The sequence below is a fragment of the Halichoerus grypus genome, chromosome 5, assembly GCF_964656455.1.
Source record: "Halichoerus grypus chromosome 5, mHalGry1.hap1.1, whole genome shotgun sequence".
Lineage (NCBI taxonomy): Eukaryota > Metazoa > Chordata > Mammalia > Carnivora > Phocidae > Halichoerus > Halichoerus grypus.
The window spans coordinates 53,380,898-53,452,986 of NC_135716.1; the positions used below are offsets into that span (position 1 = coordinate 53,380,898).

The 72,089-nt window shown below is 38.7% G+C and overlaps 1 protein-coding gene across 1 annotated transcript; it reads right to left on the bottom strand.

Annotated features, from left to right (window-relative positions):
- Positions 1-7,555: 7,555 nt before the first annotated feature.
- STMN2 (stathmin 2) lies at positions 7,556-56,439 on the bottom strand. Its single transcript, XM_036110938.2, has 5 exons — positions 56,213-56,439; positions 30,920-31,015; positions 28,360-28,532; positions 16,693-16,884; positions 7,556-8,930 (listed from the first exon to the last, which is right to left on the bottom strand). Exons 1-5 carry the CDS (start codon positions 56,229-56,231, stop codon positions 8,871-8,873), a joined length of 540 nt encoding a protein of 179 aa, XP_035966831.1. The 5' UTR covers positions 56,232-56,439; the 3' UTR covers positions 7,556-8,870.
- Positions 56,440-72,089: the final 15,650 nt, after the last annotated feature.

Consider the following 72,089-nt stretch of genomic DNA (forward strand, 5'->3'; position numbering starts at 1 on the left):
AGACAGGAGGTGATGGTCAAAGAGATGCAAGGAATGGAGATAATGGTGGGATTTGGATTACTGATAATGAGAAGGTCTAGGAATAACCACAAGGCTGAGCAACTGAAGAAAAGTGGGGGAGCAAGATCCCTTGAGGAGGAGAGGCCAAGCAACCCAAAGCAGAATGTGGAAACTTCAATTGTGTGAATATTAAAATTGCCAATCATTAGAACAGAAGTAGAGTTGAAGAGAGTTACAGTGATCCAGGAACTAAAAATCATAAAAAAATGAGGGAACATCACCTGGAGGTTGCTAGTGAATGCCAACAGTGAAGAGAAAGAGGTTGACTAGTAGGGTGACATGAACTTCAAGACTGGGTGTTTTAGGGAGGAAGTAGAATGATCTAGAAGTGGCAAACAGGAGCAAGGTTGGTACTTAGCATGTCTCCTTGAGACCTGCAGAGGAAGAAGTATACTCAGGGGAGAGAGGGGTTTCCATTGGGAAAGACCTTGTTTATAGAGGGAATTTGTGGTTTGAAGGAGACAAAGCACATCCAGTGTTCAGGACATAAATACCAAGGATTTATTTGTCACCAAACCCTAGGAAGTGTGGTCGATACTATACTTTCCCATTTCTGAAGATAGTTCAGTTCAGCTAGACTCCATTTCCTCAGGAATAAATGGGAGCTTGAGGCTTCAGAGAGCTGGACTCGCAGCTGCCTGAAATGGCAGGACTTGCAAGCAGAGTCGGCAGCCCCGGTGGTGTGATCTGTTGGGACCAGTATAGGTTTGATGGTGTGCGGCTGAAAGTTCTGATCAAAGAGTTGTCCCCAAGTGATTTTATTCTGTTTTTCTTTGTGATTAGATGTAAGAAAGTTTTCCATTTTTCACAGAAGTTTGCTTTTCTGATCATCTAAGATGGTCCTTTGAATGACATAAAGCTTAATTGCAAGCTCAAATAACTTAAAACCAAGCAGACACTAACAGACTATAGAAGGAGGAAAGAGATGGGAACTAATATTTATTAAATGCCTCTATATACCAGACACTGCATAAGTATTTTTGTCATTTGGATTCATAAATTCATTTGTTCATTCCCTTACTAACTCACCAGAAATATGTGTGTGTGTGTGTGTGTGTGTGTGTGTGTGTGTGTGTAATACTTCCTAAATACTAGGGATTCAACAGTAAATTAGAAACTCTGTCTTAGAGGAGCTTATGGGGTTAGCTGAGAGAAACATCAAAGCAAACAGAAATTGTAATACAGTGTGATATAGGTTAATAATTAATAATTATTGAATATTTACTATGCACGAGGTGTTATGTGGAGATCTTTTATATGGGCTCATTTAATCTTCTCAGCAATGTTCTCACACATTATATTAATCATCTCATAATAATATTGTGTTATAAACCATTTCAAACCTCGGTGGCTCATGACAACAAACGTTTACTTTTCTTGCATATTTTTTTTTTTTTCTGTTTCAGGCTGTCAGTCAGCTGGCCTTGGCTCCAGGCTTTTGATTGGACTTAAGTCTGCTCATGTGTCTCCACATTCCTGTTGTTCCAGCAGTTCCTCTGTGATGTATTTGCATGACAGACCATGGGAGTGTAAGGTAGACAGCCTCTGTACGTGTACAGAATTTACTCATGTCAGATTTATTATTATTCAGTTGGCCAAAGCATGACACGTGGTCAAACTCAACATAAGCGGGATAGGAAAATATACTGCGCCTCCTTTAGTGGGAGGTCCTACAAGTCACATGACAAATGGCAAGGACATATGGAGAGAGTAACAAATTGAGAACAGTGATTCGATCAGCCATAGGCATTTAGTATAATATCATCCCCAACTTACAGGTGAGAAATTTAAAGAAAATAAGCAACTTGCCCAGGAACCTTAAGCCCCAGTGACCATCAGTGACCATGCCCTTGACCACTACACTATTTTGCACAGGTACTTTGGGAACACGGCGGGGGAGGGGGGCGGGTGTCGTGTTTTGCCAGTCTACTGGGGTGTGAAGGTACAAGGAAGGCCCTTAGGGGAGGTAAGACCTGGGGATGACCTTAGTATAAGAGTTTTTATTTGGTTTAGCACCGAAGAGGCCCCTGGTATAGGGGTACAGGTAGTTTAACTGGAAAGGTGAGAACAGAAGGCAGATGGCCGTAGGTTAAGGGTTGCATGGGAAGTGAAGGGAGAGAAACAGCCTCTGGAAGCTTGACTGAGATGAATAGGAAAAATAGGATTGGAAGAGTCTAGAGGGTAGCAATTTTTTTTTTCTTCAAAGACCTGAGTGCTTAATGCTAACCTGAAAGTTAGTAGAAAGTCACCATTGGATTTGGATTTAGCCTCTAAAATATCCACCACATCCTTGCCCTTTGGTATAAGATGAATTGTTGGGGGGTAAGGAAGAAAGAAGATTTGGATGTGACTCTCAGAAGAGGGAGAGGAGTTAATTTCCATGACTGTGTGTGCCACGGCACACTAACAGGTGGTCTAGCCTAGCATCCACTGCACACTAACAGGTGGTCTAGTGTCGTATAGCTTACAGAACTGAACTGATACATTTATTTAACTGGTATTCAGGTGGGAGGTAACATATTTATTACAAGCAGGTGTGAAAAAAATTTCCCCAAGTACCCACTGATTTAAATGAAATGTTAGTACACCTTGCATCTCCCTTTAATACACAAAAGGGCCTGTTGAAATCTCAGTCACTGGAATTGGTGTGTTAGGAAATTATAACTTTTAGAGGTAGTTGATAGAAGTGTGCATGTGAAGCTCTTGTATGCTGGAGTTTTCTTTTTTTACCTCTTCGTTCTCTTTCCCTTTAAAACAATGCAGGTGACTATAGTTACCATCATAATAAACCAATGAAAACGTTCAATTTGCCTTTTCGTATCTGAAATAAATAGTTCAGTTGGTTAGATTCGGCCTCCCTCCCAATATCATGGCTTTAATTGGTTTCCTTGGCATTTAGGGTTCAGATGAATTGAGGATATAGAAGCCACTCGAAAGGTGTTGAAACATTCAATTTCGGACTGAGGATGATATGGCTAGCTAAGGACCTGTATGATGGTGAAAAGAGTTTCACTCCACTAATTCTTATTAATGAATAACAACAACTCCAGAATGCAGAGGCTAAAAACAAAAAGAGTTCCTCTCACTCATGCTACATGTCTCTCACAGATGCAGGCTGTGCTCGTCTTCATCTTTATTCCAGGCCACAGTAGTGGAGGGAAAACAGGGTGGTGAATCACGAATTTGCTCTTAAAACTTCCACTTTCAGTGGCACCTGTTACTTCTGCTCACATCTCAGTGACCAAAGTAGGTCACACAACCTTACCTAACACCACGTGTCAGGAAAGTATAATCCCGAAAGGAAAGATGCCAGGGATAATTAGTGAGCAGTACTAATGACAAATAAGGGAGAAGACATCATAGTTGTCATTAATGCTGTCCACTGAATCAGTCTGTGGTCTGTGCTGTGGCTGGCCACATTCTCTGTTTGTCCCTCCAGGGTCTTTCTCTACCTTTCTTCTTCTTGCCCACCCCCAGAGGCTGACTTCTATGTGCTTTGTCAACTGGGCTCCCTTGCCCTCTGGTTTCTGGTTGGGGATTTGGCCAATGTGAAGCCTTGGCTAGAGATTGAAGGGTGAGAGTAGAAGGATGGTGGGACATTTATTCCCCAATCCCTCCTTGCCAGGCTGTGTTTGTTAGAGGCTGAATTCCTCTCCAGAAGGTCATAACCCCAGGTTGGGCGACGTACAGGTACAACTGTGTCCTGGGTCTTCAGGCTGTGGGTGGAAATGGCTTCTCTCTGTTGGTACCCCCTTGGTGCTTTACCATCCTTAGTTGGTTTCTTTTCATCTGTCCATACCATTCTATTGCAATAGAATCATCATTGATTTCTCTTCATCTACCCATTTATAGTGATGTATCATTGGTTTCTTGCCAGGATCTGGACCAATATGATGATCAGTAAAAACTCAGCAACTCTTGGATCCATATGGTGGGCAGCAAGCTGGCTGAGAGAACTGCTTGGATTCCAAGGAAGGCACATTCTCCGGTGCCCCTGTAGATGTGGCCAAGGAGAATGAAGGAACAGGCAGATCTACTTAGAGCCAAGAGCCAAGAACCAAGCACCATGGATGGGAGACCTCCTCCCTGGGTATCAGAATAGAGACAGGAATAAGGAATGTTCCCTCTTTATCCCAAGGATAGAGGGCCCTCACAGTGTCTCACCAGAATTTCTATTGTCAGTGAATGCTATGTATCTTCTATTATTTCCCTTTAGAACAAGTGTGTTTATTGTGATCATCTTATCCCTATTTCATCATTGTATATTAAATATGTTGGGGAAAATCATTTGTCTTCCTAATTAATTTATCTCTGCTCAAGAGGACTCATGTCCACATCTGTCAGAGAGAGTAATGTTCATCATCACCCAGAGACCCTGGACCTTGAGCTTGCTGCTATGGTCAAATGGACCTGGGGATTTTATTACAAGGACAGTGTGAGTGTGCTTTACGTGTGGGAAGGAGAGTGACTGAATGTTTGGTGACCAGTAGGGTGGTAGTCACCGGTGCTGTTCATTAAATATTCCTGGCTTTCCTCCTTCTGAGCTTATGTTGGGATTGCACTTTCCTGCCCATTTGGAGTGAAACATGGACATATCACTTGCTTTGGCCAATGAAATGTGATGTGCGCTGTTTCTGGGGAGAAGCTTAGGAGAGCCAGTGCATGATTTGCCTGCTTTCACTTTCGCCCTTCTACAGTGACCAGCAGTGTCTCAGAGAAAGGCAGCTCCCTGGCCTTTAGTGCAGAGTGAGGAATGACACGGAGTCCACAGTGACACATGCTGGACATGGATCAGGAGTAGGAAATAAGCCTCTGTGATTTACTAGCCTCCCTGAGATTTTGTAGGTTTTATCACAGCCTGATCTAGCATCTCCTGGCTAATTTGTAGTGAAGGTAATTCTAGGCAGAGTACAGCATGTGCATAGAGACCAGAAGTTTCTTGTCAGAGTGAATAGTTTGGTGTCCAAGGGGAGTAATGTTCTTGAGAAATGAGGGGGATAGTGAGGCACTTTAATGCCATGCAGAAGAGTGCAGATTTCATTCAGCTCCGGCAGAGTGGAGTGAAGGAGACATGTTTTTTTGTAAGAGGCTAATACAACCCAAACTAGGGCAGTGATTATGGTAATAGAAAAGAAGCAAGAAATGAGGGACAGTTTTGAGGTCAAATTGATGCTACTTGATGATCAACTGGAGGTGGGTGGTGGGGACAGTGAGGGATCCAAGATGACTCCACAGTAATATGGGGGAGGAGCTTGGGAATCTTAGTTTTGCTTTGGGCTGTGTGTTTGCCTTAGGAATTTTCAGCAAATTGTCTGATTAGAAGTCAAGGATCATTGCTTGTTCAGGGCTGGGAACACAAAAGGTGATTATTTGGTTGCTAAAGTCAAGGGAGTCATATCTCCTCCTTCTCGTTCTCTCCCTCAGTGGGATGGGGTTGGATGTGGTGGATGGCCATCAGTACATTTTTGCCTATGTTTTCTCCTCAGAAATGTTATAAAGGCCGGTGCTTGCCTCCAGAGAAAACAACATTTTTCAAGCCTCAGTTGCTCCATATATTTTTGAGTATAGAAGAAATAGGAGAGGAGGGTAAATCTTTAAACCAATGAGATTATGTAAATTTTCTTCAGAGGGCATTTCAAAGTCATATATGCAATTTAAACATTGTCCTGAGGAAACTAGACTCTGTAAAAAAATTCTAAGTGGAATAAGACTAACAATCTGTGGATAATTCACAGAATGACATCATCCCTGCAAAGAGCTCTTAGTTCAACTCTTAAAGGGTCAGGAGGAGATGTTTTAAGCCATACTAAAATAATACATTGTGTCAGAGATGCAAGACTATTGGTTCCTCGACCTCATCTGTCTCTTAGATGCTTTCTTTCTATTGTTTTATTAACCTGGAAGGTGTAGTTGTTCATTTTTCTTCTTCTTGGATTCCTTTGGGTTCCACTTATACTTTTTTGAGTACGATTGAATGAGTTCCTTTTCACGGCCCACCCCAGTGGAACTTGCCCTGACTGACACAATATCACCATTGTGACCATCAGCAAGAGTCCACACATCTGTATCAATGCCATTTTGTAGGGGGGTCTCTCAAGTGAGGTTAGTACCACTTGGGAACATGATAGAAATGCACATTCTCAGGCTGCCACACAGACCTCAGGATCAGAAATTCTGCGGTTGGAGCTCAGCAATCTATTTTTAACAAGCCCTCCAAATGACTCTGAAGCATGCCAAAATTTGGGAACCAGTAGTCTAGTCTAGGGGAGTTTCAAAGACATAATACATCCTCACTGGTGTGGTAAGATTTGAGGATGGTCTGCTGATGAGCTACTAGTAAGGAGAGCAATCACGCTAAGTGGGCCTTGTGAGCTAGAGCAAAATCACTTATCTTTCTCTGTCTCTCTGTGCCTTAGCTTCTTCACTTTTGGGATTAGGCAGTTGGACTGGTCAGCATTTCCAGTTTAGGGACCCACAAAGTAGTGTGAGAGGTTTGTCAACTAATTCTAATATTTCAGAAACCTTCACAGAAATTTTATGTTTCCCCTCAATATGCTGCAAGGAAAGACCAAAATATCCTACTTGCTAGTTCTGAGCCAAGCATAAGCAAGTAAATTGTGAGCTTCTTGTGGTCACTCATTTTCATGTTTCCAGGGCTTAATCACAGGGTCTGGCCCAATGGGAACCCTTCGAATAATGGTATATAAAAAAATTACAAACTAAGTTATATAAAAAGCAGTGTGAAAATACAGATTATTTTATGCTAATCAGAAGCTGCGATCGACTTCCCAAAGGAAGATAATGGAGCTCATGTTTGTAAGCATGCGTATTGATGGCTGTGACGTTAGATTCCTATAAATAAAGGATATTCAAGATAGGGGGCCAGGTGGCCTCCCCCCTCCCAGACTTGGCTTGTTAGTGCTCCTATGGACGATAGCCCAGTTTACTTATTCATGAGGCTGTGTGGTTTCAATCATTTATGATTTTCTGCTAAAGCTGGATGTGGTTCCTTTGGTCCTGGAGGACCCATCTGGGTCACTGACAGGACCCTGCTGTGTCCATGTGTGCAGTGTGCTTCTTGGCAGCGCAAAATTCAGCAGCACGGCAGGGAAATCACATCTCACAGACTGGCAAAGGTGGTCTGGGGCCACATGGGAGAACGCGAGGTGTGCCAGGAACCTTCCAAGTGCTTTGAAAGGGGGTCTCTTTCTCAGAATGTTCCGTCTGAACCTATGGTTATCTCCTTCGGTCCTGAATGTTTTTTTTGAAGGGGAACAGATTGAAGACCTCGCCTGCTGTGCTGGCCTGTCAGAGTGAAAGAGAAAAGAGAGGCTGCCGGCTGCCCTAGAAGGGAAGTGAGTCAGCAGGGCACAGGTTTCCTTCAAACTCTAATTATTGTCTCGCTGCTTAGGGGATTGTCTAATCCGATGGCCACCCTTTCAAAATCTGAACTCCAGGGTCAGATACGTGAAGGGGCAAGAGACCAGACCGAACCTTTATTAGTTCACAGAACTCCAATTCTTTATTAATCACAGCTTGCTCACAACGACATACAGGAAAATAGCACTAATGAAGAGTAAATAGGCAGGCAGCAACCTTCAGGAGTTGGGATTTGGGGGAGAAACGACTTCAAAACTGCGATAGGTACTTATGGTGGGTGTCCGGTGATTCTTAGTTGGCACAAATGCCCTGCCTAGCCCCCTTAGCTGTATCAGCCCTCACAGATGGAGTAAGTTTCTTTTTATTTTAATAGGCAGGATTGCCTCACACTGGGGAAGAAAGACCAGCTTGAGTGAAAGTCCGCAGTGTTTTTGATCTTGTTCGTGTGTGTGTTTTAATGCAACAACCAGCTCACAGTTTCCAAGTGGAAAAATACTCAGTAGCATCATGTACTTGTACTATAGGTAAGAGCTTAAAATGAACATCATCAATCATGGCATCCACAAATAAGCCACCTGACACATTAAGTAATTCATTCCATCAAAAGAACTTAAACTAGAGAATTAAGCCCACTTCATGAAGAGCGATTTCATGGCTGCTTGAACCATTTGGATTTGGATCTGTGTTCAGCAGTTTTAAGAGGTTCAACTTTTTGCTTCTACCCAGACTGATCTCAGATCTGTCTTCTCATCCATCCCTTTCTAAAGCCAAAGCACATTTGTAGCACATAATCCAGTAGAAGCAGAAGTAAATGCTATGAATGGTGTTTTTTTTTTTTTTTTTTTTCTCAGCCTGGTTTGTAGTTTCTAGGCAGTTAGTAGATTATGAGTGAACAAATGTGGAGGTTTGCGTGGAATCATAATACCTGTAACCTAGGTATGGTCTTAGTCAAGTTCAGAGATTACAAAGCCGTCTAGGTCATTAGGCAATGGTGGGTTTCTAGCACCATGGACTGTCTACTGACCTCATTTTTCTGTTGGAATGAAAAGGCAGGGAATGGAGTTCAACATGAGGGCTTCAAAAAGAACAGACCTAGCAAATTCATTTGAGTGGAAAGACACAACATCAAAAGCCTGTTACAGGACATGTAAGATTATGAAATAACTTGCATAATGCAATACTTGTATTTTTTAACAAAAATGTAAGTATTTACAAAATAAGATCCAAGGTATTTTTTAAACATCAAGCAAAACATTCTGCAAAGAGACCGCATTGAATTTTTTTTTTTAATTTTTGATTCTGTTTTTTGTTTTTTATAATGAGTTCTTTTTAAACCATGTCATACATTTCCCATACTGATACCGCATGATCCATTATAATATAGGCAGGGGGATTTACTAATGGTGGGGCGTGCCATACTCTCCATCGCTTCAGCCGGAAAGTTCGACCTGGAGCTCCTTGTTCCTGCGCACCTCGGCAGCATGCCTCTCCTGGAAAACACCAAAGGGAGAAGCAGCGTCACAGAGCCCGGCTCTCTGCTCCACGGAGACCCAGGAAGGCCTGCCTGCTCCTTTACAGGGTACCTGTCTCACTGAAAGTCACCCAGTTGTTTGGTGTCTATCTTTAGGAAATTTTCTCATTTCACGAGACATGACCACAGGAGACCCAGGACGTGCCATATTATGGAGGATCTTACAAGACTTACAGCGTCTAAAAAAACCTTAATGCTATATTTGATCAAAACTATGATCGAAAGGTCCTATGATTAAGAGAATTTTGAATATGACGACTACTGTCTAAATCCAGGAAGTAGCAATAAAACATCACATTGTTGCTTACCCTGTCATTTTTAATGGTTTCCTTTTTTTCCTCTTCCTGAATCTGTTAAGGGCTTTATAATTGCCAGTGGACACTTTGAGAGGATTAGTTGCAGGAAGAAGACTTTTTGTATGCTTCCTAAATGCTTACCCTGTTTGTCAGGGCCTTTCAAAGCTTGAGTCCAAATGACCTTTCCAGCCTTACCCTCCACTCTTCTCCTACATACACATACTTGATGTTTTTATGTAATGGAGTTGTCTTTTCATGCAATTTTTAATGCTTGAGATTCCTAGTCTTCTGTCTCTATTTGGTCAGGATCATAAACCTACTCTTTAAAACCTGTAGCAGTTATGTCTTCCTCCACGAAGAGTTTCAGGAGACCACAAAATAAAATTAATCTTACTTTTCTTTTGAACACCTGCATAAACCTTTGCTTATAAGTGGCAGCCATTTTATTTTAACTTCTACTATGGGCATTCCTGTTCTTGTCTCATCTTCTATATTAAGTAGAAGCTTATATATAAGCTCACTGAAGGCCAGGACTGTATTTTCTCACTTTTGTTACACTTGCTGGGCATAGCAGAGTGTTCTGCACTAAGCCCGTGATTGTTTATTTACATGAGGAACTGAGGCGCTAAGTTTGGTTTGAGAACTGAACTTTCTGTGGAGGGAAGTGAGGGGAAGGGTGGATCAGGTATTTTTCAGTACACAGTTCTATACTGAATGACTATAAACCCCTTGTCTTGCATATCATAGGTACTAAATAATTGCTTGTTGAATTGAAATTTTAAAATGCTAAAAATTATTAGTATTATTTCTTTTTCTACTTAGAGTATTATTTATATTGCTATTTTTTCCCCCTGTAGCTCCAGAAATTTCTTCTGGCTCTATGGATTCCCTTAGTTCAGGGGCAAAGACCTTGACCAGCTGTAAAGTAAATCTTATCATTAAACTCGATTAATCTCAATGAGTCCCTGCTTGCTGTGTTCTTTATAATACTGAGCACTTATTAAGCACTTAATAGGTAAGCAGTTCTGCATAAATACAAATTTTTACCTGTTAAGTTCCCTGTTCCTCCTCACAACAATCCCACGGTAGAGGCATTATTCTGGTTCCCATTTAACAGATGAAGAAACTGAGGCACGGAAAGCCTACGCCACTTGCCCAAGATCACAGAACTAACAAGCGGCAGAGCCGGGACTCCACATCGGGAAGCCCGGCTCTACAGCCCACTCTGTTAACCACTACTCCACAACCTCACTGTTAGCGGAGGGAAAAGATTTAATAGTTGGGCGGCAACATGTATCTTTTCAAATGTGGGTGCTGGGAGAAAAAGGCGTATAACATCTTACACTTCCTTCAAAGATAGAATTGGACTAAGGAGGAAGTTGACTCCAGTGAGTTGAAACACAATTTTATTTAATTGGTTTAAATGAGCTTTTTGTGTATGCTGAAAAGCTGTGACGAGAAGGGGGAAAAGGCTTATATAGGGAAGTCATGTCTGTCCCATTTAGAAATGTCACAGAGGAAGGAGCAGAGATACAGCTGGCCCTTCCTTCTTTTTGTCCCGCCATCATGAGGAAAAACATGCAGCAAAATCTTTCTCATGCAGAAAGAAGCTAATTAGTGAGAGCTGAGCTCTGACAAAAACTGAGAAAAAGCCCAGACCATTAGTATACTAGGGCAAAATAACAGAGACCCAAGCCTAAGGATTGATACAAACTCAAATTTCTAACAGGGAGCATTATAATTAGTATTCCTGGGCCTCCCTGGAGCACACTTCTTATGAAACTCAAAATTAGTTGTAAGGAAATGGGTTCTGCTACAGGAAAGAACAAATAGATCTGTGAGCTGGAGAGAAACATTAAAAAAGGGAAAATAAATTATTTCTGAGTTTCTAGGAAAAATATTGTTTATTTTCAGGTAGTTTAGTAAATATATTATTTGAAAACTTTGTATTCAAATCCCCAAATATATACCCATGAAACTGTAATTTGACTTTCTATCAGAATGTGGGAGAATCAAAGGGCAGACATGCGGGAGGTTTTCAACATAGTCTTTTTTATTTTTTATTTTTATTTTTTAAATCAGGAAACCGCAATTGTTAGAAGTTACTAAGGTAGTTGTGATGCTCTGAGAAAGCTCATAAAAAAGTCACGGCTATTCTTTGACAAGATGCATCTCATTATTGAGCTTCCACTATTCGGCGGGTGCTGTCATATGCTTGGTGAGACAGACTGAAGCAGATCTACGTTTACAAAGTTCTCTGCGATTTCCCTCCTTCCTCCCATCAATATAAGGGAAGTGTAATAAATCATCTTTTAGCATTGTATGCAACTCTTCCCTTGATACGCAAATATGTATGAAAGGAAAAGTTAGGAAAAATTCCAATTCCTTAAGAAAATGTGATTAGAGAGATTTCTGTGCTGGAAGCCAAGAAATATGAGGTCTTCCTTTTTTTCTCTTTACCTTTTAATGTCTCCTTTGCCTCACTAGGTATCAAATACAAACCAGGGATTTGAATTAGATGACCCAGAGTATCAGTTCCATCTATGAAATTCTGTTATCTGAGTCTATTTAAGTGCAAAATGAGGTCAATCAATATCATCAAGAATTCTTTTGACAAATGACCATGCACTTGCAAAACAAAAGAGGGGTCAGGAGTGAGCTGTGAGTGCCAGGAAGGCATGTTTTCATATATATCAAGATGACAGTGGTTACCGGAGTATAAACTTCCAATGGTACTGCCAAGCCTGCTTACTGGGCAGTGTTTGATGATTGACAAAGAATTGCAGCTCTAGCTTAGTATAGATGTTGGGAATCAAGAAGACATGGGTTCAAATCTAGACTCTGTGGTCTACTTAGCTTTGTGATCTTGACCAAATGGCGTAATCTCTCTAAGGACAAAGTTCCTTAGATGTGCAACGGGGACAATAACAGTATCTCCTTTCAGGGTTGTTGTTTGGATTACATGCAATAGTACACGCAAAATGGCTGGCCTACAGGGACCAATTGGTAACAGCTAGTTTTAACTCCTCTTTTCCTTTCATTATTCATTCATCTGATATGTTCAATAGTAAATATATAAATGGCACTTGTGAATAAGAATGAACCCCCCCAAAAAACAAAGTCAGATGAGAAGAATAAAAATTGACCATAGATGAAAACTAATAATGGCTGAAATCTCGATCTAAAGAGTTATATAGCATCAAAATCATCCTTTAGGAAAAGAATCACAGAATCTTATTCCCTATTTTTATAAATAGTTTATAAAAAAAAACTATTTTTATTATTTTAAGCTATATCATATTATGTGATGTGATTGTCACTGAAATAATGGCTATAATGTTTTCACTTCAACTTTTCTATATTGTTAGAGGTCCTGGCCTACATCAAAAGATTGGTAATTGGCTGTACATTTAAATGTTTGATGTTAAACTTATGTGTTTAATGAATGTATGTATTATTGTTAAAATGATTATACCCGCTTTAACTGATTTTTCAAAATTACCCACTACAGATCCTGTTCAGGTCTGATGAGAGAGCTGTTGCTACTCAGGGTTCCTGGTGGGCCAGGCAGCGCATTTTCTGCAGGATACTCTCGAGCGTTAGGGGAGGAAGGACATGTTAGGGGAGGAAGAAAGTGTCTCTTTAATCCTTTCTGTGTGGCAGGAACAGGTGCTTTTCTTTCTGTCTCCATCTCTGTCTCTGTCTCTGTGTCTCTTTCTATTATTCTATTCCAAGAATAAGAACATTTTAAACTTCACCAGAGTGTCACTCATAATCCACAGACTACACTTTTGAGTCCTGGGGATGACTATTTATGTCACTCAACTTGAAGACTGTCGGGTATGTGTAATTTCGATTTGAGTGACATAAACAGATCAGCCTAGTGTAGCTCTTTGTGGCACAGCCCCTCCTTCGTCCACACCTTTCTCCACATTTGATTCCTTTCTATATAATAAGCTGGAGTGTTGAGGTGAGGTGTTATGAAAACAGAAATTGAAAAAAAAAGTGTAAAATTCTTTTCTGAAGGAAAAAAGAACAGTTTTATGGAACACAGATTAAAGAATATTTAAATATAATTTATGACAACATAACAAAGCATATTTAAGAAGTCTTTAGCTCAGTAGTTCTCAACTCCTGCTAAATATTAGCGCCGACTGGCAAATTTTAAAAGTAATACTGAACTCGGGGTCCCATCCCAGACAATTACATCAAAATCTCTTAGTTTAAAGAGTACTTCAGTAGATTCTAAAGTGCAATTGAGATGGCTTTTGCTTTAGGCTTTCAGTTTTAGCTAAAGACTCTGAGCCTAACATGGCTGGGTCTCCAAGAAGTTTGTGGGACGTTATCAGTGAATGACACCCAAGAAACCATGGACACCACGGGAAGACATGCTCTGCTCGGATGCTCTGTTCTCTTATTTGAGGGGTGAAGGGCAGGGTGAGGGGGAGGCAGAGTGCTGGCAAAAGCTCACGTGGAATTGTATCACGTCTCCTGGCTAATTGATAGGGTCAGTGAGGCCTGTCAAAATGGTGGGAATTTAGTGTGTTAGCCTTGATGTGGATTTATTTTTACTCACATTTTCCCAGTGCTTTTGTATTTACTATCTCTATTGGTTCATATGATATGTTGACTTATTCTCTAATTTTTGCTGCTAGGTTATTTATTGCTGGGTTTTATATTGCCTGCATGGGGAAAGAGATGGTTAGTAAATGCTCTTTGATATTACATCCCCTTCCAGGTTTCTAAGCACATAGTCAGTACTCCATAAATACTCATTGAATGGCTAACTCATTAATAGGTCTCATTTTCAGTGGTAATCATCTTTTGAGGCATCAGATTCCAGAACAGCTTATGTATGTTAGCAGTTTCATGCATTTTCAGCATTACTATTATTACTGATTCTCTTTTTAATTTTAATCTCATTGCAGTAATTTCATTCAAACAAAAGGCTAGATATAGGTAATAATAAAAAACTTACTTTGTCTTATTTTAGGAAAAAGAAAACATATTTAAAATACATCAAAAGGAAGTAAATTTGGTATTCCATAAGGAGTCTCTCCACTTTATGGAGAAGATAATAGATCTTGGCTAACCCCGGCCAAAGATCTCATTAGATTTGAAAAGCATCTCTGTGGCTATGAAATACCAGGGGAAATGTGGTCTTAAAAATGATCTGCACTGTATCATTCAGCACGGGATAGAATATTGTCAGCTGAGATTTAAATCAGAATATATAAACCACTAGTTCTCAAACCTGGCTGAATATTGGAGTCATCTGGAGAGTTTTAAAAAAATATAGATGCCTGGGTCTCACCCCTGGAGATTCTGCAGCTTCATATCAGGAATGTTAAGCTGTCCACAGGTTGATTATTTCCAGGACAAATTGCATGTCTGTATGCATGTGTGTCTGAAAGAGGGTAGAGACTAAATCTGGGTGAGAATGGGGAAGAGTGAAAAAAGGTGCTGGGCAGGGAGTGAGTGAAGAGAAACACACAGAGAAAAAGAAACTGCCTATTAAAATTGAACACTTCTGGAAATACTAGTTAAAACGTGGAAATTTCACGTACCATTTTATAATTGAAATCAAGAGGGACATGCTGCATATTAGTATATGTGTAATTTCAAAAACAATAATGGTCTTGGTTGTTGATGATATAAATCTTGCACTGGATACTAAGGTCTAATGGAAAATCCTGGAATATGACCAGCATGTCCCATTCCTAGCAACTCCACTTGATTTTTTTTTTTCGGGCCTAGGATATGAGAGAGTTGACTCATAATTATTCAGAGCAGAATACATGGTGGTCTTTTGCTGTCCATGGTACCAGCTCCAGTCAGCAAGAATCTCCTTGGTTGTGCATAAACGTGTGAACGGAGGATAAATGGAAGAAGACCAAATGGTTCAAGGTGAGGGGCATAAATTTCATCCACTGGAACTTTGCTCTCCTGCATCTCAGCAAAGCACTTGCTATGGTACCACCACATGAAACATGCAGACAGCCGAAGTGCCCCTTCAAATTCTGACCTGATGCACTTAGGTGAAGCACAATGACATTGTTCTGAGAGTGTTGGAAGCACTAGCTTATATAAGTAACTTTAAGATTCTGACCAAGGCATTCAGTGGCTCTCCGTTCCTGCCCAGGTCACCCAGTACTTTCTCTATACACCTCGGAGAGCCTCACTGTCCTACTGCTGTGTCAGCCCACACACGCTTCCCCAGCAATGCTTTCAAAAATTCCTCAAGAGCACAGATGCCCACCAAAATCTCCATGGAATTAAATGTTTATATTTTTAGGTTTTATGCCTGATTTCTTTTGGTTCTGGCCTGACATTTGTAATCAGAGAATGGGAGTGAAAACAGAGTCATCAGAATAGATGAGAACATCAGAATAGGGTTGCCTGATTCTTAGATGAGATGGGCCAATTCTAGTAGACGAGATGAGTTTTCCTAAGAAATACTCAGAAAACAGGAGGCTGATCTTGTCTAGATTCTTAATGCTCTGATGACAGGGAGAGTCCTACTTTTCTCTCCAGTGCCAACATGTCATAGCACTCAGTACTGGTGCTGGGGGCAACTGCTCAGGAAAGGACTGAGGCATTGGTTCTCAAAAAATCATATTTCTCAATGCTTCATCCAATTTCTGGAGATGGAAAAGCTAAACAATCTATAGCTATACATTTTCAAAGGAAAGTTTTCTGGATGGTGGTGGATAGATAGCAATAGAGCCCACAAAAAGGAAAGAGAGAACACTTTCCAGAGAATCTCCAGCACTGCTCAACCCGATTGAAGAGTTGGTGAGAAGAAAGGCACCAGGATATGAGAACTTTGGGAAATGAACATCCCTTACTAGCTCCCTTTTGCTTTGGTTTCGTGCAATGTTATTATACCCTAGTTTTCCATGTAGATTTTCCTACATGGAGAGTATGGGCTTCTCGTTTTTTTATAGATATTCTGTCATTTTCTGACAAATGTATTTTTCCAAATTATTATTTATATATTTAGCATTACATTTTAGTGAAGTAAATATTGAATGTATTATTTTATTATATATTATTGTTACTTATTAATTATTACTTATATGGCATATTTCATATTTCCAATTTAATATTTTTCTAGTAGGCTGGTTCTTCAAGTTTGTACAGAAGTCTTTTCTATACTTGAAAAGCATGGATCAGCCTCCCTGAATTCATTCACCGCTAAAAAAATCTGACCCAGTTCTAGCTTCATTGTTGGGTTCCTATTCCTCTACCACGGTGCAGTGCCCATGAAGTCAATGCTACCATGGGAGAACCTGCCCAAGGGGTTGGCTGTCTTTTCACTTGAAGCAAGTTTTGACTAAGTCTCTGGTGCCAGGGCATTTGAGAGCTCACCCAGCTGTGTTGCATATGAACGCATGTTTATGCCCAGAACTTTGCCGGGATTACCTTTTCCTGCAGACGTTCAATAATAGCAGCTAGATTAGCCTCACGGTTTTCTTTAATTTGTTCCATTTTCAGGATCAGCTTTTCCTCCGCCATTTTGCTGAAGTTGTTGTTCTCCTCCAAAGCCTTCTGAAGGACTTCTCGCTCATGTTCCCTCTTCTCTGCCAATTGTTTCAGCACCTGGGCCTCCTGAGACTGGGGAAGAAAAACATATCCATCTTATAGTCACCCACATGCAAACCTGGCAGAACAATGGTCCACTGATTCGAGAGTGTTCTTTTCAGATGAACACTACTTCTAGCCTTGAGCACTGTTACCATTCAGTACTCACCTGCATGGCTTAGAGTTTTCTATAGAATGCGGTTAGCTGAAATTTCAGCTGTGAATTTTCTGGATGCACTGTCTTAGAAGAAGCATTTAACCCAGATTGAGGAGTTTTTGTTTTTTAGAATAAGAGGGGAGAGTGACGGGGGATGGGTTAGCCTGGTGATGGGTATTAAAGAGGGCACGTACTGAATGGAGCACTGGGTGTTATACGCAAACAATGAATCATGGAACACTACATCAAAAACTAATGATGTAATGTATGGTGATTAACATAACATAATAAAATTAAAAAAAAAGAATTAAAAAAGAAGAATAAGTTGCTGCTAAGCATTTATGTAACCGGGGATGCTGCAATTAATCACTGGATAGCAGCATCCATCAAAGCCTAAGGAAAATATGGGAAGATTGGGGAAAGTTCCAGTCTTTGCCTTGCCCCACTTTTTGATCAGCTATAGGCTGAGTCCTGCAGTAAGCTTTTCAACTCCAGCCAATCAAATTGCCAAATTCATTTTCTCATTTTATTCCAACATTCCAATGCCGCCCCCCCACCTCCAATCTGCTTGTTTTTCTTTCATTAGCCAAATTTTCTTTGGAGACTTGCGAACAGTGCAAAGTTAATGTCCACTTGGCCACAGAAAATATTAAGCTCTTATTCTGACCTCCTCTTGAACATGCTGAGGTCACCTGGGTAATCTTTGAAACCCTGTGGTTACTTAGTGATTAGAACAGAAATGTCAGAGCCAGATGCACCCCACCCAGCATCCCTCCACATTTTGTGCCCTGTAATTCTCCTGCAGCATCAAGAGGCTGTTCAACTCTATACAGTGTAGGTTAACAATCACTGAGGTGCTTGATAAAAATGCAGAGGCCTGGTACCTACCCCCTCCCCTAATTCTGTGGTTCTTTCCTAAGATCCAGGAATCTATATTTTTGATAAGCTTCCTTGGTGATTCTAATGCAGGTCATCCACAGAATACCTTCTGGAAAATGCACTGGCATGGTCTATGGTGTCAAGCCTGTGTTGGTGACCTAGATGTGCTATTTAACTTGATTTTTACCTCCATAAGATCAGCTAAAAGAAGTCTTACTCAATACTGAGCTATCAGGTTTTTTTTTTTTTTTAAGATTTTATTTATTCATTTGAGAGAGAATGAGAGAGAGAGAGAGCATGAGAGCAGGGAGGGTCAGAGGGAGAAGCAGGCTCCCCATTGAGCAGGGAGCCCGATGTGGGACTCGATCCTGGGACTCCAGGATCATGACCTGAGCCGAAGGCAGTTGCTTAACCAACTAAGCCACCCAGGTGCCCTGAGCTATCCAGGTTTAAGACTAAATTATTGTACACTCATTGTTCCTGGGTAATGCCTAGCACTGGCTGGTGCTCTGAGGTGAGCCTTCACAGGAGTAATTGTAAATGGCACATCAAAAAAAATATTTCACAGCTTGTCAAATATTGATTACTATTAAAAGCATTAATAGGAAACCATTTTAGCTAACAGTGGTCACGGGGCCTTATAGGAGAGATCTTGGTACATAAACACCGTGAAGTTTGACAGGGGAAGAAACTTCTCTTCAGGTACAGTTCTACAGGAATGGTAAAATCAGGCAGCCTTGAGACTCTTTGCTGATGTGTTTATTCTGAAGTTCATCAGGAAGAGGTCTAGTGACTCCCTGGAGATTAGAACATTTTGGGAACTAGCCCTATGTCTTCTTTTAACCCCCAAACGGTTCTACTGAAATCTTCAGGAAACTCATCACATTTTGCTTTGTTGTAGTTTCCAAAAAACCCAGTATGAGAAATAACGAGAAAGTGTTAACACAGAATAAAATCAAAATCAAATGGAGCCTTTTGGGAAGAAACATGAAAAAATATTTTCTAGCTGGTTCGTCCTCCTGCCTCTAGGTGGGACTATAGGTAAAGCATCCTACATTGATTTTGCTTCTTTACTGCTACCAGGACTACTGAATTGTGACAGAAACACACTAACTACAGATGTGTGTGTTTGTGTGTGTGTGTGTGGGTGTGTAAAGTTTCTCTCTGATGGACTCCAGGGCAAGGGATCATGTGCTTGCTGTTCTTCACTGTATCAGCTCACAGAGACAGTTACCAGAGAGTTATCATTACCAAGGGGCAACTGAGTAACTTCTAATTTCAGGTGCTCAAATTTACTGTGGCACTTTTAAAATTGTGTTCTAACTTACAGTTTGTATTTGCATTCTTAATTTTCTTTTGTGAAAGACCTAAGACAGTCAGGAGACGGCAGGGGAATAGAATTGAGAAGGGAAGCCCTGGGGATTCAAAGGACAATATCGCAGCCCATACCTTTTCAAATGTCTCGCCTGGTGGCGCACATTTGGTCTGCGTGAACAAACACTCCCACAGGCCCCATCGTCAGTGACGGAGGGCAGCCTATTGCCTTACTGGGTGGAGCGTTTGGCTCCGTTTGAGCTGCCTCAGTTAATGGCATTAGTACTTTGGCAGCCACTGGGGCTAAATGAGACTACCCAGCATTGATGTCAAGTGTATTTCTTTAGCACAATTAATGGGGTGAAACAGAAACAGAAGGCAGTCCAGAGCATTCTCACATGAGGCCACTGCTAAATGACGAAGACGGGCCAAACCGCACCACTTCAGGCCTGCTCCTCCCTCTCGTGTCTTTTCTTATACAGAGGGAAGGTTATATTCACCATCGTCTCGACTAACTCATTTTTAGGATCTAATGATTATCTGTGTTTCAAATATTTAAAGCTCACATCCATTAAAAAAAAAAATATGACATGAAGTCGATTATGGAAAGAATTCCACACTGAAAAAATACTTATGATGGCGCCCTCTTTTGGCTTCTTCTCACAAGTACTCAACTCTTAAACACATTCTTACGCAGAGCTAATAGTCTTGGGGCCTTTACCTCAGTTCCTAAGGTCTCCATAATTTCACTGCTGAGACAGTCAGACTCCTTTTTCTTTCTTTTGCAGCCTAGCACCCAGATATCATTGCCTACAACTTCTCTGACTTTATTCTTGGGAAAACATTGATTCTCTCATATATACACCTTAATCTCCCAAGGGCACCTGGGGGCTCAGTGGGTTAAGCCTCCAACTCTTGGTTTTGGCTCAGGTTGTGATCTCAGGGTGGTGAGATGAGCCCCTCATCAGGCTCCATGCTTAGTGGGGAATCTGCTTGAGATTCTGTCTCCTTCTCCCGCTTGTGCTCTCTCTCTCTCTCAAATAAATAAATAAATCTTAAAAAAAAGTACACCTTAATCTCCCAGTCACAGCCTCAAGGAAGAAAACTGGTTATGATTCTAATATTTCCATCAGTGAGCAAATAAAGCATTTAGTTCAGAAAACTGCCTTAAAATATAAGGTGTGTGTGAGGATGTAGAATAAAAATATGTGCTAGACAAATGTGGAAATATTTCCCTTCACTTTGGCAGAAGTAAAGTTCTCACTGCATGGTGGAAGAGGTGTTTTTATTTTATTCCTTGCTTGGGCAGATTAGCAGAAAAGAACCCCGACTGGGAGGCTTGAAAGGTAGGATTTGCTAAAAGTTGTTAAAAATAAATTGTTTAAGGGAAAAGGATCTGACCATGGAGGACCATCTCTGAATAGCATGTACCTAATATAGAAGATCACTGACACACTGAAATGGAAAATTAGGGCATGATAATCATCAGCTGATATAATGCAAATGTCAAGGCAAACTATTTATAGAACCGAGACATCCAACACGACATTCTGGGAGATCAGGGAACCTTCTCCACCTTGCTACTGTAATAATGGAGGCACAGAATTGGTGAAAACCTTTTCTAGGCATAAACCTCCCCACAATGAACTCAGTATCACTGAAATGATTACATGAGACGTACGTGAAGGGAAAAATAATGAGACAGGGAGAGGAGTTATTGTACATTTAGGAACACTTTAACATTTTCCAAAGAGGTTCATTACCATTCCTTGTATCACTGAGTATGAATTTAATTACTATACAAATGAAATGGAAGATAAATTTGAGTTAAGTGGTATATAAAACTCACTTTATTTTATGTACACATAAGAGATTTAAGACTATATTTTAGATAGTGCTAGTGTCCCACTTACTTCGGAAGTGAACACACTTCTAGCCCTTTATTTTATGTCTCCTTTCATCATTTGGATATATTACTTGCCACTAACTAGATCTCCTAGTATGAGTGTCTTTACAATGTTAAGTTAGAGGATGTGTCTCTAATTTTTGGCTTTACTGTTAACAATGAAAAAAACATTAGTAACCCAGTTGGAATCATAAATAATGTCTTGTTAAGATATGATCATTGAATATAATTGTGTAAAACAAAAGGGTGCCATATTCACTTTGTGTTGAAGAGTGAGAAGCATAATAAAAATTTTAAAATGATTAAAACCCAAAGACCTTTAGAGTGAGCTCTTCTGCTAAAGCCTGTACTGAGTTTACTGTAGTGAACTCCTAGGAAAAGAACTACGGGGGGAGGGTGGTGGTGGTGATCTTCACTGAGGGGACAACACACATGAGGGTTCTGTGGACCAGGTGTCAAATTCTCCACGCAGCAGATGCTTCCCGAATGTTGAATTACAAATAATCTAGCACTTCAGCTCATAATCCATGCTGTACAAACCACCCCCCTCTTTTCCTGGATGCAACTTTAATTGCCATCTATGAGATGCCAACAAACAGAAAAGGTAAGTCTATCAAGTTTGGTGACTCATGGTCCACTTTATTCCATTTTGTTAAAAATAAGCAATGCATCTTTCTTTCAGAGATTCGGGGACTTTGGGGTTGATAGGCACCAATATTGTCAGTATGGGTATCTCACCGAACTGGTTTGAGTAGTGCTCTTTTTAATTCAATCTATTTTAGGGTGAGATTTTATCCATGTCATTAGAATTCTTAAATTTTCATCATTTTTTCCTAATACTAATTTTCCTCAGGCCACTGGTAGCTGGGCAGACCTATTTATATACCCACTACCTATCAAACTGTTTCTCTTTCTTTGTAACTTGATAAATAAATTTTATAATATTTGAAAATATTTATGAAATGTATGGTAACATTTCAGTATCTTTGTTAATAAGAAACTTCTTTTCTTTATAAAATTGTGAATTTTTGAAAACAGAGAGGGACACAAACCATAAGAGACTCTTACCTATAGGAAACAAACTGAGGGGTGCTGGAGGGGAGGGGGATGGGGTAACTGGGGGATGGACATTAAGGAGGGCACTTGATGTAATGAGCACTGGGGGTTATATGCAACTGATGAATCCCTGAACTCTACCTCCGAAACTAATCATACACTATATGTTTAATTGAATTTAAATAAAATAAAATTTAAAAAATTGTGAGTTTGCTGGACTATATAGCCTCTATGGACAGGAACCAGATGTGTTTTTGCATAATAATAGCAAATGGTCCCACAGTGCTTGTCATGTGTCTTCATGTAGGATAGGTCTTCTGGTTCTCACATTAACTCCACGACAGAGGTCCTATTATTAGTCTCATTTTACAGATGGGTAAAATAAGACATAGACAGGTTAGTGACTTGTCCAAGGTCACACAGCTATTATGTGGTAGAACCAGACTTTGATCGCAGGTATTGTCTTAAACATATGTTCTTACCCACTGTGCTTTTTAAAGATTCTCTTATGGTTGGCTTATGATGACCATATAATTTGTTGTCCAAACTGGGGCACTTATGAAATTGAAATGATAATACTGATATCAGAAAAAAACAGGACTAAGCTGGAGTTGTCCTGGGCCAACTGGGATATGGTTAGCTTCACTCTGTTGTTTCTTGTTAAACATTTGTTGAATGAATAAATGGCTGGCTGGCTGAAAGGATGGATGACTAAAGTGTTTCCCCCAGGTGGGTCAGTTGCAGTATGGAAACTTTGATTTCAAAATATGAGCTTCAAGCTGACCTCATGAGATAATTTGGTCTTATGGAGGCAAATGCTGATTCCCAGAGATAATCAAAGAGAGGAGGAAAAGCAGGAAAAAGGCTTATTTCTTGTGTAACCAATTTCTTCTGTGAACCAATCAATGGGGCATTAATTCTGGTTCAAAGGAGCCTGAAGGGGGACTGTCCAACCTAGTAACCAGATGGCCTGCGCTGCAATAGTGTCAGCAGATGGTGTGAGGAATTGGGGACACTGCCAAAACATTTATCTCGAAGTGAGTTTGAGCCCATGTGGACATGACTCTATGGCAGCCCTCTAACTATCAATCCAGAAAGCCTCTGCAACATAGCCCAGGTCACTGGTTCCCAGATGTGGTCCCTAAACTCCCTAAACTCCCAGAAGCAGGCCTTTTGATGATACCAATGGAGGGGAGAGGGGCTCATAAGCTTTTTTTTATGTTTTAGAAGTCCTATCAGAAATCATATTTCACCTTTATGTCTATGCCTATTTTTATATTCACACTGAGTTAGAATTAAGTCAATCTAGTGAGAAAATGCTTATTTTTTATGATAATCAAAAATATTAATTGACAGTTATAGATTCCTTTGATTATAACCATGGCAAAAGGAATATATTAATACTATTATATTAATTTACTAATATTATTATATTAATATTATACTACTATTAATAGTATATTTGATAGGCAGAATCTTTAATAACTTGTAACTATGAGAAAGGAAATGGACCCAGGGCAAAATGTTGCTGACCCCTGGGCTAGGTTGGACATCTGTTTATTTTTGAAAGCCTTTGGTGATTTTTTTTATGTTTTCTGTAATACAGTTTGAGGACCTAACCTGGGATTCAAGGCCCTTCACAATCTCACCTCACTAGTCTCCAACTCCCAAACCAAGTCCACTAGTAACACTGGTCTACCCACTGCCCTGAAAACACACGTTATGCATCCTCACCTCTGAGTATCTTTAGTTCAGAACCATTCTCTTAGTCTAGAACACTTCCATGTCTTCTCTAGTTATCTAACACTATTTTTTTTCTAGTCACCCAGCTTTTTTAAGCAGATATTTTTCTGAAAAGATGCTGTGATTCACATCAAATAGTGAAATGGTTTTATTTTCCTCAGTGATCTCCCATTTCAATTGAAGTCAAAGTCAAAGTCATTAAAATGCTACCTTCTGACCTCAATTCCTACTAGTCCCTCCTTGCACCTTCTGCTTCATCCACACTGAACTTTGTGTTCTTAACCTGTCCTAGCACACTCCTACCTCAGGGCCTTTGCACTTGCTAATCTCTTTACCCCCAGAGAAGAGTTCTACCCCCAGAGAAGAGTTTAAGGCTTACTACTTTCCTTCATGTTTTTTTTTCCCCCAATATTCTCATATTTAAGAGACCTTTTTTGATCACACTATATGAATAGTGCCTTCCACTTCAGCACTATCAATTACCTTTGCCCTGCTTTATTCAGTGTCATCTGATGTATTATATACTTCACTTGATCTTAGCCAAAAGGCCAAGAAGCGATTGATGTATTATATACTTATTTATTAGCTATTTCTTCCCAATTGGAATAAGGTTGATGAGGCATCTCTATTAGCTGGAACAGTGCCTGTCAAATAGTAGGTTCTTAATATATCTGTTGATCAAGTGATTTTTCCCAGACTAAGAATTCTTTGGATTGTATAATTTATTTAGTGCACTTTCAGAAGATATCCTTTAGAAGTGTATTGACTATAATTTTGTTTTAGGATGTGAAGATGAAATAAAAAGTCAAAACAAGTGATATATTGCCACTTTAACATTTGGCTCTAAAAATTATCATTTACTTATTCATTTAAAAATATTTGTAGTACTAACTATTCCTAGGGACTAATAACAAAAGACACAATCCATGCCTTCATGGTGTTTATAATCTAATAGGGGAGAGTATTAGGGCTAAATATATGCTTACTAATTGTGCTAAGTGCTACCAAAAAAAAAAAAAAATAATAAACTTGAACACCAGGAGAGAGACCAGCAGATGAACGCTGGGCCCAGGGAAGTTTCCTCCCCACAGTGAGGACTTGACAAGTTAACACAGAGCTGAGGGAGCCAAAGAAGAAAGTGTGAGATTTAGAAGATCCTATTACTTCCAGTAGGTCCTAAACTTCACCTGGGTTTGTTCTGATAATGTAAAGATTGAAATCATAGCATGGCAGTTTCTTTTTAACTTTCTGAGTTTCTATATCAATGTAATTCTTAGAAAATATGTAAAAAAATAGTAAAGTTGAACTGAATAATTACCTGGTACCAATTTGAAAAAGTTAGGCCTAAAATTCCTCCGTGGTTCACTAAAATCTTTCTGGTCTAATGATTTGTATGTCCAACTCAGTAGCTACTAGCCACCTAGGTCTGTTTCATGTTATTTATTTCTTAAAATGTGACTGCTAGAAAAATTTAAAATACATGTGTGGCTCACATTATATTTCTGTTGGATAGCTCTAGTCTATATAGCTGCAGAGATTGCTTTTTTCATGTTGGCAAGGCTAGGAGAATTACCAACTGAATAGTGTGAGAGCTAAGTAGTTATTGTTATACTAACGCTAAACCTCTACAGATAAAAATTGTGGATATCTCTCATTCTGCTTGTCTAAATTCCATTTCCCCTTTTTTAGATAACAACACCTCAATTTTCCTTTAGGGCTCTACTCCTCCACATTTCTCTGCAGGATTCTTACCTCAATGCCTCTGCAGGTTATGTGATCCAGGCTAGCCAATCAAAGTACAGCATCCCCTCCTCCACAAGGATGGGCTCAGGGTCGGGCGTGTGACCCAGGACGGGACACGGAGGCTCAATCCCAGGACTTTTGTTAGAACTACTGGGAAAGAAAAGCACTCTTTCTGCTCCAGTGGCTAATTTGTGAGGAAAATAAATTGGGAGCGACTGTTGGAAACTAAACTTTCTTGGTCTTGAAACCAATTAGAGGCAGGAAGAGATAGATGATAGATCTAAAAAGGTTTACTGCTTGATCTGGATCCAGGTGTTTTTGAAGCTGTAACCTTTCCTAGATATTTTAATCACATACCCACTTTGTGTTTTAGCTAGTTGAATTGAGTTTTGGTTATATGCACGTCCTCATTAAGGTAATCATTGACACATATGCACTGGCTAGAGGTTCTTCGAGGAGAATTAACAAGTCTTCTACGAGCACTAATTAAGTTGGCACAAGCCAACAGAATAAAATCAATTAATGATTTTTTTAAGTTGGTGCTTTCTGTTAATCAGTTATATCTCTTCTAATTAAAACCCTACCAGGACATAATCTATATGATTTTTGCCTTGAAAATTGTAAGAAGTAATACCAGACGTGAAGGAATACTGATTTTAAAGGCTTTCAAAGAAGATTTTTCCTGGTGTCATGATGCTGGATGATTATATTTGTAAATGTCTTTTAGCCATGAGCCCAATTTCTAGTTCAATTCAATTGTATAAATGTGTAATTGTTGATAATTTATCATCATCAGAGTGTAGGAATCTTACCAGAATTAGTAATTAGCTAACTCAGGGAGTTTTATGAGAATACCCAGTTAATTTTGATAATCTCTGTGTTGTTCTTTCCTTTTAACAATATCCTTCAAATTAAATACGTTACCTGGAAACACCAGCAACATTCTGAACCATGATGTTGAATTTTCATCTTTAAGTTTCAATCTCAGCTCAGTCACTGACTTTCTATTCTAAGCAAGTCACAGCATCTCTATATGACAACCTAGGACCTGTACCTATAAGAGAACTTGAACTGCTTTGAATGCAACACACCCTCACTGTTGTAGTTAGTTACTTATATCTGTGGGTAGCAGTCTTGATGGACTGTAACTGTTAGTTAATTTAGCTTTACTATAAGAAGAAAGCTATAAATAACAACAAAAAAACCCTGCTAAACATTTTTTTAGGCAACTTCCTGTACATAGACTTGGGTTAGTAGCTCAGTTTCCTCCTTTTAAAATCCACATCTATGATAACAGTAGTTGATCCAATATAATAAACATACATGTAAAGAAATACTTCTCAGATGTTTGGAGAACCTCACTCTTCAATGAAAACTGAAATTGTATTTCGTATGTTTTTCTGACATAGGAAGATTTTTCAACTACAAAGATCAAAACAAAAAGTATTTTCTATCTCAGAAAATTTAATCTGAGGTCTTCTAATCTTTGAGTCTTTCTTGTTATCTGCTATTACATATATGTGTGTGTTCATATATGTACACACATTATACACATACATACTCGCACATACACGTTTGGCTTTGGCACATTTTGACTGTTAGAGAATTCAGTGAGAAAGACTATCTTTGTTTTCTTTGTAACTACCCAACACAGAGGTGTTGAATGCATTGGCTAACTTTTTATAGGCAATATATTAATAAAATAAAAAATTACTATGAATGCAGAGTTTCATTTCCATTAATACTGTGCATGGAGCATATTCTTAGTGACTACGTGCTTCTAAAAAGACTTTGTGATAAAGTCAGTGGAAAATACAATATAGGAATGAATTACCTAAAAATAATTCCATTTGGGTTGGTCAAGAGCATTTTGGTGGGATGGACTTTAACAATCACATGGTTGGTACAGATATATTCAGACATAACTTTTATCTCTATGTGTAGGGTCCTTGGGATTTCTGAGTGCCCTCCATTTTTATACCCATGGCTTCTTAGTCATCTAATTGTGAAAAATTAGAGATTTGGCAAAAGAAAAGTGCTCTAATACAAACAGGGACCAATGGAAAAGAGAGAAAAAAATGCCATCAAGGCTTAGAACTGGGTAGAGGAGGATACTAATAGATTGAGATCTTGACCAACGTCAAGGGCAAGAAGTGAGGCCTTGAGGACAGAGGCAAGCTTGGGGCCCTTACCCTGGGGTGAGCAGCATCTGGACAGAGATATTTCAGGGGGAGGATCTGGTGGTCTATAGCTTCAAGGAAAACCATGCACTACACTGGGGATGAGACACAGACCCTGAGAAGGAGGAATCACCAGTCCTGCACCCCTCCCCACCTCCAAACTGTGGAGTTAAGTTACCTAAGGCTGTTTTCCTGGGTATGCACCGTGGACTAAGGCTGGGAAATTTTTGTAAAAGGGGATCCAAGAGAGGGAGAAGAGCACTAAGGTACTGAAGCTCTTTTAGTGCTCTTTAGTGCAAATCTTTGGTTTTAAGTAGCCTAAAAGCAGCAATTTTTACTTGAACTAGCCTGGCTCCATGTCTACTGAAGACCTACAGGTGCTGGGATGTTGCAGGTTCACACGCAGTTGTCCCCTGGAACCTCTGCTAGAATATGTGGGGCGTGGAGGGAGGAGAGGGAGGGAGAGAAAAGAGGAAGGAAGGGAAGAGACGGAGAAAAGAGAGAATTTAAAAACCTATGGGAGAAGTTACCTTTCTTCTTTCTTCTGCAGCCTCCAGTTTTTTCTGGATCTCCTCCAGAGACAGGTCTTTCTTCTTCGGAGAAGCTAAAGTTCGTGGGGCTTCTGAGATGGGAGATGGTGGCTTCAGGATCAGCTCAAAAGCCTGGCCAGAAGCACGTTTGTTGATTTGCTTCACTTCCATATCTGAGTAATGAATATTTGAGAATGTTAAGCATACAGAGCAGTGAAGCAGGGGTTTATTTAAATAATTTGAATTCTGGCAATTGCAAGTAGCCTTGTTATTCTGGCCAATAGGAATAAATGCTGCCTGTGATTATTTGTTCTACATTGTTTTGAACATACAAGACCTCTTTCTTTAGTATCATTACAGATATATTCCAACAGAATAAATATTTACAGTGTTGGGAGATTCAACAATATCCATAGGGAGTCGAATAATGGCAAGCCTACTTAGGAAAAAGGAGCCTGAATTGATTTTAAACTGAACTTTATTTTCCTTTTGAATAAACATGAGCTTCACATGAAAATAAAGTAGCACAGATTTAGATTTATCTTTTGAAAATTACCATGGCTGGAGGCATTTTTGGGCTAAATGGGGAAGAAAAAAATAACAAAGGTTTATTGGAAATTTGACATGCTCTACCAATTCTTCTAAGAAGCAGTGCACGAGCAATGTTGAATTTATCTATTTAGCTTCTAAGACTCAGCTTATCCATAATTTCTGACTTTCTTTTTCCCTTGTCTTCAATCCCTAAAGCTGTAGAACCTGTCACTGTTTTCCCTGTCTTCCTAATACATTTTGTGTCCCCTCGAGTTTAGCCCTTAATCACACTGTGGTCTGCTTACTGATTATTTGTATATTGTATGTATGTTTCTTCTTGTCGGCTCTAAGTTCCTCCAAGGAGAGGCCTGTTCTGTATTTATCTTTGGAGCCTCTGTGACAACACATAGTAAGATATTAGAATTCCAGGAGGAACGCGGCTGGATGACTGGTCACAGCTGTATCTAGCCGAGGAAGCATCTGTCCGGTTTATCTGTTGACTGAATGAACCTACACAAAGTGGGCACTGAGCCTGCATTCTAATGAAAGTTTTGGTTGGAAACTGAAACCCTTTCCCCTGAAAGACATTGCCTTGTGAAAGGGTTAATTAGCGTTTATGACACTTGTGCTGTGTTAGCATAACTTGGGAAGGAAAGAGCCTCTGAGTCCTGGGCTAGGCTTTAAAGGTACCAAAGGGGTTAAGTGCCACAGACGCTTTCAGCTGGTCTTTAATGTATGTCTTTACACATATGGAAAAGAAACATGATAAGCCGACAGTCTATAAGCAAAATATACCTCAGCTCTGACTGCTACACACAGAACTCTTTCAAACATTTTAATTACATTGACTGAATTAAGCGAGGGTGATATCATTGGCAATGACAGCTAGCATTTTTGAGTGCTTACAAGCGGTCAGGCTTGGTGCTAAGCGTTTGACTTGCATTAGACCATTTAAACCCTACACCAACTGTGCGAGGAAGATACTAGAGTTAAATAAGCCTCAGAAAATCTAAGTTACTTGCCTGAGGTCAGGCGGATAGTGGCAGAGCCAGGAAGAAAAGCAAACTAAGTAGAATGAACTTGGATAAATCCAACGGAAAGTGTTGCACTACAGTGAAGTTCATAGTCATGCCAATTCTTTAGGCTTTTTTTTTTTTTAGTTCTCTTTATCTGGGGCCTCAGTCATAAGTCACTTTTATCATGGGAACTTGTTAGCTTGTTGACATGCATACTCAAAATATGGGAACTTTATGAAGACTATAATAAGGGGGAAACAGTGATGGTTGTTGATTTTTTTCTTTTGAGTTTCCTAAGTATAAAGCATTTTCTTGCAAATTACTGTTTGGTCTAACTAAAGCTTAGCATATTATATTATTTGCAAAGAAAAGCTTTAGACACGTTGTCGATGTTGATATGCTGGATGTGGCTTCTAACAACCATCTAGCTCTGTTTCTTAAGAGATATTAATGTGCTGTTGTTAGCATCAAACTCAAACTGTTTTAGGGGCACCTGACTCGCTCAGTTGTTGGACGTGTGGCTCTTTCTTTTAAAAAGATTTATTTATTTATTATTTTAGAGAGAGAGAGAGCACATGGGGGGCAAAGGGCAGAGGGAGAGGGGGAGAGAGAGAATCTCAAGCGGACTCCCTGCTGAGTGTGGAGCCCGACATGGGGCTGGATCTCACGACCCTGAGATCATGACCTGAGCCAAAATCAAGAGTCTGGCGCTTAACCGACTGAGCCACCCAGGCGCTCCAAATGTGTGACTCTTGATCTCAGTGTTGTGAGTTTGAGCCTGATGTTGGGGTTAGAGTTTACTTAAAACAAAACAAAACAAAACAAAACAAGAAACCCTCAAACTGTTTTGAGCAATAGGCAATCAATAAGACCAAATAGCTAGACACAACAAGTCAGTAGTGAGATCTACAAAATATTGATTTAATTCTATCAGGAGCTGTGAGAGAGAAACAAGTGTATCTAAGCTTTTCCAAATGATGTTAGCAGGAGCATTTCTATTGTAGGCAACTCACCATCGTAAGTATAGATGTTGATGTTGCGAGGTTCCGGGTAAAAACAAGAGCAGATCAGTGACAGCATGGACAGCTCCTTCATTTTTTCCTTGTAGGCTAAAATAAAAGACTTGAGATTAGTATCTTTCATTTTCTGAGTTTCCTCTTAATGCTTCTTTTCATCTAAGTAACAGTTACAGACTCTTTCAGAATGAATATTGCCAGGGACATGGCTTCGCAAAATATAAGTGAAAGAGAGATTGAAACAGGACTCTCAAGTGCATATTCCTTATTACAGAAGACATAAATGACACATTATAGCAGGTTAGATAAAAAATGAGAGAAAGGGAGTGAGAGAAAGAAAGGAAAGTCAGAGGAATTAAGATCCAGCAGGACAGGGAGCAGAGACAGAAAGGACATGGAAGAAGCAAAACCAGACAAAATTAGCAGAGATATAGGTCCATCCGAGTACATGCATATGTAAGTCTACTGGACATAAGTATGATTCAGGAGGTGCCCTTTGCTGCTTCGGCCTGAGTGGCCACGGATTCAGTCAGAGACAAGCAGAGAACCATCAGGATATTCTCAAGTGGATGCATCCTGCAAGAATCTATGTTTCTGTTTCCTCTTTATCCCCGAGTGCACTTTCTTGTTGCAACTTCTTTCCACACACCATAAAGCTAGATCTGAGATCTTATAAGGCTCTCCTTTCCTCTGCAGAACCCGGTTTGGGTGCCCACCTTGCCAAGGAACTGTAGGAGTTCAGTGAGTGATCTCCCTCATCCTTCACTCCCCCTCCCTATTTCATTTTTCCCTCTCTCTGTCAAGAGGCCTCCCGCCCAGGTAACTTGGGAAGGCATCTCATCAGTGCTGGTTGTCACCAGGACAAGAGAGGACCAGATGGAGATAAGGAAGTGAAATCTTCTCACCATTGTTGATTATCAATAAATTAAGAAAAATGGAAGAGAAATGATAGGTATACTGTGCACTAACTTGTGGAAAAATATAAACAAATGGCGATGCCCTAACATGTTGAATCTCACGGGTAATGGTTCTCTTTTGGCAGGGGCTTCTGATCATTATGGTAACCCAAGGAAGGGTGAGTACCTTGGGAAGACAGGAATTCCCAGAAGATTAATTTGGGGCATTATTGACAAATCCATCTTTTGTTGGCTAACAGGAAACAGATTTAACACCCATATGTTTTAGAGCTACAGAATGCTAGATTCAGAGGGTCCTAAAAGATCATTTAGCTAAGAGTCCACCCACCCCACCACCAATTATGCAAATGAAACTGGCACCCAGAGGCTAAAGTCACATGTGGCCTCCAGATAAAAATGCAGTAAATCAATCAATATCAAGAATGCCAAGAGGCCTTCTTCTATTTCTACTTTTAGGATGAGGTTCAGTGTGTCAAGGCTGGACATACTTGCATATCAATGAACCACATGCAAAGATCAAATATTGCCATATTGTATATGGTTCAACCTAACACATCCAGAGGGTCACTCTAAGAGAATTTTTCTCCCTGTTTAGCTTATTTCCTTTAAAATAAGCAACACAATTTGCCTTTTGCCGTAACAGTCCTGCTAACACCTACTATGAGAGATTTCATTGGATGCCTTTGGAATTTTAGAAGCCTGAAACCATATTTCTTTGTCTTATTTGTTTATTTAGTTAATAAAATTGTGTCACTTATAAAGGTCCGAGCAGGTCTTTACATGGATGCTTAGTGTGAATCACAGTTTCTGTCAGAGAGAAACATTTGGTGGTTTAATACATTTAATTCCATGAAGAATAAAACTCAAAACAGCTAGTTTTTGTAGGCAGGTGCCTTTTTTTTTTTTTTAATAAGAGAAAGCAATATGGTATCCAAAATATTTTGAAAAATTAAGCACATGTTAGGAGCATGTTAGAGACACCAACTTTATTAGGGAGGGCCAACCCAAAAATAAAAATAAAATAAGATTCTCTATCTCATAGAGCAGTAACAGATTAAAATAGCACTGTAGAAGAACATGAATTTCTACCGAAAAGAAGACTCCTCAACATCTGTCTTCGGTTTCTTGGAAATGAAATTCAATAATTTTTAGTAAGGCCACTGCTCTATTATACTTGATAGGTCAATGAAGGCAGAAGATGTAAAGGTTGTCAAGGACCAACACTTTAGACCCCTATGTGTAATGTTTTTATCATGACTGATAAAAAGTTTGTTCTTTCCTCTCCTAGGTGGTTTGGGGACAAAACTCAATTGACCTCTGTGGGTGATTACTTAAGAGAATCCTTACATTGTTTTTATTGAGGCCCATGACTCTCCATGGCATGAATATACCCAGTAGCAGCCATTGCATAGATTCTCACTCATATAGTTGCTCTGAATCCTAGGGAGCTCCTTAAAACCACTTGCAACCAAAGTCCAAGCACATCTTGACTCTTTCCCTACAACAAAGGCATGCTCTCCAGTGAAGAAGGGTTTCCTGTTCACTTGGTACAGTTGCCCAAACTTTCCCCACATGGCATTGCCTTTCCTAATCCCCTCCTCTCATCTAAATTCTTGCCAAAATGTCAAGCCCAATTCAGATCCTCCCTCCTCAGGGTTTCTGTTTCTTAGCGGTGCTGCCCACATTGATCTCCCATTGCCCTTAGTTGGCTGTACTACACAATCTTGGTTATATACTGTTATATGTGATTCTATACTGTCTGAGGCCAGTCACTACTGGGTTTTGATGTGTAATCTTTGTTTACAAAACTATAGGCTCTTTGAAGGCAAATGCTACATCTTACTCATCTACAAAAAAATTCACAGCACAGGTCTGGATGGAAAAGGAGGTTATTGCTTAATAAATCATTGTTGGCTAGCTTGCTCATTGATTTTAAGTCAATCTCTCAATTAACAAGTATTTATGATCACCCCACTGATGGGCAGGAGTTTCTGTGAGGCACTATGGAATTATAAAGAAATATAATAGTATCCTCATTCTCAAGAAGCTTTCCAACCTGGGAAGTGGAGTATATGGATATAAAAATATGGAGTATATGGATAGAAACACGTGCAAAATAGGGTGTCAAATGGAGGTACAGGTGATTTATGCTGGAAATTCAGAAGAACCTCAAAGCTTTGATGCTATGGGGAGAGTGGTCAGGAATGGCTTTACAGTAAAGGTTGCCAGATTTAGCAAGCAAAAATACAAGATGCCTACTTAAGTTTTAATCCAAAAATTGCATGGGCCATACTAAAAAATCATTCCTTGCTTTTCTGAAATTCAAACTTAATTGGGTGACTTGTATTTTATACAGCAACCAGAGCAAATGGACCTGGATGGTAAAGACTGAATAGTGTTAAGGAAAACAAGGAAGGGAGAAGGTATGTTTATTATTGTTGACATGGAAATGGGGTTCTGAAGGAGCTTTCTGGAAGGCTTTTATGGGTGGGCAGTGAGTTGAGTTCATGCAAGAAATGATAACTCAACTATAGGGAGCATCATTCACTTCATTTTCATGGACTACACGACAATGAGGTTTTCAGGAGTTGTGTCCTGATAGAAAGACTTCCTGGAGGTCAGTTTTGCTCTAAGATGTTGGGTAAGATGTTTTGAATTTTTGTTCATGTGAAAAGGTTATGACTTAAGATACTGTGTTTACATTAAGACAACCATAGGTATATATATATATATTTTTTATCAGAATGTCAGAATATCATGAATTTTCCACATGTTACTTAAAAGAAATTTAAGCTTGAGTGTTCTGTTTTGAGTCCACTCTCAGGAATATTTCCGTGGGAAAATATGAGAAGCACAGAGGTGAGAATGAGTGAGTTAGCTAGAAGTCCTGTTTGCTTGCATAGTTCTGATTGAAGCCCATTAATAATATCCTCATTCACTATCAGAATTTGGCCATTACAATTATCTTAGCAAGAGGCAGCCTCTGAACATTTTGAAAAGGGGGGTTACCTGATGAAAGACTCTTCTTTGAAAGATTTATCTAGTCATTTTATTATGCAGGAAGGACCCATTACAGGAGATACACTTAAGACACAACTGAATGAAGTTCAGCAAGTAATGTGGTACGGCTTAAGAAAATAGTAGGGAATAGCAAAGGGAAAAGAAAGGGAAGATAGATACAAGAGACCTTATGAAAGAAGAATAGATAGTAAACAATAACTGTATTTGGAGTCAAAGGCAGAGGGAAGAGGGCAAGAGATCTTTATAGATGGGTGGTTAAGGAAACTTTCCAGACAAAGTGTCACTAAAGCTGAGTCCAGTAGGATAGGTTGGCCTAGCAGAAAATAGAGTGTGGGTTGAAATATATGGAATTTGGATAAACATTTTTTTTAAAGATTTTATTTATTTATTTGACAGAGAGAGACACAGTGAGGGAGGGAACCCAAGCAGGGGGAGTGGGAGAGGGAGAAGCAGGCTTCCCGCCGAGCAGGGAGCCCGATGTGGGGCTCGATCCCAGGACCCTGAGATCATGACCTGAGCCAAAGGCAGACGCTTAACGACTGAGCCACCCAGGTGCCCCAGGATAAACTTTTTTTTAAATCAACAATGAAAAATCCCAAGCTAATGTGAAGGCTATTAGAAATGTGCTAATAAGATTTCACTATTGATATTTCATACTTTGAATTGACAATCCTGTTCATTGGTTTTTGGAAGTTGGCATATATTATTTTTTTCATTACACCCCAACACCAAGTAGAGTTCTGTGCATGTTTGTGAGGATGTGGGAAGTAACAGGTAATTCCATATAATCTTTCTCATAGTTGGTTGCATTTGCTATTAACTATTAATGTTTGCAAGTTAGTGTATTTCTCTAGTGAACTCATTTAAAATTCAACCCATATGATGTATAATGATTCTATAGCAATACCCATTTAACCTAATGATCTATGAATGCTAATTGTTTTTCCATTCTTCCAAATGGCTACAATGAACTATGAATCATGGTAGCAGTTGCTATTTGGGTTTGGAGCAAAAAGAATGTATCAGGCACCGAGTTCAGATATTTGCATGCATTTCTCATTTAATCCTCTCAACAATGCTGGGAGAAAGATATTATAATTAGACTAGATTTACAGATGAAAGAAAAAGATGCAGGGACGTGGAGTAGTTTGCCCAATATCCAACAGACCATAAAGTGTGGAGTTCAGTTTGAATATAGGTCTGTCTGACTCTACGTGCCTTCCTTGTAATGCCATTCACTTCCTCCAACAATCTGTTCGGATGCATTACACACATCTTCACCATCTACATATTGTTTTTAACAAGAAAGTGTTGTATGTTACTACTGCCTTTGAAAATAAAGAATCCAAGATATTTTTCTCTTTCCATTTTTCTTTGGCATTTGTTCTTTAATTAATTACCACATGTGACTTACTGACTACACAACTGTAGGTTAAGTACAGAGATTTACAGAAAGAAAGGTTTTTTTTTTTTTTTACTTGTATGTTTTACTTGGATAGTAAATATTGGTGCAGAGATGGCTAGAAAACTCAGGAACAATTTCTCAAAAGGAACTGTGAGTATATATATTCTTATATGACTGAATATATCCTTATACATTCATATCACAGCTAATGGGATAAGTGGAGAAAGTGGCAATTATCTAGGTATTTTACGGGAAAAAACCCCTTTGCATCAGTTATTTGGATATTTTAAGAGTGGTATATTTTGTCTGGCAATTACCTGAATTTTCTCATTTTTTTCTTTTTCCTTTGTGTTTGTGTGTGTGTGAATCTGAGCAGTATTTTCTTCTTTGAAAAATGAAGAGCACCAAGGAGAACAGTACAATCGGTACTAGAGATTTAATAGTCAGATTAGATCTTCGATTAGATTAGACTAAAGCAGCAGAGAGGTTAATTGCACTTAGTAAAATATGAAATAGACAAACACATATATAATTATTTTCCTACTCTTCTAAATATGTAGTCTCCATATAGATCAGAATCAGTGAACTTACAGCTCTTTCTTTGGCACCTTCTTTTTCCATGTCATAAATTAAGCTCCTCATCCTTCTTTTAACTTGATTTTGGCCCGTGTGTGCGTGTGTGTGTGTGTGTGTGTGTGTGTGTGTGTGTGTGTATGTGTGTATTGCGTTTGGTAGTTTGACTGCTTTGGGGTCCTAGAGCCTGAGGTCAGATTATTTTCTAAAAGTCAAATCTATCATCCTATTTAGAAATACTTTTGGGTGCTCTATCACTGTGATTTTCTTCTTGAAAGAGGAAATAGATGAAAAGGATTTTATTTAAAACACTTGTATACTATATTAGCTTGAATTTGGACCTTAAAAATGGTTGATGAATATAGTTGATGAATATGTAATTGAAGATTCAACATTTACATGAAAAATAAATCTCACATTTTTGAAGATCTATTTTAACATCCCAGAAGATCACTGATATGAGGTAATGTTCTAGATATTTCTGCTACGATGATGTAATGTTAATTGGCTTAGCACAAAAATGGATTCTGTCTACATTCATTCTACCCACCTCTCCCCCACCAAAATTATGGTTTCCTAAGATATAATGACCAGGGAGGGTTTGAAAGACTGATGTTTGAATAGCTGAAACAGCATACTTTTCCTGCAGGAATAGATATCAAATCAAATTAAGGGACATTTAAGAAGGTCAAAGCTATACAACCCATCCCTGGGTTGTACAGAAACATATGAGGCTCTTAAATTTCAATTTGATTGATTCTTGGCAAAGCAACTGTGACAAGGAAAAGAAATTGGATGACTTGAATCAGTCCTTGTGATAAAAACTGTTATAAGAGCAGTAAATTGTACCAATCTGAGACCTCACCTTACCCTTGCTTCCAGTTAAAGCTCCTGCCAAGTTTAATGAGAATCCCACTATATCATGCAGGGTTTTGTCCTTTTTTTTCTTTCCCTCTAATGAAAGACATTCTTACAGTCCTACATGAAGATTAAACTACACTGGTTTACAGGAGTAATGAAAGCACTTTATTCTGTTTATATTTCAAGACTTCATTGCCCACCTAATTTTGAGTATGAAAGGATATTTTTTCTTAGGCCCTCAACACTACCAGGTAGTATGAATAAAATGATAACCTAAAATGATAGCTAGATGGTTGGGACTTAAGTGAGAGAGAGCCGTCTCAGACACTCAGGAGAGTCTGTTCATCTGGCTGAGTAGAGTTCTCACACAGGAATGACTCTTCCGTTCCCTGTAGCCTCCTGAGCTGGAAGCAACTGTCATCTGAGGCTGCCATGATGTTCTCTGAATTATGTCTGCAAAATAGCTTCCTCTGGCATCTAAGTAATTTAAATCACTCGCTGTTACTTTTTTTTTTTCTTCCCATTACTTTCTAATTTTTTTGGGGTGAAGACTGGAAAAATACTTTCCATCCATTCTTTTTTTTTTTTTTTTTAGAAGTATTGGGCTGCCCATTTTTTTTTTTTAAGATTTTATTTATTTGTTTGATAGAGAATGAGAGACAGAGAGCATGAGAGGGAGGAGGGTCAGAGGGAGAAGCAGACTCCCTGCCGAGCAGGGAGCCCGATGTGGGACTCGATCCCGGGACTCCAGGATCATGACCTGAGCCGAAGGCAGTTGCTTAACCAACTGAGCCACCCAGGCGCCCCACTTCCCATCCATTCTTAATTCAGCCAAAACTCACACTTCCTATCCAGACTAATTATTGCATTTGTGGGCTCAATTTCTAGAATCAAAAATATTTTGGTTATCAATGATAATGATACCGGTTTCCTTTCTCACTTTGTTGTAGTGTGTGGCTTTTCTCCAGAAAATAAGACCTGGTTTCTACTTCATATGAATTTTAGAATTAAGTTTGTGTCTTGTGTCTTTGCATTGCCTAAAATGGTATGAAACTACAAATACAGTAAATTACCTACTATGTTCTCAGTGAAAGCAAGAACTTTCAGAAATGGAAAATGCAAGACTTTTATCACAAGCGCAAAATAAAAACAAAACAAAACAAAACAAAAAAAACCTGTCATATAAGATTCAGATGACTTTATCTTAGTTAATGGGCCAGTTGACTTTTTCCCTGAATGGACAGTGATTTAGATACTAAGGATACAGAAAATGAATCCAGAGAAAATCCTATCTGTCAATTACAAGATGGGGCTGGCTGTCTTCATATAATGGAACACACTAATTTATAGAAAACACTGTGAAGAAACAGTAGGATTAAGCAGAGACCCCACAGCAATTTGTGTGACAAGCCCTAGACGTTAATCTTGATTGAATTCCTCTATCAGTCTGAAAAGTCACTAAAAGTTGAAAGCATATTTCTTGAAGAGTTTCTATGTAAACTTCTACTTCCTTGGAATGGTGTGAAGTTTCTATGCATTCAAAAAGCTCCATATTTTTTTTTAAAAAGATTTTATTTATTCATTTGACAGAGAAAGAGAGACAGCGAGAGAGGGAACACAAGCAGGAGGAGTGGGAGAGGGAGAAGCAGGCTTCCCGCCGAGCAGGGAGCCCAATGTGGGGCTTGATCCCAGGACCCTGGGATCATGACCTGAGCCGAAGGCAGACGCTTAACGACTAAGCCACCCAGGTGCCCCCAAAAAGCTCCATATTATTGTTTTAGTTCTGAGTGTGTTCTACAAAATACATGCTACTTAGTTACTAGCATCAATCGTGAATAAAAGTATTTTACCTTGGTGTCACTGCCAAATATTTCTTAAAGTTCTACCAGATAGAATCTTTATCTGGTTAGTATACAAACTGCACTCATACTGGTCTCACTAAATGTTTTCTTAGGAAATAAATGGTTTATAAATAATTAATAGAAAATAACTATTTCAGACAACGGCCACAAAAACCTCATAGAAGGGCAAGCATTTTGCTTGCTTCCAAAAACCTAATGAGAATTCCAGGATCTCATTTAATGAAACTTTGTAAAATGCACAGTATGTAACATTTACTTAATAGCACCCTAAAAAGTCAGATTTTTAAATCACATTCAGTAGAGTTTTATTTCAGCCTTCCATTCAAAAACCACACATTACATGCTTCTGTAATTGGTATAGCGAATGAAAACTGAATAATCAGTTAGTTTTTCCCTCTGACTGAAAATAAATCGTGACTTTGCTAGTCACACTTAATGTGCCAGTCACCCTATATTATGGAGAATAGAGTGAACAAATACATCTTTTAAAAAATAGGAAATATAAATATTGTTAAGGTTTAGAACTATCTGATATTTAAAAAAATTACTGTAGTAATGTTATTCTTGAGTAGCTCTGGGAGGAGAGGAAGTAACAGAGCCTTGGAGGTGAGCATGAAGCACCTTAATGTTACCATGTCTGCAGTGGGATCTTCAGCGTCCATTCTTGTTTTCGAGGCATGAAAGAAACCCTTCAGGTTAATCCAGCTAGAGGACAGAAATTGCTTTTTTGTTATGGAAATTAAATGCTACTTCCTCAAGATCTGCCAGGTAAAAACTCATTTTCTGAAATAGGATTCATCAGATCATACACTGGAACTTGAATTAGTATAGTTTTCTGCAGGGAACATAAAGCAACATACAAAGCGAGTATGTAACACTCTTGAAAGCTCTGCATTCTAGTCAGCTGGTGTCATCGCTGCTACAAACAGGATTACAAATATAAAAGACAACTTAGTCTAAGGCAACTGGAATCACTAGCCACAGCATTTTAGACTTGGAAGGAACACTTGAAATCATCTATTATTCTTATTTTATAGATGAAGAAATCAGATTAATAACCTTTATTGCTTTGAAGGCTCCCTTAGGGGGTGATCGGTGGTGGGGTGATGCTGGTGGCAGGGACAGAATGGAAAACAGAAGTGGGAAAGGGGCGTCCTAAATGAAAGTGATGGTAGGCTTTTAATAAATCAATGTCTTTCTTTAATATCAAAATCTTAAAAAAAAAAAAGTAGGTATGGAGTGAGAGTCAAGAGCCCAGATGTTGGAGCCAGATTGAGTTCAACTTTTCTTTTCTTTTTTTTTTTTTTAAGATTTTATTTATTTATTTGACAGAGTGAGAGAGAATGCAAGCAGGGGGAGTGGGAGAGGGAGAAGCAGGCTTCCCGCAGAGCAGGGAGCCTGATGCGGGGCTCGATCCCAGGACCCGGGGATCATGACCTGAGCGGAAGGCAGAGGCTTAACGACTGAGCCACCTAGACACCCCGAGTTCAACTTTTCTCTCCACTAAATGTACTAGCTTCGTTTTATGCTACAGACTGGTATTTCTGCATACTTGAAGTTTTTTGCTTCTCTCACGTAGCACTTACCCCCTAACTGTAGCTGTGTGGATAGTTTCAAAATGGCACTAGTTAATGGCACGACTATGATTGTGTGGTTCCCTGGCAAAATTAAAGAAAGCCCTACCACCTTTATTCTTCACAACAGCAGGTAATCAACTCTCTCTATTCAAGGAGAAGAAGGAGCCAAGGGAATGTTTCCTCTACATTTATATGCAATGTTGTTTTCTTTTTCCCCCTAATGGAAAGAATATGAATAGGAGCTGAAGACTTATGCTCTCGCTCAGGATTTTTTCAACTTTAAACAATTTATTAAACCTGAACAGGAGTTTATTTATCCACAAAATGGAGACAGGATATTGTTGTAAGGATTGAATTAGGTGTGTGCTGGGAAACTGAAATGCTGTACTGATATAAGAAATTGTTAGTGAAGATTCTTCTTCTATCAATTGATCTATATTCTTGAGGGACCTTTTGAAGTTTTACCGGGCTTGGCTATAGTGAGATGTTGTGGAACACTGTTTTGTACAATTCTGCCAGCTTCTCTTAGTTCATCCTTATCTCGAGTCAATGAACACAGTCAGAGCTCCTACGATGTCCAAGAGAGACATAGTGGTTAATCAGGTGAACTCTGGGATTTGACTGATTTGTCTTAAATCCTGTGTGTGACTTTTCCTCTCTCCCTTTCTCACCTGTGAAAACGGGGATGATAATACCCCTCGCAAGTGTTTGGCATAGTCACAGATCCCCGCAGAGTTAAGTACTCAGTACACGTTAGCCTATAGTAGTAGGGTTATTGCCAGCCACAGAGGTGCTACGGGGGAGACAAAGGAAGTGGAACATGGTTCTATCCTAAAAGCCCTCAGCATGGTTGGATCGAAGACAGAGAAATGTCTGTAGAAAACAGGAAGTAAGAACAGCGCATGATGAGGAAGCTGGAGTGCAGGGAAGTGAGCACTAGATTTGAAACCTAGCTCTGCCCCGAACATTTGTGCCCCACAGCAAGTCACTTAACTTCCCCTGGCTTCCGCTTTCCTTTCTTGTCAGGTGGGGATAATGAAACCTGTTTGGGGGTTGCCATAAAAATTAAGTGGGGAAAAAGAGCCTAGGGAGGGGGCGCCTGGGTGGCTCAGTTGGTTAAGCGACTGCCTTCGGCTCAGGTCATGATCCTGGAGTCCCTGGATCGAGTCCCGTGTCGGGCTCCCCTGCTCAGCGGGGAGTCTGCTTCTCCCTCTCCCGCTCCCCCCTTGTGCTCTCTCTAAAAAAAAAAAAAAAAAAAAAAGAGCCTAGGGAGGACATGAGACATGTAGATGGCTCATGTGTAGTAGGGAAGCAATAAATGACCAGGAAGATGTTAGCAAAAGGTGCTATTTGATGATATATGGCCAATTCCCACATTTACTGGGAGACAGTAAATCTGCTATAAGAGTTCATAGGAAGGAAAGATCAAGGAAAGCTTGACTTGGGGAAGCTACTACTATTTGCTTCAAGGAGAGCAAATCCTTTCTCAGAAGCAATTCTTAGCTGACGACCCTACGTATTCCCCAGTCACTTCTAAAATTTAGCAGAAGTGATAAAACGTGTAGTTTTCTGGATAGAAAAATTTCAGGGCTATTTGTTATTTGTCAGGAGTGACGGTTTCCCCTTGCAATTAATTTAGATGCATAAGCTTTCTTTCCACCAGGCAAGCAGGACACAAAGTCCTGTGTTCTCTGCAGGATACATTTTTCCGCATTTCTTCTCTTGGGCACATTGTAACATAGCTCCTCGCAATTTGTAACCAATACAGACTGCAACTGTGAACACTCTTTTAAGATTTCATTTTAAGAAAAATTTCAGTGAGCGAAATCCAATTCTTTCAAAGCTACTTAATTTAATTTCTTCCATGTTAGCCCTGAACTTAGAAAAAAATTTTCATCCTAAATACGGAGTTTCATTTTCTTTTTTTTTCTACTCCTAGACTTTTTTCTTTTTTTAAGCCAAGTTTTTGGTTGATAGAGAGATGCAGTTCTTTTCTCTTTACTTTGTGTTTGGCTAGGTATTTCAGAACCCTGCTAGATTTTCTTAAATGAGGAAATGTCTACATTTCCTTTAAAGCTGAACTTTCCTACCAGGTGCAATGTATTATGAACTTGTGAGGATTTACATTGTTTTAATGCTTTCATATAAAGCTGCTCCTTTGTCATTATTCTATGTTTATGAGAAAGTAGGAGCCTATCATTACCTGTATTTTATGGCCTTTAAATGAAAAAATATTGAGTATTTTTATATGGAGATTGCTATAATCAACAGTATCTAATTTGAAAAAGGCCTATACAACCCTTTTAAATGTAAGCACATATTAATATGTCTGCAGTTATGTCATAAATATAATTCCTAGTTTATGTACCATACATTTATATGAAATTTTGGAGGCAAAATATTTAAAATGCTCTTTTCTATTGGTAGTCAATTATCCTCCCTTCAGCCATTGTAAAGTCAGATGCCAGATGAATGCTAATTTGATTTCTCAGGATATCTTTATTATTCTAATGATTACATTCTGCTAACATCTTCCAGATTTATATTGACTGGTACCTGAAACACTATTGATTGAAAAGGTGTTACTGTCATGAATGACTGAGGAATAATATGAAACTCTACGTATCCATAGTCTTTTCCCACCACAGTCATCTAAGGAATATTACATTTGTACTGTTTGGCCCTAGTGTCTTTGTTGTGCTCCATCTACTAATGGATGGAGAGGAAGAAGGCTAAATTGATCCAGATAAGAAGGTACCTGGAGTTATCTCTGAAAGAAAAGATCTAACTGGAGGAAGGGTGTTGGAAATGGAAGGACAGCAGGAGAGTGCCAGGTAGGGAAGAGACTGAGGAAGCAGGGGGGAGGGATTTCACAATAGCTAAGTGCTGTGGAGATCCCATGAAACTGATGGGTTAATAAGATTGTAAGGAGAAGGGTGCCTGGGTGGCTCAGTTGGTTAAACGTCTGCCTTCGGCTCAGGTCATGATCCCCGGGTCCTGGGATCGAGTTCCGCCATCAGGCTCCTTGGTCTGCGGGGAGCCTGCTTCTCCCTGTCCTCCCCACTTGTACTCTCTCTCACTATCTCTGTCTCTCTCTCTCAAATAAATAAATAAAATCTAAAAAAAAAAAAAGATTGTAAGGAGAAGAGACTGTGTGTGGTGTGTGTGTGTGTGTGCTACATGATATAATCCCCCCTTTCCTGCTCTCTTGTTTTTCTTTAAGAGAGAGAGGGAGGCAGAGGGAGAGGGAGAGAGAGAGAATCCCAACAGGCTCCATGCCCAATGCGTGAGAACCTGCCAAGGCGCTTGGGCAGATCTCACAACCCTGAGATCATGACCTGAGCAGAAATAAAAAGTCAGAGACTTAACCCACTGAGCCACCCAGGTGCCTTCCTTCCTGCTCTTTAAGAGAACTTAGTGTAGACTTTCACATCTTAATGTTTCTTATTATTTCTACTGAATGTGACATTTTATGTAGATGAGCCTTACTGGGCAGACAAGAACGGTCAATTTTATTGGAGTTTTATATATATTTGAAGTAGGATGAGATACAAAATATTTGACGGTGAAAAACAAAATGAGAAATAAATGCAAGAAAAGTGTATTTTTAATTTTGGCATTGCCCAGAGTGGACTTGTCTTGGAGATACACTATATTGGTACCTGCATCATAAATATAATATCAGCTCTCCCTCTATCACAAAGAATTGAATAGTGATCATTTCTTAAATTCCAAGTAATTTCTAGTAGATTTATTACTACATGTGGAAATTCACAAATCACGAGAATTTAGATGTTTATTTTATTTTATTTTTTTTTTTTTAAAGATTTTATTTATTTATTTGACAGAGACACAGCAAGAGAGGGAACACAAGCAGGGGGAGTGGGAGAGGGAAAAGCAGGCTTCCCGCGGAGCAGGGAGCCAAGGACTCTGGGATCATGACCTGAGTCGAAGGCAGATGCTTAATGATTGAGCCACCCAGGTGCCCCTAGATATTTATTTTAAATGATTACTTCTATTTAGTGTTTTCATCATCTATTTAGGGGGTCTTGGAAGGAGATTAATTTTTTTATTACAAAGTGCTTAACATTCAGCTGTTTAATTAAGCCTCATAACAACCATGTTAGGTGGCATTTAGGTGGCATTATTTTCCCCATTTCATGTTTGAGAAAATTGTGGTATAGAAATGATAATTTGCTCAAGGATTATCTGATAGTGAGTAGTGGGGCAGCTTCAAAACTATGTCCATCTAATATGCAACCTACATCTAATCTGCAACCTACATCTAATCTGCCAGAGCGCTCTCTTTCATGTAATAGGAATGTTCCTGACCTCAGCTTTTTTTGGGGGGGTGGGGAATTTATAGTACTTTTTTAATTTTCATAACATTTTGCATTCTTTTGAGCTCCATGACGAGTTGCTTTTTTCTATTATACAAAGCGTTCCCCTTTTGTTTTTAACTTTTGGAAGCAGCTTTAAGCCAACATTTGGGCTTGGGTTGCTTTGTCTAAGGTGGACTTGTACGGTTGCTCGATGGGGTAGACTCAGAGGGTAGAGAATGTCAAGGTGGTGCTGGTAAGGGGCAAACATGGAACTAGCAGAACAATTTGTACTGAATTTTACCTTTTCCTTTTCAACCCTCTCATATTTTGTATTTCTATTTGCAGGGGCACCCCTGCTTTGCTCAACAATTCTCTTAGCTTGATGGCTGCCATCTTGGGCCACTATTCCCCACCCTTCCCTTAAAGAAGGTTGGGTTGGGGAAAAAAATGAGTCGGGACTGACTGCAAGAGATTAAACTTTGGATGAGTAAGTGCTTCTTCTCAGTCGGCATTTATTTAAGAATTTTAAAGAAGAATCTTGGGTAGGACCTAAGCACAAGTCCTTCAAAATATCAGATACTGTTGCCCAAGCAATTCACTCAACATTTAATTTCAATTTATTATTTAGGAAGTGTTTTTCAAAAAAAAAAACAAAACCCAAAACCCCCAAATGACTCAGTTTCTGTGCTCCTGTTCCCTCGTTATTCATTCACTAAATGTGCATCAGTACATGGGTAAAATATCCAGGCATTCTATCTAATGACACATAATGTTAGGGGTTCCATTTATATAGTATTTGACAGATACTAATCATTTTCACATTTGTTTCCTTGGTTCTGAAAAGGACCCTCTGAGACAGACAAGGCAATATCTCGCCACTTTACAGATGTTACAACAGAGGCACAGAGAGAAAAAGGGACCTGACCAAGGTTGGCTAGCTGAGAGAGTCAAGACTAGGGCTCAGAGCTTCAGGATCCTGCTCCTGGGCTCTTCCAGCAATGCAGCACCGGCCACATATGGAGAGGGGCGGAGCTGTTAGGGCTTAAGTCCTCTATTCTCTTGAGTCCAGAGTTGCAGAGCTGGTCAAAGGAGGGAAATCACACTAGAGGGCCATGCTGCTCCCCACACTGTGCCAGGGACCCCAACAGTCACCAGCATTAGGTTTGATCCAAGTGTGGTTCTGGACCAGCAGCGTCAGCATCCCCTAGAAGCTTGTTAGAAATGCAAATTAATGAGACCCACCTCAGAGCCACAGAATGTGAATCAGAACCTCTGGGGGTGGGAGCTGAGTGCTACCGATGCTCAGTAAAGTTTGAGAAACGTTTTAACTAAGGGATTCCCTGGCTGGATTGGTTGATAGAGGAGACTAGTTAGATATTTCAAGTTTGTATCCTCTGGGTGGATTGTAGTACTTCCTAACTGATATTCTTTGTGTAGCATTATGTACTGTCTTGTAATACTGTAGGGTAGTACAATAAAGTTTTTAAAATGGTGGAGACTTCCAGTTATGGTTATAAGCTACTACTATTGGCATTCAACTTTTTTATATGTACAGAATCTTGTCTTCTACAAAAGACTAAATTCCCCCAAGCAAGAGAATCATGTTTATTTATATTCTCATGATACTTAGCTTCAGAAGAGAATTGGTGCTTGTATCTATTTTACTTTGGTAAGTCTTGTCATTAACTACTAATGACTTTGGACTAAAGGCAAATATGTTTCATGTACGACCTCCCTCATGTGTGCATATTTGCTTATAGGACTTACAGGAGTAAATGCTAAATTTTATTAGTTTTATTTTTTATTACATATATATTTTAGACCATTATATTCATATAGAGTATATATCTAATACATATTATATATATATGTATATATATGTCTTTATTAGACACATATTCTGGCCCTGGCCCTGAAGCTTACCACATATGAACTTGACTGGGTAAATTCTTTGAGCCTAAATTGACTCATTTTAAACAGAGCAACATGTATACTATGCCCATTTCATAGGGACTATGTGAAGATTAAAAAGGCTAGAGGAAGTGAATATTTTCTAAGAACTACAAGGTCCACTATAGATAGATCATGCTATCTAAATTTCTTTTGAACCTTTTATATTTTTCAATCTTCTATGTTTGTCTGCTCTCTTTTTAATATAAAAGGAAAAGGTAAGTCTGAAGTAGAATGAAAAACTTTTAAAATGACGGGAGTTTTGGATCATGTAATCTGTGCATCAAAAGACTAGAATTGACTCTGGTAATTTTTCATGTGTTTGAATGGTGATAATGAGAAGGATGAGAAGGATGCTAACTGGCGCTTCTCAGATAAAGCTGTAAGACTTAAATTACAACCACAGATATTAGTGTTGGGAATAACAAAGAACTTTGCAGTCATAAGGACAATATGTTCCGGAGCAAGGTTCCAAGGGAGCCTACGATAACTCTCGTGTCAGCTCAACTGAGGCTCCCTTCCCATGGGAGTCTGGAAGTGATAACAAGGAACATCTTGATGAGATTTCCTGGTGTCCGTTTTGCAATAGTCAGTTTATTGTAGGTTGAGCTTTGTCACATGAGTTAAGCTTCTGTCTACTAGGATACCGGAACTGAAAGATTATCATTAGGTTCACTTCGAGTGGTGTTATTGAATGGAAATCAAACTGGGGCTGTGGTGCACAGGGGTGGGTGTTGAAAAAAATCTTCCAAAAGAGGGAATAGAGTGCTAACAAAAAATTAAAGCTTAAAATGCTCTTCCATACAAGTATTTGTGGAACTAGGTTTAGATAGAGTTCATCCTTTTCTTTTTATCCTGATATAAAGACCTGCAACTTGAAAGGTGGAAAGATTGATACTCTGATGATCTATTGTTACACTAGTTACTTGTTCTGTGGATGGTATACAAATTCTGACATCAGAAGTACAATTATTCCAAAAGAATAACTGCTAAATAAGCACTCATACAGGCATTGCTTTATGATTTTGCTTAAAAAAAAAAAAATCAGTCCCAGGCAATGTTATTTTTAATGTACTATACAAAAACTGTTAATTATCTGTTTCTGGTCAAATTTTTTGAATTTTGTAATTTTTCCAAGTATTAAATATTTTAAACTGGAGGTCGACAAAATTACAAATGAGAAAAATCTTAAAACTTTTGTTACGGTTTTGTAGTATAATGTATAGCTGCTTCTCTTAAGTACAATTCCTAGAGAAGCTATATTTCCAGATGACTAGCAAAATGACTGCCGAAATGCATTAATTAACCTTTATATTCACATAAAAGTGTTTTGTGAGAACAAATGTACACAAAATGTTATCTTTAATCATGGCTAATAAAAATGGGTTGTATAAACACAGGTTTTACTACTGCAAATGTCTCCTTGACAAATGACAGGACCTGATTCCTTTATTAAAAGATAATTAAAAATGTTTCACAAGGGATTCAGAGCCTTCCTCCTGTCTGCTTGCTTTTGCGGTAATAAGGGGAAGAGTCTTGAAGTAATACTGAATGATTATACTAAATGTGGATGCCTGGGTAGTATATCTCTTTTAGTTCTAGATTTATTTCATAAAACCAAATTTTAAAGTTAAATATCTATTGTCTATGGAAGGAGGTAAGGGTCCCTTTTAAAATGTGATAACCATGATGACATTGATTAGATTAAGTCAAGATTTTTTTTTTTTTTTCTTTCCAGAACTGGTCATCATGGTGTGTCCACATCAGAAGTCCCTGCTACTCTCTTAGCTGAGCCTTCAGACAGCCATGTGCGCCATACATTACAACCGCCAAGGTCTCATAGCTCTTGTTCCCCCAGAAGCCTAAATCAAGGCAATTAGTTTAATAAGCCCCAGGTTAGCAATTAAAAGTAGTCATCAGTTTGAAGGTATCTCCTTTTTAAACTGAGTCTGTGCTAAGAAAGGATAAGACCATCTCAGCCTTGTTAGACAAAATGGCGGTCTCACAGGTTTGACTGCCATGGTGGGAACACCTCTGACATGGAGCATTTATAAGAGTAGCCTGTACTGGTTAAAGGGACAGGTTCTGGAACCAGATGGCCTGGGCTCAAGTTCCATATCCAACTGTGTGATCTTAGGTAAAAGTCACTTCACCCCTCTGTGCCTCTGTTTCCTCATCTGTAAAAGTACTTACTTTTTAGGATTATTGGATGATTAATGTAACTAATAATGTGTAAAGTGCTTAGTGCCTAGCATGTTATATATGCTATATAAGGATTAAATCAATCAGTAAAAATCATTTCTTATAGATACTCTAAAATTTGTGTCTATGCTGGAAAAATGAATCTTGAAAGAGAACAGTGGCAGAGGAAAACCATTGATTGACAATAACAATAACAAAGGAATGGATAACCTTGAGGCTTAATCCAACCTCACATTGCATAATAATATATCCTACAACTCTATGGCCAGTTTTATTTGGGACTATGATTTTAGTGCCCTATTTGGGATATGCATTTCTAATATGAGATTATTTTATGTATAGTATAATTTTGTAGGATAGCATTTCCAGAAATGTGGTAATTCACCCCACTGCATGAGAGCACTGACATATGGTATTTTTGGTGCTATTCTTTGAAGACCAGTTTTTTTTTTTTTCCTTTAGGTTGACTTTCTTAAAAAGTTAGTATGGAATAATGGAGGTCCTTTATTGGCTTAAGTAAGGAGAAAACACATACATAATCTGTTTTCAATTATGCAGTCATACTCAATAAATTATCAATAATTTTCTCATGTGGAAGAAATTCTCTGTTAGAATAATTTGGTAAGTAACAAGTATGGGCTATGTTGAAAGGCAATTTTAGTGCTGTTCAATCTGTTTTAGTTTCTTCAGTATGTGGAGTATTTGTAGCGAATTATCTATATGGCAAATGGGATTAACTATATGGCACATGGAATTAGGCAAATTTTAGATTATCCCATAACTAAAAGGTTGTGAGTTGAACTCTTTGTTCTGCACATTGTTTTGTAAATAACAGTAAGCTAGCAATATTGATTTATCATCTTTCTCGACTGTACCACAAGCCATATTCATTTTTCTAACATACACACACACACACACACACAGCCAAATTCTCATTTTCCACATTTCTCTTGAAGGTCTTCTGCTGAGTCCTACAATATGAATATATTTTTAAAAATCCAATTAAGAAAAGAGTGATGGCAGAGAACACATAACTCCCAGAGGAATAAAATCCCTAAGAGTACGAAGGGGGAAGTGAAATATTTTGTAAAGATTGCCATGCATTTGAAAATATGAAGACCTAATACCAAAGCTTATTATGGGAGGAACACGTCTATCACAATTCTCTATTTCTAAAACTGACATGTTCCGTGGTTAGAATCAGCATCATCTGGGAGTTTGTTAGGAATGCAGAATGTCTGGCCTCAACCAGACCTACTGTATCAGAATTTGCATTTTAATGTAAATCACAGATAATTCATATGCACATTAAAGTTTGAGGAGCACAGTAATATGAAACTATTAAATATTTTACAGATGGATTATAGTTACGCAAAACATAAGAGAAAAAAATCTCTGCCAATGCAAACATAGAAAAAATCTACTTTTGATGATCCTAAAAATTAGTTTATGCTTGTTTTTGGTACCCCCTCCTCAGTATCACTTTGTATCTACGTTTTAACTGCTAGCCTGCAAGCTCCCTGAAGGTGGACACTGACATTCGGGTATGTCCCCAACATCTTCATCACATTTTAAATAAATGAATAAGTAAACTATGTTTTTGTTTAATTTATTCCTTTATTTAAACATTAAAACATTCTGTTCCTAAATAATTTTGCTATTACTACTGGCCATTTTCTACCATTCATGCACTAAAAACTCCCCAAAGTAACATAAATAATATTATAATAGCTATGTAATAAAACTAGAAAGTAAAATCGTAAGAGAATGACTAACCAGGGTTAACACCCATTTCCACTCATTTTATCAGTCTCCTTGAAAAAGTGCACAAACCCTTTTCATCCAGTAGGGTAAAGTATGGCATTAATTTATTGAATAAGCAATTGAATGTTGCAGATTAAAAAAAATTTTTTATTAAATAGTATTTGAAACTGGGTTAAAAAAAAAAAAATCAATCACCTATTTCTTTAGAGAACTAGATTGCCCTCTAGTGGGGTGAAAGCTAATGTGGACTCTAAGGTTTTCCAATTGAGAACCAGGAAAGAGAACCAGCCTCAGTTCTGGAAACATCTGGGTCATCAGCTAATTTGGTATTTTCTTCTTATGTGGCAAATTTCTTGCATTTTTCATATAAGGTCACAGATCCTGTGACAACAGTATAGTGTGTGTTTCTCCAAGAAACAAATAGGAAATTGGTGTGAGCTGGAATGAGGTTTCAGCAGCTTGGGAGTGGCCACACCCAGAGCAGGTAGCCACGTGCTCAGGGCCAGTGTCATCCAGCCTTGTGAGCAAAGAGCTCCTGAGGTGGAATGAGGCATATAGTCAGTCCTGTTCAGTTGGAGTAAAAAACAGTGGTGACTGATAAATCAGGAATTTTCCTTAAGATGGTCTGGATTCATTAATAACAAAAATGCTCAATTAAATATGTGATTGATTCATCTCCCATTTCATTTTTAACTGTACAGATTTAACTTGAAATTCTGGATGAAAGCAACTACTAGATATTCACAGAATTAAGTAACTATTTTGATCCTACATTGTAGGGTGGAAAACTATTTTATTGCGTGAATCAGCTCCATGCACTCTGAAAGGACTGACGGGCACTCAGGAATGTGGCAAAATGTAGCCTCTTGCAGCCTTTTCATCACAGAGAACAAGCTTGGCCCAAATGGCCGAATGCTTATTCCACAATCTATCCATTAATAATTTTAAAAATCCCCAAAGTAAGTAAATGTGTTTTTAGTGCAACAAATAAAATCCTGCTAAAAATGTTAATGACTAAGAGCAGAGGCAATTGTTCTCACAATAAAAATAATCCCCTCCCCCTTAGGATAGAATAATTTACTACAAATTTGTAGGTCACTTCACAAAACCATTGCGAATTGTGACTGAAAAAAAATTCCAGACTTTAATGTTAAAAACCATTCAATCTTATTTATTATTTTAAAATATACTTTCAGAGAATTTTAACATGTAGATAAACACCACTAGGTTTACTAATTTATACCATCATGTATAAATGTATTTGGGCTACACTGGGTCACATAGTGCTTATTGCAGGCTCAGCTTACTCAGCTGGTATTAACCATATATATAATTAATTGATAAGCTACTGCTATTTCTCTTTCAGTCTGATCTTGCAATCCTGACCAAATTCTCATTTTTCCACTTCAGGTTATTGATATATCCATTTAGAAGGTGCCCACTTCATTAGAATAGATAATGGGGAATACTATATGCACCTAGTACAATCATGCTGAATAATTGTTTAATGAATCAGGAAAAAGCACCCACCCTGGTGATTAATTGATTATGCTTTGCAACTGAAACGATTTCAAAATCCATTATTTTAGTATTGTAGAGGTTGTACTTCTCTTCATGATTTGCAAATACAGCTTACTCATGGCAGAAAGGACCCTTGCATTTGTCACATTTTGGGTGGGATTTTTGTTAATGGGATGGTGGCTACCATTTCACAATCCAGGTTTCTGTGCAGGATTGAGACAGTATCAAGAATCAGCAATTGCAAGAACAGTTTCAAAAAAAAAAAGAAAATAAACAGTTAAAAATTTGTGCATAACCTATATATATTGATTGATAGATATGACCTTATGGAATACACTGTGAAGATCATAACATCTCAATTATATATGCATAATTTTACCCATTGCAGTCACAAACAATTATCTGCGGAGAATTTTCCAGCAATTTTTGGCACACAAACCCTACCCTTAGGAAGCACCTGCACATAATATCCGACCCACAAGAACATATGTAGTCCAGACAGGAATTGAAAATACATTCGCTTTATAATGTAAAATGAACAACAGGACAAAAAATTCTTTTTTTAAGGGGTGGGGGAGAAGGAAGGGAAGAGTAGAAGGAAGAAAAGTGAGTGCAACAAGGGTTAATAATCCTTAACCAAATTCAATCATTCAAACCTTTTGAACAAATAAGGCCATTGAGTCATGAAGTAATAATAATAATAATAATGATTTGAAATAATACTGATAATGATGAGTTTGTAGCCGCCCTTCTGCAGCAGAAACCTCTCGATGGGGGTGCAGAACGCAGAGCGAGACCGCCCCATCCCTCATTCTGAGAACCTTTCTGGACTTGCGGGTGAATCGCGAACTGTGAAAAGCGGGGTAGCTCAGGACACTGCGCAGAAACCCGTCTCCCGGGCTGCACCCGCGGGGGCGAGCGCCCAGCTCGGGGGAGGGGAGCACAGGGCGCGGCGCTGGGCTCTGCAGGGCTGGCAGCGCTCCACGCGCCGGCTCGCCAAGTGCGCCCCCACCCGGCCAGCGGCCGACTGGTCCCGGCCGCCGCTGGGAGGGGTGGGGCCGAGCCGCGCCTTGCTAGATTAGCGAGGGTCCCTTTTGGAGAGACTATCCAAAGGGTCTACGTCCCGGGAAATGATAGAGAACCCGGCTTGGGCCGAGGGCCTCAGCTGGGGGAAAGTAGCCTGAACTCCGCGGGCTGTGGGAGAGCAAGAAAAGAAAAACCCTCCCCGCACCACTGGGAAGGGGTCACCTCTGCGGTCTTGCCGCCGGCTGGGGCGGGGCCGCGCCTTTGTATGGCCGGGCGGGGCTCGAGCCAGCTTTTCTGCAGAGACACACTCTTGGCTTGGGAGGGGCTAGGCGCCAGCTCTCAGAGCAACACCGGGTGTCTGCGCCAAGCCAGGGGGTGTTTGGGCTGTTCTGGACTGCAGGGCTGAAAAAAAAGGGGCTCTAGGACTGCAGACCGTTCAACCGCCCCTCCCCAAGTCCGTTTCTTCCGCACGCCTCGGAGCCCGAGGTCTTCCCAGCACCGCGGAAAGGGTGGGGCAGGGCGGAGCTGTGCAGAGCGAGCCCTGTCCATCGCTTTTTCCCTTCTCCGCATCCCGCACCGGGTCCCGGGGGAGGTGGTGTTTCCAGCAGTCACCAGACCTCGGGCCCCTCCCTGCCTGTCCACCCCGGGGGCCACCGAGAGCTGGAACCATGGGGCACTTAGAGGCGCGCAACCAGCTGGGGATCTCTGTGTCTCAACTGTTTCCCTGATATATAGGTTGAGCCTATGAAAATTGCCATTAATTGGCCCTGTTTGACCTAGAAGACGGGTATTTCACGTGGCTCAATTTAAGAAGTTGGCCTCTTTTGTATCTGTATTATTATATCTACACTTATCTAGGTTCCCAAAGCTTTTACCCAAAACGATCAATGAGCTCAAAGAAGCCTTTATCCGCGTCAATGTCTAGTCACCCTATGCAATGTGATTTTGAAAAAGAAAAAGGCTGGGCGCCTGGGTGGCTCAGTTGGTTAAGCAACTGCCTTCGGCTCAGGTCATGATCCTGGAGTCCCGGGATCGAGTCCCACATCGGGCTCCCTGCTCAGCAGGGGGTCTGCTTCTCCCTCTGACCCTTCCCCTCTCATGCTCTCTGTCTCCCATTCTCTCTCTCAGATAAATAAATAAAATCTTTAAAAAAAAAAAAAAAAAAAAAAAAAAAAAAAAAAAAAAAAAAAAAAAAAAAAAAAAGAAAAAGAAAAAGGCTAACCCACTTTTTTCCTTCTCTCCGTAAAACAGAACAATGAGGCCAGGGTGGGGAAGGCAGGGGCTCTGGTCAGGTCTCATTCGGAAGCCGAGTCGGAGTCAGGAGCGACAAGCGCGGGGCGTGGCGCTGCTGTCCCCCACCCCAGGGCTGGGCTCCTGGGTGTCGCGCTGCGCTCCCCACCCGGCCCTCTTTCGGCTGAAGCTGCTGCACCCCGCAGTGGGGAGGAGTGAGGGCGCCGGCGCGGCTTCACACAGGGTGGGGCCGTCCGCATTGTGCGCCCAGCGCTGCAGGTGCCTCCCCCTGGGACCGCTCGTCCTACACAAAGAAACCCCACCCCAGCGCCTGCGAAACCGCTGTCCCTCCACCCCTCCCCACCGCGCGCTTCCCCGCCCCTGCAGCTGCCCACCCGCGCCCTCCATGCCCTCCCCGACTTCCTTTCTCCTTCCCCTCCCTTTCCCTAAAACAAAGGAGCGTAGCACCCCATCCCCCGCCCTAACCTCCCCGCACCGCGCCCCAGGACTAGCGGTTTTTCCGACGAGACAATACCATAAAATTTGCCCCGTTCTCCACCCGCCACCCCCCTCCCGCCGTCTCCACCCATCTTTCAAACAACCTAGAAGGGACCGATTTGACTTCGCATTTTTCTTTTTCCTTTCCGCCACCTCCCTCTCCTCTTCCCCATTTTCTTTTTTTTAACTAGAGAATAAAGGATGTTACAAAGCACTTTCCAAAATGTCCCTTAACCCCATTTAAGGCAAACAGTAAAGGTAGCTCCCTCCCCCAACGATTGAGCCCTAATTTTAAACATGGAAACTGAACAAATTCTCTTCCCATGGGAGGGCAACTTACCTGCTTCTACCTTTCAAAAGAAAATTTTAGTTTTAGATTTCCAGGGACCCACTCTTTGCCCTTCCCAAACCCCCAGAACTGCCTTCGTCCTTCCCGGTTTCTGTTTTATCATTACGTCTTTTTCTTTATAAAATATTTCCGAATGCCTTCAAAGCTCTAAGACAGAAGGTGAGAGGTGGGCTCCAGGTCGAGCCGAGGGAGAAGGAGGCGCGATGCCTTACCCATTGCTGTTTTAGCCATTGTAGGGATGTGCAGATGCTGAGCGGTGGCGAAGGCGAAGGGTCCAGCTACAGCAGCGGAGAGAGCGAGAGAGAAGACTGAATAAGGCACTGAGTCTGCAGAGTGGGACCGTGCGAGAGAAAGAGCAAGAGGCAGGAGCCCATGAATAATTATCACTCAGAAGCTCAAGCAGATTGGCTCCCAAGGTCCCCTGACATGACTCCCGCAGAGTCAGAATCTCCAAGCATTAAATATTGATCGGCCAATGGTGCTGGAGTACAAAGTACCAGAATGCAGTTTGAAATGGAAATTAGTCCTTCCCTGGCAGCTCCCCCCCGTTTTGGGGGCCTGATAGTACAGTCCAAGTAGAGTGGAGCCTTAGCCCAGAAGCCTCCTAAGAGCTAAGAACTGGACTGTGTCTACCTGTGAGCCAGGATTGACTTTGTTCACACATGTTTTATTGCACAAATAGACATAAAAAGGAAAAAGGATTTAGAGCTTGGAGAAGTCTTCACAACTTGCTGACTATTGGAAACATCTGTTTAAACATTGTGGTTTTACTTGTTCATGTTTTCTCTTTCACCTTTGGCCCTGTTTTGGTAGTTTCTGGCCTCCCAGGGTGACCTCATGTCTGGCTATGGTGGTAGCTTGAAACAGAAATGCATTATTGCCCTTTGTCTCTCAGCACAGTTGGACTCAGATGTCTTGGACTCTTGAAGGTCTCTCAACAGAGTGAGGCCTGGTGTTTTCTACTCTTGGCACAGAAGGAAGGGGCTGTCTGGGCTGTTGGGAATAGGGACAAATAGTTATGGTCTACCTGGGGACCTCATGGAGGAGGATGAGAGTCAGCTTCCTGTGTCTGTGTCTTGTCCATCTGGTTACAGGGCAGAACCATTGGTTTGAGCATTGGAGGAACCATAGGTGGATAATGCCATTCTGCCTTGGAGATGTAGGATTACATGGATTGAAACCTCAGTGACTTTTGCAAGTCTCAAAGGAGAAACCTTTATACTGAAAGCTTCATGGAGATGAAAGGTGTGATCTGGAGCATGATTTTTCAGAGATCCAGAGACTCCATTGATAATAGGCCAAAGAAAGACATTTTCAGGTTTCAGGCTGAGAGCAATGTGGTGTGTGAGGATCTCCCAGATCAGGTGCAAAAAAGTGACCTTTCATTAGAGAGAAGATATTCACTAATTAATTCTGGTTGACTTAATGAACATCATTCATTAATTCATTCTTTCTCAGAAGACTCACATAAATATTCATTGAGCATTTATCATGTGCCAAGCTTTGAGGACACAACGGTGAAAAAGATTTTAGACCTTGTTCTCATGGAGATTTTAATCTCTGTTAATTTAACACTTCCGTGGTTTCACTGAGCCTTCCTCCATTCTAGATCCATTCAGAAATTGTGGTTTTTGACATTTGAAAAAAAAAGGCAAAGGATTGCTAATTCCTTGCGTTTGAAAGCTAAAAGAATAGCACATTGCTGAAATTATGAACATATACAAAATCTTGGCAATTTTTAAATTTTACAGAAATGATTGGGATTATTCTAATGGATGAAATAAATTCTTAGCAGCTTTCTATTAAACGACATTTCAAAATTTCTTTCTAGCCTCATGAATAATATGCAGTTTTGAACACATAAAACCATCTGAAAATAACAGGCACTCTCCTTGGTGCTGAAATAAATTTCTTCACCTCCTATTAACTTGTAAGACGTTTACACCCCATGGACATCTTGCTGAGTGATAGAAAGTACTGGAACTAGAGCAATTCTAACCTGCTGAATCATAGGAAAAATAAAAGATAAAGTGGGGATCAATAAAATTACTTCTTGAACAGGAAGATTTAGAAATTATTTTTCCTGTCACTGTTCAGGTCTGTGACTATGACACAGCAATAGAGCAGTATGGAAGTTGGCAAGGTCTGGAAATAAATAACCATTTTCTACCTTTCTATGGTCATTTCCCACTTTAAATGTGAGAGCTAACTCCTTCTCAGTGGAGTAGTTACGAGTATGAGAAGAAGGATCTTCAGCATTCTGTGTGACTCATATCTTTAGGGTATTCCTCTTCTCCCCACCACCCCCTTTCCCCTTAGGCTATGTATCATCTTTACATATTCTTTAACTTCCTTGGAGAACAAGATCTCTAAGTCATGGCATTAATGTCTTTAACAATTATCACTAGCAGTTGAGTAAGATCTTTTGCACTTTTAATTAAACAAAACAAAACACACATTCTACTGTCTAATCTCTTATCCTATGGTGAACATGCCTTACTAATGGATAGGAATATGAGAAGGAGGTCAGTATCCATGGGGCAAGTGTCAGATGTGTGTCTCTTTTCTATTTCTGACTTTCTGGGCACTAGTCACCTAACCTCAGCTATGCGTGATTTTCAAGTAATGTCAAGCAGGGGAGAGGGTAGGTTGTTAGTATGTTTTACTATAGAATATAGAGATAGCAGGCTGTCATCAAGTGGTGAAGAAAAACTAAATAAATTCAAAGAGCTGACTTATAATCAATTATTGTTCTTTCTTTTCTTTTAACATAACAATTTCAATCATGGACCTTGGCCTGGGAGGGTAGGGGCAAACAGGAACAGAGAATTATCTTATATTCAATAGTTTATTCATCATTTGTTCAGCTAATTCATTCACCCAACAAATATTTATTTAGTGAAATTTCGGGCTTTTATAGTATGAAATCAGCCAACCTTCTCCCTAATGTCTAAAAAATACACAGTGAAAGAAAATGTAACCCCCACTTCTTTAAGAAAATGCTATTAATTTTGGAGGACAAATATTATCCTGTGTATCAGAGTGTTCTGGTTGCAAAGTATAAAAAAAAACAACCAAACTGGCTCTGATAATAAAAGGTGTTTTTTTTTTTCTTTTTATTTATCTAACTACAGAGAAGTAGAGTAGGCCCCAGCAGTCTGGAGATAAGAATCAGCTTTCCTTGAAGCAAGTGGTTTTGATAAGAATGGGTGGATACCCAAATTAAAGAATAGGTACTAGGTCTGTAAAAAGTAAAATAAGGCCAACAGTTACCTATCTTCTAGGATTTGGGGTAGACTGAAGAGTTATAATGTATAAACTGCCTAAAAAACTTGGGATACTTAATAAATTATAGATACTATGTTTATGGTTTCCAATACATTTAAAGTTTTTAAGGGTAGGGACTGAGTAGCGTATATCTTTATATCCTTTTTGTTGCTTGGCTTCATGATTCACATGGTTGTAAGTCAATAAATGCTTGTGAACTAATAACAACAATAATAAAACACTGTTGAACATAATTCAAAAGGAATGAACCTGGTGAAACCATAGTGATACTTTCAACCACCTTTCTTTGCTTAGCTCATGTTGGGAGCAGTGAATAAGCTGTTTACCATTGTTTCTTTACTTATATGCTGCTCATTCCCTAAAAGACATAGGTGGATAGAACTCACATGAGTAGACCCTTGTTAACTTTTTAAAATCTTTAACAGCAGTAAGAGGAAGTTGTGGAAGTCAAAGATGTGCTAACAGAGATTTTAATTACTGTGGGTTACAGTGTATTGTGTATTATCTCTGTGACGAGGCCTGAAGTGTTGATTTCTTTCCAAACTGGGGAGGAACAGTTGCTTTGGAGGATTAGCTGATGTAATCTAATGTAGTCATATGATTTTCTGCTATTAATAATCAAGTGTCTGGGAAAGAATCCTAAAGTAATTATTAAAAGTTAGTAAGATATGAAAAATATTGCTAGAGTTGAATTAATTGTTTTGGTCTGACCTCAGTTGATTACAAAGGAAGTTTGTGGGGGAAAAAAAAGGCCATAGAATTTTTTTTTAGGTGATTGGGAATGCAGTTATAGCTGAAGAGATCTAGAAATGCATCTAAAATAGTAAGATGAAAAAATAGTTAATTGACTAACATTTTGACTATGTTGCTATATTTAAACCCTTATAGATTAGTGAAAAGTAAAAAGAATCAAATGTCCTCTGATAGCATTGTCTAATATGGTTTATTTAAAAGGAAAATCATTCTGAGGAGGGAGAGTTAGTGTTCCTTATTAATAATGAAATCTATATTGTTCAGGAATTTTCCAACGTGGTAGAGTTGTTTTCTGCAATGGTGAATGAACATATTATTTCTTCTTAGATCAGTTATTTAAAGATGAAGAATGCTTAGTTAAAGCATTTTTTTTGTACCTAGGGTTTTCTTTATGTTCAAATGGGACTTCTACGTTAGTAATTAGTATAATTTATCTGGAAGCAAAATGACCTATTGAAATTAGTAAGTCCTATTGATGGTTCTATAATTGAACTTTTCTGAAAACGAATTTGCTCTAATCATAAGAAGGACTTAATATAAATTTAATAAGTTGAATCTTTACATTAAATTGGTATGTTGAAAAACTGTTTGCTATCTTGGCAACAACTACCATGACTCTCTCCTTCTCTCTGTGAGTTGATTTACAGCTTGAGTCCAAGGAGGACATTAGTTGGACACCACTGAAGCTGGGAAGTTGATTCCCCTTGGGATTCCACTCAGCATTTTAGCTTACAACACTTGAGTGGGAACAAAATGGAGATAATACTGAAGTGCTTGGAGGAGAAATCTAGGGGAAGTATGACTCACTCTATTTATCCCATAAGTCCCATTTTATTTTATTTTTTAAACAGAAGTCCCACTATGAGCAGTGCACTATACATACTGTTAACAGTAGTTGCCTAAGAACTTTGTTTTTTTTTTAAATCACAACCAGGAGGAGGAGGAGGAATTAGGGAAGGAAAAAGCAAAAGCATTTTATTATACTGCCTTCCAGGGATATTTTTCCATTAACCATTTATTAACTCATTCTCTGACTCCCTGAACTTCCCTCACCCCTGTTCTGCTTTATTATCAAATAGAATTGAATTAATAGATGTAGGTAGGATTTTTAAAAAGCTATTTCATCAACAATTCAATTTGGCAGTAACATTAGCCTTGAGCTCAAGCATCATGTATTTAATTATTAGTTAAAACTTATCGGGGGAAAATATTCCTTGAAGCAAATGGGCATTTATCAAGGAAGGCAATCGTAGTTATTTATGAGTATTCTGACAACTCTTGTGACTGAAAATGATGTGTTTTGTTTCTGGGTATGGCTATTGCTGAACTCTTGGCTGGACTTTGCTGAATGCTCCTCCTTAGTCAGACTGACTACCATTTCTCTCTTATACTGTCCTCCTTTTGGTCAAAGTGGGCTAAGTGAGCTGTCATGGCTTCAGTTGTTTCGAGGGTGGTAACATCAGCAAGCGTCCTGCTAGTAGAGTGGTGGTGGGGTAATTTTTAAGCATATGATTCAGTAGAAAAGGCAAGATGAATGGGGATGATCATAATGTTAAAAGAAATATTTGCAATCCCACTTTGTATCTAATTTTTAATTTGCCTAGAACCAACCAGGAGTGTAAGTCTCATAGATCAATTTGACTAACCTTAAAAACTACGTGCCGTTTTTCTACCCTTCATCCCCACCCCCCGCCCTGCCAAATAAACGATTCCACTTTTCCTGAAGTGTTTCTCCAGCATTAGTTATTGTATTGCCTCAGGATTTGGTTGGCCTGTAAATAGTCAGGGACAATTTTATTAGCGGGAACTATTCCAGCCAACAAATTTTTGCGCGTTGAGTGGACTTCTAAAGTAAGAGTAAGCTCTTTTATTTGTCATGTAGTTATAGTCAGTTGTAAATTGGGGATAACACATTTTAGTCCAAGGATGACGTTTTCATGGTATCTGGTGTCTTAGATCTTTTCTGATAAGTTACCTAGTCAGGTTACTCACCAAAAATATGAGATGCAGAGGGATTTGTCTTGAATCCTCAGAAAGGCAGTATGATCTTCTCAAAGTGTAAGTCATACTTTGAGGTCATTAGCATGGAAGGCCCATCTAATTATATAGGAAAAATAGTCCCATGGGTGTGTATTGAGAGGGCATAAAGATAATCAGCTGGTACCAGTTGCTTCCTAATTGTAATTGGTTTAATTGCAAAGAACATTTTTGGTAGTTTTAAACAAATGATGTGATGGTCTGAATTGATTTATGACAAAGTAGTTGAATTATAATTTGCATGACTAGTGACCTGTCCCTTTCCATTTTTGACATTCTATGGGTGATCACAAGGCCTTTGATACATATGTAACAGCAGTAATTGTGGGAGGCCTAGAGTTCAATTGAAACATATGCATTAGATGTGTTTGAGTTAATACTTTTTAGAGGATCAGGACCAGATAAGAAATTCCACGAATGGCAATGTTAGTAGCTATGGCAATTGTCTGTTGCAGTTGTTGTTTTATTTCTGTAAATTTCCTGCTCCTGAATTAGATCTCCAGTGGAAATTAATATCTAGATTGTAAAATCCTTAGTACATTTGCATTGGGGGGTATAAATCCATGGATTATATGTTCTGGAATTTAAGAACAGCATTAGTGGTTTGAAACACTTGAAATGACCCTGTTTTCAATACAGTTCTAAAACGGACTTTCATTGGTGTCTTTTCCTATATAACCAGTCTATTGGTTATGTATTATATAGGGGTGTGTTCACTGGTATCTCTTTAGGAAATAAAGTTTGCACCTGTTGGATATGATTGTATATGATACTAGGTTTTGAAAACACCTGATAAGATCAGAATGTGGTAAGGATAATCTTGGTCAGTAAGAAAATGAGAATTTATGGGGATTTTGTAATGTATATTATATCATAATTAAGGCTAGGGTAGAACTTTAAGATAAGGAGGATTAAATTCTTCCATAAATATTAACTGTTCTCATTTTAAATACCATTAGTTCATAACTTTTAAACACAGTGCTTTGATTCTATACCCTCAGTTTAAAGACAACAAAATTGCAAACGCTCGCTCCAAATTCAAAACAACTACCCCCAAACCCAAAAAACAAAATCTTGAACCTTGAACATTTCTTAATTGTTTCTTGTTTGTATAGTATGGGTGTGGAAATTCTGGAATCATTTTGTATATACATCCTACGAATGAGAAACTGAATCAATGTAATTTTACTGCTGGGAGCCAGACAGCAGGCCTCTGTGGCAGGAGAGAGATACAAATAAGGAATTTGGGAAGGTGGAAAAGAATATTGTGGTATTAGATTAGAATTAAACATATAGGGGCGCCTGGGTGGCTCAGTCGTTAAGCGTCTGCCTTTGGCTCAGGTCATGATCCCAGGGTCCTGAGATCGAGCCCCGCATCGGGCTCCCTGCTCCGCGGGAAGCCTGCTTCTCCCTCTCCCACTCCCCCTGCTTGTGTTCCCTCTCTCTCTCTCTCTCTCTCTCTCAAATAAATAAATAAAATCTTAAAAAAAAAAAAAAGAATTAAACATATAAAAATTCACAGTATAAAAATATATATGCATTTCTTAATTCATTATTTAAAATACACCATATGTATAATAAAAGTCTGTGCTTCTTAGTTTTATCTACTCAATGCACTTAGAAGCAATTATACACGGGTATAATGAGAACAGCTAGCACCCAGAGTTTGGTTTTGAAATACCATTCTCCACTAAAAGGAGCTAGGGCAGGATGATCTTGTCAAAGTATATACCGCATTTTTATGTAGTCAGCATGAGAAAGCCATCTAATTACATAGGAAAAGGATCTTTGAGAGTGTATATTGAGGAGACATAAACTTATTGATATGAGAACAAACACTCTAGATAGAATTAAACAAACCATGTAATTGTTTCTGAATAGCTTAGAGACTTGGCTGATTCCAGGGCTGGGACAGAGAAAATTCAAGATGAGTCTGAAGCACCTTATTGAGTCAAAAAGGAAGGAAGTTCTAAAAACTAATGGATATTATAAAAAGGGCACAAGAGCCGGCTTGAAGGAATCTTAATGGCCAAATCTGGGATAATCTAGTATTGATACAAATATAGCAGCAATGGCTAAGAATTCATTATATAAAATAGAATTCCTGAGTCTCTACTGATGATAAATAAATAAATGGTGAGAAGGAAAAGCTCTTCTTTATCATGGAATTTTGTACAATAAATGTAGAAGGAAAGATAGAGTTGGAAAAAAATCACCATTCTGCAACTGCCATAGTGATCACTGACTTAGGCAAGAATCATTAATAAATGCTAAAACTACTAGGTGAAAGTTTGACGGGGAAGAGATAATTAAACTGTCTCAGAGTATTTCCTCACAGATTACTTTTTAATTACAGAGGAAATACTGATGATTTTACATGGAACCTCAAAACCTTGTGGAAGCCAACTGAGCCAAGCAATTGAAGTTAACATCACTAGTAATGTGATAAAGAAACATCATGTGCCTCTAGATGTGGTACACTGAGGACATAACATCAGTTACTTGGCATTCCTGCCAAACATACAAAAATTAATTGTGACAAAACATCAAAAAGCCCATATTGATGGAGAGTCTGTAACTCAACTCACTTGTATTCTTAAAAAATATCAATGTCATAAAGGCAAAGACAGATGAGTAACTGCTAAAAAGACATGACAACTAATTGCAATGGATGATTCTGGAATGGATTCTAGATCAAGAACAAAATTATATAAAGGATGTATGTGATAGTATTATAGTATATTATATTGTGACATTATATCAATATTGATTTTTGTGAATTTGATGACTGTACTGAGGTTATGTAAGAGAATATATTCTTGAAAGATAAACATGGGAGTATTTAAAAATAAAGGGTCAAAAATAAAAAAAATAAAAATAAAGGGTCATAATATCTGTAACCAACTTTCAAATGGCATAGCCTAATTAATAATAATTATTTTATTATTTTATGAATATGTATAATATATATAAAGAGAGAGAGAAAGGAGGGTGATATAAAGCAAATGTGCAAAACGTTAACAATTAGTGAATGTAGGTGAAGGGCATAGAGGAGTTAACAATTCTTGGGACTTTCCTGTAAATATGGATTTTTATTTATTTATTATTATTATTTTTAAAGATTTATTGATAGAAAGTGCAAGTGAGTGGGTTGGGGGGAAGGACATGGGGACATGGGGAAGGAGAGAGAGAAAATCTCTAGCAGACTCCCCATTGAACGTGGAGCCCGATGAAGGGCTCCATCTCAAACCCTGAGATCATGACCTGAGTCGAAATCAAGAATGAGAGCCCAATCCACTGAGCTACCCAGGCATCCCTAAATTGGATTTTTAAAAAATAAAAATGTAAAAAGTTAAAAATATTATTAATTCAATTTACCTCCTCAGGGCTTTTAGGCTAATAGATCAATGAAGGTTCTGGGTTTGTTTTGTTTTGTTTATTTATTTATTTAAAGATTTATTTACTTTAGAGAGAGAGAGAGTGTGTGTGCAAGAGTGAGTGGAGGGAAGGACAGAGGGAGAGAATCTCCCCAGTGATCCAGACATGGGGCTTATTCTCACCACCCTGACATGGTCAGTGGAAGCCAAGGGTTGGTTGCTTAACCACCTAGCTACCCAGGCTCTCCTTCCTTCTTCATCATGTGCTATTTTCAATAGTATCTTTTCAGTAGGACTTCTCCAAGTCCAGCTATGGGCCCAATTTGAAATTTTATTAATATTTTGTTTTTCGCATGAAAAGCTCTTTTTACATCTTGATTTGGCTCATTTTGTGTATTTCTATGGGATTCTTATTTCTTTTCTGAAGAAAGGAGAAAAAGTCAGGCACCCAGAAAAGTTCAGATTTCTTGGGAGGTACTGAATCTTCAGACATGCCAGAAGCTATGAATCCCATTCCATTTGCAGCCCCTCTTTAGTGTGTTTGTACAAGTATCATACAAATAGAGTTCTTTGTTTTACAAGTAATGCAAATGTTCATTAATTCCCTATTATTTTTGTAATGTCTATTCAGATTTCTATGTAAGTGTTCTTTTTCATTACTGACATTGGTAATTTGTATCTTTGCTCTTTTTTTCTGCATCATTCTGACTGTTGGTTTCATTGATTTTTTTTCTATTGTACTTTGTTTCATATTTCATTGATTTGTACTTTTTTTCTTATTATTTCCTTCCTTCTGCCTGCAGATCTCAGAGAGAGCTACCTGTCCTGGAGCTGACTGACAGTAATCGGGGAGGAGGGCATTTTCAGCTATTTTCAAAAACCCCTTATGACTGTGGAATGTGTGTGGTATGTAAATTTCTGGGTAATGGCTACTGGTAATGCTTTTGGTGTCTCCATCTTAGTTAAGGTAGGTGTGCCTTATTCTCTTCATCGTAATTCCCTTAAACTCTTTGGTAAGAATCTCTCACAGGTGGCACAGGGTACCTTATATTACAACACATTAAGGTGCATGCATTGTCTAAATTTTTGTGATGCCACGAATGATCAGGGGGTTTTGGGTGGTGGCAGCCTGATCCCTCCCTCCATTGTAAAGGCCCCTGTCATGTAATGATTGCATCTATTGACGAGGTTTGAATCAATTATTTCATTTCAGGTTATAAAATGGGTTTTTAAGAATTCTATGTTACAATCCCATAAATTCATTCACACCATTCTCTTATTAAGAACTTTCTCTTATTAAGAAGAATGATGTTGGATCTCTGAAATATAGTTAGTAAAGGCAGATGGACATTCAATTTCATCATTTTAATTGATGTTTTTTGAAGTAAGGATTTTTAAAATGTTGTCTATTAAATAGATTTTTTTGCTTTCTTTCTTATTATTATTTACTCATTTAAAATACATCTATATTAAATGTTTTAGACAATTACATTCATTATTGTATTTGACACTCAAATCATTTCAAGTTTGGCCAATAGGCACCCCTTCATGTTGGCTTCTGTGGCCTTTGGAAATGACCCTTTGACTTTGACAATTTCCTTCCTCCTTGACACAGCAAAATGTTCATCTTGTATATTTACATATCCATATTTATTTATTTATTTATTTATTTTTAACATTTAAATTTTTTTATTGTTTTTTTTAACATACATATCCATATTTAGAATCAGGTCTTCCTCTGAAGTTCCTGAATCCTTTTAGAAGGAAATGGCATTTGGAAACCATAATGCTCGTTTGCTCAGTACTATTTGGTTATCATGACTTCTTGGTCTCTTCAGTGGACAGAACTAGGGCACTTGTATTTTTTCAAAGGAGAAAAAATCATGAATTTATAATATTTCAAATTCATATTTAACATTAAAATATTTAAGTCAAATTTTTGATTTTGTACTTTTCTCTTACATGGAGTATTTTACTATATAATAATATTAAACTTAATTACATATTTGCATATATATATAAAATGTCAAAATAAACTTACCAATATTACTACCAACAAATAGACGACTGCTAAGATTTCTTTTGAATTCTATTTGTTTATGAAATATATCCTATTCCACTAAGTACGAAAAGTTAAAACACTATGTGGAAAAACAGTATTTTTTGTTTGTGTACTTATGTCTCTAACTGGATATACAATTAAGTTTATTTTTTCTTTCTGTTTTCATATTTTAGAGCTCTTGCTTCATTCCAATGCATTCCATCCTCTTCCATCTTTTTTTCTATAGCTACCCATTTTTTTGTAACAAGTTGTGATTAGTACAAGTTTAGCACAAAAAATTCTTTTTACAAATGTAATTTGCCAAATAAATGCAAATTCTTTTCTTATACAAAAGATAGCATAATATATATGCTCTTTTGCATTTTTTCCACTCTATATATTTTGGAGATCATTTTATATCAGTGTATAGCAATCTTCTTCAGTCCTTTTTATGATTATATACTAGTTAATTTACCATAATTAATTTAACCAGCATTTGAGTTGTTACCACTTTTTGGTTTTAAAAATAACTGTTTTAAAGACTTATTTACTTATTTTAGAGAGGGGGGGAGGTGCAGATGGAGAGGGGAGAATCTCAAGCAGACTCTCCGTTGAGCATGGAGCTCCTCCGGGCTGGATCCCAGGATTCTGAGATCATGCCCTGAGCCAAAACCAAGAGCCAGGTGCTTACCTGACTGAGTCACCCAGGTGCCCTGGTTTTAAAAAATAATTTTGCAATGAGTAACTTTGCACATAAAATATTTCATAATTTTGCCATTTCTTGACAGATACTTAGAAGTGGAATTGTTGAGTTAAAAAGAAAATGCATAAGAAGTTCTTTTAGTTACTGTCACATCTTCCTTTATCTCTGTTAACTCTTTGTATTCTTACCTGCCATGGGGTTGTTCCAACAAAATAAAATATATATTGTCAAAATTTTGGATGTTTGCCAATTGGAAGTGATATCTTAATAAAATTTTCATGTATCATTGAGGTTGAGCATCTTGTCATATGGTTCATTCTTCTGTTTATTATTTATTCACTGGTTGCCCATGTTTCTATCTGGTTGTTGTTGGTTTTTTGCCTCAATTTTTAGGATATCTTCATGTCATAAAAATATCATTCTTTTGTCTATGATATTAGTTATAAATATCTTTTCTTAGTTTGTCCTTTGTCTTTGTTTATGATATTTTTTCTTATACAAGTTTTTAAAAAATTTTAGTCAAACTTATTATTCCTTTTATTGTTTTTAAATTGTGAATCAGGGATATTTTTCCAACTTCCAAGTTATAAAGAAATTTATCCTTATTTTATTTCTCTATTGTATAGTTTCCTTAATTTAATTTAATTTTTATATTTTAGATCTCGGATCTCCTTGGAGTCAGTGTGAAATGAAAATTCACTTTTTTTTTTTCCAAATGGCTATCCTTTATTCCAATGTCATTTAAAAATGTCCATCTTTTCCTCACTTACAGTGCTGTCTTTGTCATATAAAAGAATATATTTTTAAAGCTCAAAAGTTCATACAAGTATTTCTGGTACCAGAGCTAGATGCTCTCTTTAGTATTTGACAGACACAAACTGCCTTCATTTCAAATAATGTCAACTCAAACTCATCCTTGAATTTGGTTATAGAGATTTCATTTTAGGTCTTATCTAAATGTAAACAAGTTAAAAACAGAGGCAAACCTTCCAAGACACTATCCTATGCCATACTACAAAAATGTATAAGGCGTAGATTCTGTAACTAGGAACTTATAGTCTGAGAGACAGGTACACAGAGACCATTTCAATATATTTTCAATGTAAAGGTTACTGACCGATGCACAGCATTTGCAAAGATATACATGTGGACTTGGATTCTTCAAAAATAAGATGTAAAAAAAAAAAAAGGCAAGATAAAACAATTATATTTATTTTATGTCTATTCCTTGATTATTATTAGTCTTCTTTGTTTTAATTTTTATTTTCAAAGTCATGCTAGAAGACCTGCACATTCAGTTGAGTAAATGCAAATAAGGAAAGAAAATTACTTGTGTGAAAGGCAGAGCATGCAGATAATGGATTCTTTAGGTTCTGGTGAAGAAGGAATTCTGCATTTGATGTTTTAGGCTACGGTATTTTATGAAAACAGAGAAACTTTGAATTCTCTCTCTATTTCATATCTGCGAATTTTCCCACATGGGCAGAGGTTTCCTCCCTTGGGTGACTCCTCATCCCTGGGGGCTGCAATGCTTGATTAGATGGCATATTTTTCAACCATGTGGTCATGGGGACTTGCTTTCTGCCTGAAGTTTTAAACTTTTAATTGACACCCCTGCCCCTTGGGTTTTGGAAGGATTTTTATTACTGGGAAAAGGGTAGTTCAAATTCTCCACTAAGAAGGCCAATTAAAGATAAATATTCTTCCTTCCTGCCTAGCGTTGGCATGATTGGAAGAACTTCTCATTGGTCAGATGCTGAGGAAACTAACTGGAGGATGGATGCCTGGGACAAAGGCATGTGAGCTGTTTCCTCACTGGAGAAGCTGTTCAGGAAGAGCTGCTTATAAATAATTTCTCCTGCAGAGCAAATGTCCATTCCAGACTAGCATTGTATATCGAAATGCTGCCCTGGGGAGAGAGGCAGAAAAAGGGATGTTAAAGAGATGTCTGAGCTAATAGCTCATGTGAGAAATAGCGTGTCATTTCTCAATCACTGTCATTTCTAAGTCCTGCAAGGAAATTATTTATGGGGAATGGTTACCTGCCTGTTTATACATCATTTTGATCCATATTTGCCCCCTAGGTTTGGTCAGATGGATTCAGAGATGTAATTTTAAAAAATCACCTTCAGCTGTTCTTTTGGAGTTCGGTTGGAGTGTTCATATGACTTTCCAGGTTGAGGTGGTATTTGTATTCATGGAATTACTATATTTGCTTCCTTAAAGTGTGGTTGAGGAGAATATTGGAACACATATCATGGAATCAGAGATGGAAAGAAAAATAAAATTGGCCACCTAGCTACAAAATAGGATTTGTGTACTTCCACCTTCCAAATAGACTCTCATCAAAAGAGGACATGGTAGTCTATTGTTTCTCAAGAGCTTCCAAGTCAAATAATTCTTTTTGATGTTTGGCTTATCAAATAGATGAAGTATAACCATTTCATATCAATAAGTATAAGTTTTTGAGTACTTATCTTGTACTAGGCATGGTGGGCTTAAAATATACAGTACTTAATTTAATTTAATCCTCATGTCAGCCTTATATGATATGTACTATTATCTTCATTATAGCTCTGAAATCTGAGGGCTAAGGGAGTTTAATAACTTGCGCAAAGTGACAAAACTACTACGATTTGGACGTAGGTCTGTCTGATTCCAAAGCACATGTCCTTAGCAACTATGCTTTACCTATGTGGAAACCTAAATAATGTTTTGGAATTGAAACTTTATTTTAGACTTAAAATATATGTTAGAGATTTGATGTGATATTTTGGGGAATAATGAGAAGAGGTCACTACCAGTGATTTGAGGGCTGGATACCAATTCCTGGGGTATAGTATGTGGATACTAAGTATGTCAATTTATTTAGCTATGTGTCTCTGAATTAATAAATAAACTTTTAAGATTTTGACTAAGAAATTAGTATTTATACATGTATAGATATAGACATATATAGGAATTCTTCAACTGATTGACGGGATTATTGTGGTCTGTAAGATTATTATGAATTATGAACAATTTCCTATAGGATCAATGCTAATTATTCATCATATTTATGTATTAAGACCAATCCATAAAAAAACCCATAATTTTATCTGTTTGTTATGGCCATTTTCCCAGACTCATAAATGGTGCCTGAAATATAGTAGACAACAACAAAAAATATTTCATTGAATAAGTAAATGAATAAATGAATAAAAAGAACTGAAGAATAATACCAATTACATTAAAGACATAATGTTATTTATATTATTGCTTACACTTGAGGATACATTCAGAATTCCAACTGGGGTTATCTGTAACTTATCTTTCCTCTCTCCTTTCCTGAATACACAGAAGTATGAGTGGAGACCTTTCATCGGGTCACTAATTCAGCTTCCACAATTTGGGAAGTGGTCTCTAGCAGGCCTGGATGAAGGGCTGACAAGATCACCCCAGAGGTTGGGAGTAGAGGTTCCAGGAAGGGGATCTTGGAGAGGCACAGGAGGTGGTGGTGGAATGTCAGGACAGGTGTACAGATATGGAAGGAAGGGAGGGCAGAAAATCTTTACTGATGGTGAGGTGGAAAGAAGAACTTCCACAGCCTGGCTCTCAGGATGCAAGAATTGTGTGTAAATCAGGATCGTGTGTGCACGTGTGCATAAAATGGGAAAAGATGATTTTTATTGTAGACTCATCATAGAAATCAGTCTCACCATTTTATAGCCATAGCACAAGAACATGGTTTCATACTTCAAATCCCAAACCAGTCATAAGAAGCAATTCTCAAGAGACAAGAATTTCAGCTACACCGGACTCACAGGATTTGTGAGTCAGACAATTGCATTTAACATAAAACTGGGGAAAACGGAGCTCTTAGTCCATTTTTGATTCAGGCATATTTCTTG

Excerpts from the sequence above, each read along its gene's own strand:
- STMN2 (XM_036110938.2), bottom strand. Across the intron at positions 28,533-30,919 it reads CAACATCTATACTTACGATG|ATATGGAAGTGAAGCAAATC; the intron begins GTGAGTTGCCTA and ends TTCATTACTCAG. Across the intron at positions 8,931-16,692 it reads TTGAACGTCTGCAGGAAAAG|GAGAGGCATGCTGCCGAGGT; the intron begins GTAATCCCGGCA and ends GGTGTTTTCCAG.